Below are 72,089 nucleotides of genomic sequence, written 5' to 3'. Positions count from 1 at the left end.
CTTGGAACAATAAGAAGAATAATTATCCGATTAGAACTAATACAACCAGGATCGATAATTAAAAATGACCAAATTTATAATACCATCGTAACATCACACGCATTCATTATAATTTTCTTTATGGTTATACCAATTATAATTGGAGAATTTGGAAACTGACTAGTCCCTATAATAATTGGTGCACCAGACATGGCATTCCCACGAATAAATAACATAAGATTTTGATTACTACCACCATCAATCTCACTTTTAATTGCAAGATCAATCGTAGGGTCAGGATCAGGAACAGGATGAACTGTTTACCCTCCTCTCTCAGCCTAAATTGCACATTCAGGACCTTTAGTAGACCTAACTATTTTTTCTCTTCACATTGCGGGATTAAGATCAATCATAGGAGCGATTAATTTTATTTCAACAACAATATACGACCAAAAGGAATAACTTTTTCTGTTGATCAGTCCTAATTACAGCAGTTTTACTACTAGTATCATTACCAGTATTAGCCGGAGCAATCACAATACTATTAACAGATCGAAACTTTAATACTTCATTTTTTGACCCCACAGGAGGGGGAGACCCAATTTTGTATCAACACTTATTCTGATTCTTTGGACATCCAGAAGTATATATTTTAATTCTACCAGGATTCGGATTAATCTCCCACATTATTACTAACGAAAGAGGAAATATAATAACATTCGGTCATCTAGGAATAATTTATGCGATATTAGCAATTTGTATTTTAGGATTTATTGTATGAGCACACCACATATTTACTGTAGGTATAGATATTGACACACGAGCATACTTCACCTCTGCAACTATAATTATTGCAGTACCAACAGGAATTAAAATCTTTAGATGAATGGCCACTATACAAGGAATAACAAAAAAAAAAATCACCCCAAATAATTTGATCTATAGGATTCGTATTCCTATTCACTATCGGAGGATTAACAGGAGTAATTCTAGCCAACTCTTCAATTGATGTAATTTTACACGATACATACTATGTTGTAGCCCATTTTCATTACGTATTATCGATAGGAGCAGTATTCGCCATTATAGCAAGAATCATTCACTGATTTCCACTAATAACAGGTATAAGAATAAATAAAAAATGATTAAAAATTCAATTTTCAACCATATTTTTAGGAGTAAACCTAACATTCTTCCCACAACACTTTTTAGGCCTAGCGGGAATACCACGACGATATTCAGATTACCCAGACAATTACATGACATGAAACACAATTTCATCCATGGGATCATTAATTTCAATAATCAGAATTATAATATTCATATTCATCATATGAGAAGCCATAGCATTTAAACGAATTACAATCTTTAAAAACAATAAATCATCCTCAATTGAATGATTTTCAATTACACCACCACCTGAACACTCATTTAATGAATTACCACTAGTATCTAAGCCATTCTAAGAGTGGCAGAAAATTGCCATGAACTTAAAATTCATTAATAAATTAAAAAAATTTCCTTAGAAATATCATCATGAATAAAATTTAACATAATAAATAGAGCCAGACCAATTATAGAACAACTATTAAATTTCCATGATCACACTATAATAATTCTATTATCTATTACAGTAACAGTAACAATTATAATAGCAACAATAACAAAAAATAAATTATCAAATAATATATTAACAGAAAATCAAATAATAGAAACAATCTGAACAACAATACCAGCAATCATTTTAATTTTTATCGCTATTCCATCAATTAAAACCTTATACCTAATAGAAGAAGTAATCAAACCATCAATTACTATTAAAACAATTGGACATCAATGATACTGATCTTACGAATATTCAGACTCCAAGAAAATAGAATTTGAATCATATATAAAACCACAAAATGACTTATCATCATTTCGACTAATTGAAGTAGATAACCGAATAATTATCCCATTCTCAACACAAATTCGAATAATTGTATCATCATCTGACGTAATCCACTCTTGAACAACTCCATCAATAGGAGTAAAAATAGACGCAATTTCAGGACGACTTAACCAAATCAGCCTAATAACTAAAAACGCAGGAGTATTTTTTTGACAATGTTCAGAAATCTGTGGAATAAATCACAGATTTATACCAATCACTATAGAAAGAATTAATATAAAATCATTCATTAAATGAATAAAAACATAAAACTAATAAACATTAAGCGACTGAAAGAAAGTAATGGTCTCTTAAACCAAAATATAGTAAACATCGAATACTCTTAATGAAAGAAGCTAGTTAAAAAAAAACATTTAACCTCAAATAAAAAATACATTTTATGTGCATCTTGATTCCACAAATATCTCCTATTATATGAAACATCATATTAATAATAACAACAGCCACAATCATAATAAACATAACAAAATTATTCTTTATAACTAACCTAAATACAAATAAAAAATAAAAAAAAGAAAATTTTATATTAGCTGAAAATGATAACTAGACTATTCTCAACATTTGATCCAATAACTAAACTTTTACAAAGAAACTGAATAATTATAATAATAACAACAATAATTTTACCAAAATGATACTGAACCAAAAAATCTCGAATAAATATAATAATAAAAATAATAGAAAAAAACTAATAAATGAATTTAAATTAATAACTCACCAAAAAGAAATTTTAATCATAGTAATATCAATCTTTATATTTATCATAATCAGAAATATAGTAGGATTAATCCCTTATGTATTCACATCCACAAGTCATTTAGTAGTATCAATTTCAATTGCATTACCAAGATGAATCATAATTACAACATACAGATGAAAAAACTTCACAAATGATATATTCAAACACATACTTCCAAAAGGAACACCCTCAGCCATTTCACCAATAATAATTCTAATCGAAACCACAGGAAATCTTATTCGACCAATCTCACTAGCAGTTCGACTAACGGCTAATATAATTGCAGGTCACCTACTAATAACCCTATTAGGAAACACATCATCCATTAAAATCTTAGTATTCATTATACCAATTCAAATAACCTTAACAGCAATTTCAATAATTCAAGCATACGTATTTGCCACACTTGTAACTCTTTATTCTAGGGAAGTACCTTATGAAAAAAAATCATCCATTTCACATAGTAACAAAAAGACCGTGGCCAATTATGTTATCTATAAACGTAATAACAATATTAACAGGAACTGTAAAATGAACTCAAACAAAAGAATATAATTGAATAATATTAGGATTAACCTTATCAACAATGTCAATAATATTATGATGACGAGACCTCACACGAGAAGCAACATTTCAAGGAAATCATACAAATAAAGTAAAATGACTAATAAAAATAGGAATAATTATATTCATTGTCTCAGAAATAATATTCTTTGTATCATTTTTCTGAATATTCTTTCACTCAAGACTAGCACCATCAATTGAAATCGGAATAAATTGACCACCAAAATCTATTAAACCATTTAACCCATTAGAAGTTCCCCTATTAAACACAATTATTTTAATCTCATCAGGAATTACAGTAACATGAGCACATCATAGAATCTTATTAAATAAACTATCAATATCAAACAAATCATTAATACTAACCGTCATTTTAGGATTATACTTTACATTTCTACAAAAATGAGAATATCAACAATCCACCTTCACAATAGCAGACTCAATTTATGGATCATCATTCTTTCTAACTACAGGATTCCACGGTATTCATGTAATTGTGGGAACAACCTTCATTATAATCTCAATGGTACGATGCATAAAGATACATTTTTCAGCCAGACATCACCTAGGTTTAGAAGCAGCAATCTGATACTGACATTTTGTAGACGTAATTAGATTATTCCTATATCTTTTTACGTATTCCACGTAAAACTTTTATTAACATAATAAAATCCCACCGATCGTAAAAATCATTCTTACTCCTTTAAAACGTTTTTGTCCGTATGGTTTTTAGGTTATAATTTTCTTAATCGGAATTATTGGGGAATTAATTAGTTACATTAATTTTATTTATATTTTAAATATTTACTTTTTAAAAGCGTAAATATCCTTCGGTTATTACAGCTAGTTAATTAAATTAAACTCCTTGAACCGTGATTTTTATTTCAACATAAACAAACTACGTATTTTCTACTTACGTTAAAAGTAATTTTATTTACGTCTAAGTTAGGAGTTTTTTGAAGTTTGAATTATTTTTGCTCCGAAATAAATCTATTGTGTTTTAAATAGCGCGGGCTTTGTGATATACCGGGGCGATTAACGATTCTAGGTTTCGTAAGTGGGGTTTTTCTCTTTTATATATGCTTTTTTGTACATAATTCGTTTAAAATATTTATAAGAGTCTCATTTTGACTGTATTCTCCGGTATTGAAGTATTTTTTTGTGGAAAGTTAAAAGGCAAATTGTTTAAAAGCAATAAGAAATATTTTCTGACTTCCTTAAAGTTTAGTAGAAGTTAACAGACTACCTTGAGCGATATTCTTTTTATTTTAATCGGAACGCTCGCTTCACTTTTACGTTTCTTGAGAACGGTCTATACGGACATTTTTATTTTTAATACTGATTATATTACAGATAAAAATTTTTTTTTTTTTTTAAATTGATGAACGCTTATAAAAAACTAATAAATAATCTCCGCCAAATAAACAATTTGAAAAAGTTTCTGAATCAACCGAATTTCACAAAGTCGAAATTTAAAGAATTTATGAATAGTATTATTTTTTATTTTGGCCTTTTTTTAAAAAAAAAAACCTTTCTTGAAAGAAAAAACTGATTGACTGTGTTATCGCTCTATTGTCTCGTTTAATATTGCTATATAGATACGCCGATAACTTCTTTTATTTTATTTTTTGTCGTCATCACTTCGATTGACTGGTGTGATGTTACTCTTCGCCTTTTTTTGGACCTTGATGTATGTATTTTCTAAATTCTACATTCTTAATGAACTGTTTTATATATATATATATATATATATATATAACCCGTCAAATTTTCGAACAATTTTCATAAAAAATAGTATCGTTGATTTTCAAAGCTTTTCGTCCAGCGACCGCATCGAGAATCAAACATTTTCTACCGGCCCCCAAATGTAAAAATAACAATTGTAATTGCGGTTTTTAAGATGCGCTATTAAAAGCAGCAATTGAACAGCATTCTCGGTCGTTAAAACCTCGGCATAAAAGTCAAAAGACCTCACGATTTGTTATTAAGCTAGATGAAAACCCGTTAATGTCCTTATTTATTCGTATCGATACGTTGCTTAGATCGGGGGGCGTGCGGCATTTAAGACAAAAGTGGCCTTTTCTCATTAAAGCGGAATAATTTTTACAGAAAAATTGTACAGACATAAAAAAAAAGAAATTGAAGCTAAATTGCAGTAATGTGTACCGACCGGGTTACTCGATTTGTTACTCCTTACCGGTATTTGTATAATACTTATCGTCTGTCGCGGTTTGTCAGAGTTTATGCAACCTAAAATATAGCTGCCAAGTAATCAGTTTATAAATAAGTCGATTCGGTCGGCGCCGAATGAAAACATCAAATAAAAAAACGATTCGTTTCTACAGTATTTATTGTTATTTACTTTTATTAGGCTATGAATTCAAATCGCAACAAGTGTTCTACGATCTGTGTATGACAGACCGCTTTTCTACTTCTTACGAACTAATATTTATGAACCAAAACGGTCTTAAAAGTAATCGAATCGATTGGACTTATAAGTCTAAAACTTTTACGTAATGTAGACAACGGAAATGTTACTCGCAATATTTGTCTTCCTGAGAAACGGATTGCAAAACTTTTATCCGTATTTAAATTTAGGATTTGTTTGGTGCGGTTCGTAACTTTAAGTAAGAATTCTGTTTCGAGGAGGTTTTAAAAGTTTATTTTGTTTTGTGTCCTTTTTATTTTTTTATTAATGCGTGTCCAATTTGCTTTATACACTAGAACGTAAAGCAGATACTGCAATTACTCTCAAATCGATATCTAAATAGTTTTACAAGCGATAATACTTATTTTTAACAACGATATTACTAAGTTAGCGATCGTATAAAATTCCTGAAAAATGCTTTTCTAAGCGTTTTTGTAAAAAAATGTTGAGAAAAATTTATTCTCTTTTTCGATGAAAAGGTAAAAATTAATATTTTTATTTGCGATAATTTAATGTAATTATTTATTCTCACGTAAAAATAAAGAATAACGATTAAAAATTAATTAGGATAAAAACGAATTAATAAACAACAATGAAAATTGATATTTTAACATACCAAAGAAATTATAAACACCGCTTCTCTATGGACGATATGAAGAGATCTGTCTGAACACCTTTAAAAAAAAAATAAGGACCTGTAATTAAACAGTATTTCCTAATAGAGTTTTTATTCTGATGGATGTGTTAAATTGAAAAGTCAGATGTACTACTGTGTGATTAAAAAAAACTGTCTAGCATTTGTCTGGATTCTTATAGATTTACAATAATTAGATTGTTTCCAGTTCAATTCTCTATTCCTGGCGATAAATAAATTACTTTTTTAGATTACGACTAATGTTATAGATTTCATTAGTATCGGTCGATTCAGTAACGAAGCTACCTGAAGGACATGATGGTAGTTGAATAATTTTTTGGTATATTTCTTACTACGCTCTCATAGTGATTAAGATTTCAGAGTATATTTTCAATCGATGTTCATCCTTTATTATCATTTGGGTAATATATTTGCAAGGTTTCTTTTTGTTGTTACCTTTATGTTCAGATTTATTATAAAATAGACGGTTTTGATTTTTTAATTATATATTCAAAATATCTTTATTTTTAACGTTCTTTTTCATTTTTATATTAAACGGTTGTTTAATTTGTTTGGTAATCTTTCTGTCTTTTTTCCTGATGAAATTGACTGTGCCCTGGGGTTGTCCATTTTTAAGAGGTTTTTTTTTATCGGATACGATAAACGTATAAGCGTTATTTCGTATATATTCTGTCGACGTGTTAGTGAAATTTTTCACCGAGTCGGCTCAGAATTTCACCGAGAATAAGTGTTATTAGAGTAAATGTTTTATCTTTCTTGTTCTAAATTGGATTTTAAATTTTCACACTTAAGTTTAGTTACGTTAGTGATGGGTGAATTACTTTTAAGCCTGTTTGGTTTGTCGACATTAAAATGTATTAAAGTGGAAAAGCTATCTGTTATTCCCGTTTTCAAAATAGTATTTATTTTTGCGCTTAAGGAAAATACGTTCGATTTGAACCGTAGTGTGTTTATTTATGTAGGATTTAAAACCGTTATATGTAAGCCAATTACATATTCATTTGTCGGTTAACTGTTGTCTAAAATATTTATATTCATGTCACCCGATATGAAAATATTATCGTTATAAAATTTTGAAATAGACGTCTGAGCTCTTGTAAGTTCAGTGACGTTCATCGAACGGTGTTTTGATAATCGTTAAATCGGACTAAAGCTTGTTTGCCTTCCCGATCGTTCATTTTCAAAAAAATATGTGATGGACGTATCGTATACGAATCGGCGGATTGCGTATATAAGGAACGAAATCGAAGAAGCGAAATTGAAGCGCTTACAATTGAACCGCCGTTTTAACTTCGTCGATTCAATTACACGCGCCCGCACACAAACCATTGAAGACTGTTAGGCTCTGTAAAATGGCGGAACAAGCAGCACAGAGGCACCGACCACCATTAAGTCAAGTAATTTCTTTTTGATAATATGTAAATTAATTTTAATATGTACTTCATTTTTATTTAAGATATTGACTTATAAAAGGATGTGGATCCAATTACACTTCAGCAATTGGTTTGTTGAGCTGAAATCGGACCTTACATAATTTTACGCTTATAAATTTATTTAATTATTTTTTGTTTATAATTTTGCATGGATTTTAATCTAAGCTTATTTTCTAAAATTACAATAAAATGCGCTACATTCAGCCGCGAGTTCAACGTCATTATTTACAAATAATATTATATCAATTTATAACCGCGAGAGTGTTCATAACTTAACATAATAGGCATATATATTTCATGAAAGTATAAAGCTTAGGATAATACCAGAAACAGTTAAACCTGATTTGAACTTTAGTTTTAAGAAGCCATCATTATCCAGCTTGTTCGCTGTTACAGTGGTTTTCTTTGCGGTTCTTCAGCATCTCTATCCACCGGTGCCAAGTCTATATCTTGATGAACTGTTAGTTCATAAAAGCGCTGATCGATTGCATTCTGATAACGAATTAGAAGAAACAATACGAATCAACCTTGCTATTATAACCTTGCTGCACCACCGCATGGCAATAAAATTAAGGTAATTTATACTACTATTATATTTTGTGAGAGGCGGCAGTGGACTGAAACAATGGTATTTCAGTAAACTATAATTTTTGTATAAGAAGTTTTATAATCGATAAAATACGTTATCTCTGGGTATCTTAGTCTCAAAATCAAGTTTAAGTACAGTACTTTATGTGTGGCCCGCCACATAACAAAAAATGTTTAATATTTTTAATTTTTACGACTACATATTTTTACACGTTTACAATTTTAACGTGTGATTTTTTAAAAAGAAAATGTTTTATTAACTGATGATGAAGGAAAACCTTGAAAGCGCTATTATGAAATAACAATAAGCAAAAGTAGAAGCATTATTGAATTCTGTACTCTTGTTAGTAAAATATTTTTATAATTTTATCTTTGACATGATTAGTATAGAGAGGAATATAGCAAATGCAATAACAAAAGAATTGATTTTGCTAAGTTAATATATATATATATATATATATATATATATATATACATAAATTAAATGAAAGAATAAAAATATTTCAGTCTCTACTGAGATTATCTCCATAAAACTGACTTTTACCATTATGTTTCCAAGTATTTTATTAGTAATATTTACTTAATATGTTTTCTTTTTCTTAAAAAGTAAACTATAATATTGTAATAACGGTTTACATTTTTATTACATTACTAGTCAGTCCCTCCGTGAGGGCGGTGTCTCGGAATGGGTTATTAGGTGGCTAAAATAAAGTGAAATTATTGAATACCTCTTGTCATTTTTTTTTTTTTGAATGATGAATATTGATTTAACGAAAGTTAGATAGAAATTTTAACTGTAGAATAATGTACTAACGAATAGGGATTTTGGCGGTAGTGAACGGTACATTCTGGTTCTTTTTTCTAATTGTAGTTTATTATTTTTTGAAGAGAAACAATCGCGTAAATAAAAAAATTGATGTGGGCACCAAATATGTTACGCTTCGGTTACCGTTTTAATAAATTACCTAAGCATTTATAAGATTTTCCCGCCGATTTATTTAAAATACAACTAAAAAAGCAAAGTCTAATAAAATCGACTATTCTATAAATTAATTTTTAAATGATACCGGTAAAAAAATTCAGAATATTTCTGCTTCCCGTTCAACGTGCAAATCAAATAAATTTCGTTATTACTTCCTAAAGTTGAATCGATTTTATTTTGTAAATATTTATTATCTCGTGTATTTATATTTTAAATAATAAATATAGTGTTTAATCGCAAATCTTTTTTATTATATAATTAATTTATACTTGTGATGCGGCTCTGACCAAACTTTTACTATAATTTCTGTAAATCCGACCGGTAAAGTACCGGGTTAGTTCTTTTTTTACGTAACTATTCCTGACGGGATGCGTTTAATGAATTAGTACGTACCGATCAAAATAAAAGATTCATTAATATATTTTATACGGATAAAATCGGTTGTGAAAATGTTTATGAATTTTAGAACTGCGTCGTTAAAAATGAATAAGTTATATGTATATATAATAATTATAGTGTCAAAAGAATGGAAATCCCTCTACAGCATTAAAACCGTTCCGCATAGAGAATACTGTAACTTTCAGGGTTAGGTGTATCGGTCAACCGCTTTACGTTTCGATGAAAAATACAATTTTAACTTGGCTCCCCGATATATAGGTTGCAACTCAAATATTTTAGATAGTAATGTTCAGTTTCACGACCTCCTTATTAACGATAAATTAACTAATTCTTTTCTTCTTATGTAAAGCATATAAATTTGTTCTTCTAGTCGAGTTCAACAGCTGTTTTATATTATATATTTTGTCTTTGGAATAGTATCGCTAGTGTAAACGAAACGGTAAAAGATTTAACTTAAAATGTAAATACCCTAATTATAATACTCTTAAGCATTAATAATTTACACGTACACCGTTTTAAACATAACAGTGCGAGATAGTTTACTAAATTATCTAAATTAAATATATATCGATCGGACTAACGAGGATGTTAATGATCCTGCGGCATAAGTTTTGAATAACAAAAGGTGCACTTTGGCTCAGTTATTCGAACCACCTAACATTAAAATAATTTATTTTCCTTCTGGACTCCGTTTTGTGAATTTCAACAAAAAAATTATTTCTCAGAAACCGGTAAACCTAGATTAATTAAATTTGGAAAATTTCATTTTTTATTCTTCCATATCTTTATAATGGTTTGATATAATTTTTACTTATTAAAAAATTTATTAAAGCGTTTTATTTTGAATAAAATGACACATCGCTTGTAAAACTCCGTTGACAAACAATCGAGTTGAAGCCGTACAAAATCGGTATGTTTCATACGGATGTTTACCCAAAAATTGAATAGGACATGTAGGAATATTTTTAGCGATTTTTAAGAAAATTATTGTAAAAACCTTATGTGTGAAAATAAAGAGTACCATAGTTCCATCGTTAAAACCGGCACAGTTACTGTTCGATTCCCGGCAAGTTCTGACATTTATTTCATATATCCTTTTATGTATTTCTTCTTCATCTTTAAATATGTAGTTTCTGAGAAGGTTTTAATACTGCAATAAAAGTAATATAAACATATTTTTCACTTGTATTCCAGTTCATGCGGCCAAAAGTACCTTTTGTGTTTTTAGTACGTAAACCCAAGAAACCTTTCAATTTTGCGCTATCTCTCTGTCAGTGGGTGTGTGTGAAAATATGTTTAAAAGAATTTTAAAAAAAAGGAAAAAATAGTTTTTTTTCAAGGTCGATTATTATTTTAACGGGTTTAATTCCACGGTCATTTCTAAATAAGTAACAAAGAAAACGGTTTGTCAAGAGGGATAGAGATGCAAATAATGTTTGATGTTACAATCGTGACAACGTCGGTATATAAGATTATTTTATGTATTAATAAAATTTGTCAAAATTCAACCTTACCGACAATTCGTCTGTGCTTTTTCATGTACTTTCTGTCGTTCGACCATCATCAGGAAAAATTCTACTTCAATTTAAAAGTATTAAAATCAAAATTATCAATATATAAAATAATTTTCATCGAGACATTTTTACGCGTAGATTAAATTGTTATACGTAGTCGTGTCGATTTAACCGTTTGATTTATTTCAGTAGTCGACACTTTATTTGAATCGCGATAATTTTTAATTATCGTAATATTTATAATAAATCTTGAACGAAAAATAATTTGTTTGATATATTTTATTATCGTATAGACTTGTTGATGGTGTCGTCTTGTCAAGCGCAGAGTACATAAACAAATAACGACTGTCAGTAGTTTGTACGCGACACAATACCGAATTTATTATTTTGTTATGATTATGAAATAATTACTGAAGTTAGCGATAATATTTTCATTCCGTTATCGGTTCATTATTAAAACAGGGTTTTAACATTCCAACGAAAATCACTTCTCTATGGACGTTATCGCAAGATCTGACTGTAAACACCTTAAAAAAAAAACTAAGGACGTGTAATCGATTTTTTATTCTGATCAATTTATTAAATTGAAAATGCAGATTTACTACTCTACATAAAAAAAAAATGTCTAGCATCCAACATATTTACAATAAATATGAATTTTTTTTTAGGTAGATTTCAGTTAAATTCTCTATCCCTGGCGATAAAAAAATTACTTTTTAAATTACGAATAATGTTATAGGTTTCATTAGTATAGTCGGTTCGATAGCGAAGCTACCTGCAGGACATAATGTAGTTGATATTGGAATTTTAATATTATATTTATATTATCGTTCAATAATTTGTTGCCTCACAAAGTGATTATTTAAGATTCCGAGTCGATTTTCGGTTGACGTTCATGTTTTATTGAGTTTATCATTCGGGTACTATAAATTGCTAATAAAAATTTCGGTTTAAACGACACATTTTTTTGAATATAAAAATCCACGATAATCCATGAAAATTTTAACAAAATAAATGGAAAAATAGCTTAGTTTGATTTTGAAAGTCTACAAATGAACGATTCTAATATTCCGGCCTTAAAAAAAAACAGGTATTTATTTATTAAAGGAAATTGGATATTACTGTACACTGTTATAAATCTATGATTCAATCATTTCTCTTAAGTGTATGTCAACCACAAGACAAAATTAATTATACTCGGGTTTTTTTTTGTATTTTTAGTAGTATATACGTGACGTAACTCGAACAAAAAACTAACAAAACCTTACTGCATTAGATTGAAAATAATACTTATATATAATGAGTTTTGATATAATTAGATGTAATTAATTAATAACGCAATAAGAACTTGATACCTTTATGAGCACAATTTTAAAGTATCTTAAAAAAACTGATGTGCCACATGACTTACTTATATGTTTATTAAGTTACATATACACATTTTTTTTTTTTTTTTTAATGAAAAGTAGATATTTTTTTATTTTTTATTTTTATTATTGAATAATAATTTATCGTAAACATTTTTACAGTCGGAAGTTAATAAATATTAACAAATCAATGTACGGGTATTCAAAATTAAAAAAAGGAGATTAAGTCGGATTCGGACCGATGTGCCTTGACAGATTCAAATATTTCGTTAATTAAAATTTCATTTGGCTATAAGTCTGTAACCGATGCAAATAAGTATCATTTATGATATATCGTTGAAAAGTTCTCGGCAAGGGGTCTTTTTAATACAGTTAAGTTTTTCGGATTTTGAGCTTTTTGGACAATTTTTTTTAGTCAATTGCAATCAAAAAGGGTGGTACACAGCCGGTTCTTACAACAGTCTTATATACAAAATTTCAATATCATACGGCTAATAGTTTTGTAGTTAGTAGTTAGTTGCGAGATACGTAAGTAGAGACGTCACACCCAAGCTAGTCGAATAGTATATTTTCGTTGAAATTTGAAATTTTTCGCGACCACAATAATAATACTTCCTTTACATCGTACAAGGAAGTAAAAATATACCCGCTTCTATTAAATCAGACATCAGAACTGTTTTTGTAAAACGCAGTATAATATTTCGGTTTACGAGAAAAGATGTTACGCTTCTGTTACAATTTTAATATGTTACCGAAGCTTTTGAAAGATTTTTTTTTAAATCTTGCAAATTTCAAATCGAATAACTTTCGTTATTACTTCCTAAATTTGTATCGTTTTCTATTTTGTGAATATTTAAAGTTATTTATTTATAATTTAAATAATTAATGTAGCGTTTAATCAAAAATATGTTTTCTTGTATAATTAATTTGTAATTTGTGACGGGGCTCTGACAAAATGTCTACTACAATTTCTGTAAATGTAACTGATAAAATAACGGGTTTGTTCTTTTTTTATCTGACTATTCGTGACTCGATGTGTTTAATGTATTAGTATGTACCGATCAAAATAAAATATTCATTTAAATATTTTATACAGATAAAATTACATTAAATGTACCGTTTCGATCGTGAAAATAGTGTTTTCCGAATGAATTTATATAAATTATGTAATATACAGTTTCAAAAGAACGGAAATCCGTCTACGACATTAAAACCGTGCCAGGTAGAAGAATACTGTAACTTTTAGAGTAAGGTATCGGTCAACTGCTTTCCCTTTCGATGAAAAATACAATTTTAACTTTGCTCCCCCGATATATAGGGTTGCAACTCAAGTATTTTAGATAGTAATTTCATGTCCTCCTTATTAATGATAAATGAACTATCTTATTAACTCTTTTCTTCTTACTTACGTAAAGCATATAAATTTATTATTTTAGTTTAGTTCAACAGCCGTTATAATATATATTTTGTCTTTCGAATAGTGTCGGTGTAAATCAGACGGTAAAGGATTTAACTCTAAATGTGAAACAAAATATAAACGCATAACAAGTCATAACTTATGATAATTCTACATCATTCTATCGTTCACAGTACCGGCGCTACTGATAACTTCATTAAATATTCTAACAAAGTATTCATAAAAAAAATATTAACTATTTCACCTTCGTCAGAAACATTACCGTTTGCACATATTTTTGATAGTTTATTTGTAATCCTAGATACTAGTATACCGGTTTATAATTCTAAAATATCTTTTAGCAGGTAATTTTCTCATTTTTAAAATATTGTTTTTTAAGAGCCATACTCTACACATGTATTTTTTCTTAGGTTTATCCTCAGCAATGCAATCTATAATTGAATTTAAATGACCTAAAAACAAATTAGATCTGGCAAATAACGTGAAGTGGAAAAATTTTCGTTGTAAGGAAAGAATTAGAACACCCTTTTTTATAGTAGCAAAAAAATAAAAAAAGACAAAAAACTACGCATACGGGCTGAGAATATTATAAAGACGCATTGACCGACACTTACGAGAAACGAGTTTCGGTGAATACCGACGCGTGATGTATAAGTTTCGCTTACCTCTTTGTATGTCGACTCATTCTTTTTTGTTATCGCACAGTACAGGAAGTGAAACACGTTTGTTTCATATTTCTGAACTGAAAATAAGAGCGGTATTATTATAGGCCTCGTGTTAAACTTTGTTTTTTTAATATTAATTTTTTATAAACCGATCAAATTTTTACTTCGACTTATAGGATTTTTGTTCGGGTTAAAGGCATTATATTTCCGTATAACGTAATGCAGTTCGGCAGGGAATTAAAATAAATTTCGAGTTGTAGAAATTTCTCTCTTACGTAATTTTTAATAAATCTTGATAACAAACACAAATTAAAAATAATTTGTTCGATACCCGTTATTGATGATGGTGCCGGCATGTCAAGGTTAAACGGATTACAATAGAAATAACGATGTGTCAGTAGTTTGTACGCGATAACCAATCGCTTTATTATTTTGTTACGGCTACGAAACGGTTACTGAAGTAGCAATAAATTTTATTAGTACAAACAATTTGTCATCATAATAGGCTGTTATTTGTAAATCCTTACCTACCGATTGATCTTTTGTCCATGCGTTAGGGGTGATGAGGGAAGCTTAACTCCAGAACAAAAAATATTATATTTCACTAAATCGATTTAAAATATTTTAAATTAAGTTGTTTGTGTATGCGTGTGTAAGCTGTGCATCAGAAAAAAGCCACCTGAAAGGAAAGTCGTACAAATGTGTTTTCAGTTTTTTCTTTTGGTAATTAAATTCTAAATACGATATAAATTTGACGGTAAAAACATTATTTGGTCAAGAGGATAAACTTAGACGCAAAATGTTTTATTACAAATTATTGTTTTTTTTATTCTCATCAACGCTTTTAATACAGCATCATTTGTAAATTAAAAACACAATTTGATCAAGGAGTTCAAATCTGGCCCGTTTCCCGTTTTTATTATTTTGTTTTCGTTATGCTGTTGACAAGTTTCTTCTTAGCCGTGCGCGTGTTTAAATTTTTATTTCGACTATTAGTACCTTCTTTATTATCACGGTTTAGTTTATAATTTGAAGTGTCATTTTTTCTACCTTAGTACTTGTCCCCTCTATTATTATCGTAACCTTTATTTCTATTTCTAAAAATTACATCGTCGTTTCATTTATAACCGTTAGACCTCTCAAAATTATAGCCACCTTTGTACTCCCTATCTCTTGTATGTCCCCCGCTATGCTTAGGTTTATTTTCATTTTTATCATTTATTCTCTAACGTTCGTCGTAATAAGGATACAAATTTGGATCGTCATCCGATTTTCGTGAATTATAATATTTATGTCATTATAGCTTAAATACTTTAATTCCGGTTGTAAACCGACTAGTAATTTGGTAAACTCTAAAGCGGTTTTACTTGTGCTGTTCTAACTCTGTTTATAATCGGATCAAAACGATTGGAAATAAGAACAACTAACTCCTCCTCTCCTACAGACGGTTGCAGAAATTTTCCCGTGTTATAATTTAAATGAAAGTACAGACTTAAACTCGTATGATTTCCTGATTTAAATTTCCCAAAGTGTAACTTACTTCTGACCTCATTCTGTTTATCTACCGACCAAAATTTCTCTTTAAAACTATCACAAAAATCCTGTAACTCCCTATCTGAGACTCTACGAACGAAAACCGCAATCTTGTTTCTGAATCGGTTGATAAAATGCTACGTAATATTGAACATATCTGACTCCGATCTTTAATATTTCTAGCCTTTAATTCATTTAAAAATTCAATCGGGTTCCTCAAGTCTAAGCGTGTCTTTATAGGTTTTACAAAATAGCTATTATTACGTTTCAGATACTATTTCGTCTAATATTAGTTTCTACGATTTTTCCCCGCTAGTTTATTTTTTACACCGGTGATTTCATTAGAAAATTTTTCATTAACTTTTATTTGTTTGTTCTGTAATCGCTTTAATTTTGTTTCATTAACGCTACCTTTTCCTGTGTCACAATTAACCGGTCTTTGATATCATTTTGTTTTTCATTTAAATTCCTAACGCATCCCACAATTTTATTATCTAAGTGACCCGTTTCGGACTGACAAATTGCTTTGTTTAAATCTTTCTCGGTCACCTTTTCTCAAAATTTTGAATTTGTTTCGTTACTTCATCCCTAATCTCACTCTTAGCGTTATCTATTATTTCTAAATTTTCCTTCCTAATCGTTTCAATTTCCTCGGCTACATGTTCTTTAAACTCCTTTCCCGTAAGTAATATTTTATTCTCAGATCTATTTATATTTTGAACATTCTCTTTTCCCTGATCGTCTAATATATTATTCGATTTTTTTAATTCTTTTGCATTTTGATCAAATTTATTGTTTAATTCTTGCGCGCTCCTCTTATTCGATTCCTCTAACTTGCTCCCTTACTCGTTCACTTCTTTCTTATATTTCCTCATCGTTTCCGCAAACATAAGTCTCAACGCCCGATAGTTATCCGGACCGTTACTACCTCCTTCTTCTGATTGACATATTCGAAAATAACGCCGATACTATAGATACATTAGTAACGAATTTTATTAATAAACTTACACTTAAATAAACATAAACAAACGATTAAAATATTACATAAAAATAAACCGCTAAAACAATGATAGTCTTATGCTACCCTCTTGTGAAAAAATTCCTTTTATAAAAATTCCCACAGCTTAAAGGGCTACTTAGATTGACAAAAACAATTTTTACTGTTTACTGTTATTCATTTGGAATCGGTATGCTTTTCATATTTACCGACATCTTTTGTCAGAAAGATTGGACATATTTATGACCGCAAATTCTTTCTTTTTTTGTTTGTGGCGTATAACATAATTTATTGCGTTTCAATACATCTGTATGTTGCTAGTAAGATAAGCTATTTTTGTAAATAAATAAATCCGTAACCCTCTTAGCAATTATAATACACAAGTCACACACATTTCTGAGAAAAAAACGGTCAGATTCTTTCTAGTCTTAATAAAACCTTTTACATCGTAAAAACGTGGTTCAAATTGTTAAATAAAACTGATTCCTTTGTGAATTTAAAAAAAAAACCGACTTAGATGCCATATAAAATGATTTTGTAACGGAGTTTTAAAAACTGACCCTGCATATAACCAGTTCCAAGGCTACATGATCTGAAAAGGTTAAGAAAACTTGGAAATGTTTATAATGAAATATTAGATATCACAAAATAAATTATACGACCGAAAATTGAACCTAATAAATTAGATAAATACTTAACAAATGTAGGATAAAATTGTGGGAATGCGATACTAAAAAACACAAATAACTTATATCCGCCTTCTTTCGTTAACCCAACCCTCTATTAATAGCCTGATTCTTTACCCGACCCGTATTACTGAAATATTAAATGGATTTAAAAAAAAAAATATATATATATATAACTCGTCGCCTGGAACCGATTGGTTCCTCCAGGTGTCGTCACCTGGAATTTTTCGTTCCGGGCGTGTCATAAGGCAGCGACCCGGGAACCGCGGCCTCTTCATATGTGCGCTGCGAGATATTTTAAAACCTTCGCATTTAATTGAACCGAGACATGTATAATTATTAATTTAATGTTAATAAAGTAAAATAATTAAGGCGCACGAGATTTTTTTTATTTTTATCTCTTACATACGAGTAACCGTACTTTAGGGTGGGGCGCCTTGAAAAATTTTAATTGATAAACGACGCCGCGACTTATGAACTAAATTACATTTACGTTAAATAAAATCGACTAATATTAAATAGATTAAAAATTCTGTTCGATAAAAATTTTTATAAAATAATAATGGTCTTTCCACGGGGTAAGGCCGAGGCTAGACCGATCACCATCAATTTGTAATACACGGGGTGCCCCTGGGGTGCCGTTATAGGAGGTGAAATGGATTGTACTTAAAATGTTTCTACAAACAATCGACCGATTTTCAGAATTTGTACTTGTTAGTAGTTAAAGGCTTAACTTTTGCTTTTATCAGGTATACTCTCGATCTAAAAAATAACGGTTATTCTGAAATATTATATCTTAGCAACCGATCTTCCGATTTTCAAAATTCTAACGCGGGGTTACTTTAATCATCCTAAGCAATTTTATGAGCCATTTAACAAAATATTGGTATATTATTAGTCGCTCGTTTTAATATTCAATTTTTCACCATCTCCTATCTGAAAAATTCCATTATCTTTGTTTTATTCTAATTATTTTCAAAGCAAATTTCTCTTAACAATAAACCCATACCGTTCAGAATTTCTTTAAAAACATTTTTTTGCACCAAAACACAATATCACAAGCAAACCTTAATATTTGAGTTTCGAGCGACGGTTAATTTTAGTTATCTTGGATACACTAGTTTTAATGGTGCTCTATAGCTTAGTTAGTGGCAGTGCATCCATCAGGCTTTTGTTATTAATTATAGGCTTGTTTGTTTAACGAAGGTAAAATTTTCACATTTTATCTCCTACTTACTGTAATGTTATTTTAAAAATGCAGCGATAAGTTTAGTTAAAATTTTTATAAATGTTTTATTCAGACCGATAAATAATACAATATATCACTCGCATCCAAATTTGGTATATTACTGCACAGGTAAAAAAGATTCCTCCAGCATTTTCGCAGAAGGATCAAGAAAAGTCATGCAAAGCCCTCAAAACAAAGCAGTTTTATAGTATCTAAACAATGGAGGAAGTGCTGCTATAAGTTTATACCCGTTTTTAAAAGTAATAAAATAAATAAAGCCAGTACATAATATAATAATTTTAAAGGGTTAACTAAAAAATATTTATAATATATAAAATAAAGAATACATAAAATTCAAGTTTATTAAAGAAGTTTTAATTTAAAAACTTTTCAAGTGAGTGATATAGTTTTTTAACAGAGGATTTTAAAATTTAATTTTAAATAAACCACTTTCCGGACTGAAGATTTACGTTTTGTACAAGAAAATATTTCTGTGATGGTTTAGCAGTTGTACATTTGTTCATTTTTAATAATAAATGATTACTTAGTTTTTTTTTTTTTTTTAGCAAAAGTAGCATATATTCAAACCAATAGAAAAGAAAAAAATTATATTTTTTTTAAATGTCAGTCTACATTATTCATATTTACAAATGCTAAACAACAATCTAAAGGTCAGTTTCTGTGTCCTAAACAGTCTGATGTTTTATATGAGTTCCCAAATTCGCTCCCATAATTTTATTTTAAATAACATATACATTAACATAAAAATATTGTACGATTATAAATTTAGCATTTTAAGTAATTATAAAGATTATTTATAAAGATTTATTTATAAAAATGACAACTTCATCCAACAGGACGATAGAATAATTTTCTGAATAATCATTAATTATTACAGCCTTTATTTATTATACAAGTAATTGCGCTTTTCGATCTTTTAAAAATAACGGTTGAGCTTCAGAAACAGAATGAATGATTTTTAGGGTAATTAATTTTTAAAACTTTCATAATCATCACGAATCGTTACTACAAGAGGTTATCTCTAAATTGAAAGACAGTTTCGTTGTAAAAAAATTTATTCTGAAAAGTTTATAAATATTTTTTTATTTCTCTTGAACTGCATACCTTATACTACTTTTCTATATAATCGCAACATGAATTAAGACAATTATCGTAGCTATACAACACCGGCTTCAATATACCTCGTCGTATTCTACACGACAATGCAGCGAGTACATTATTAGCGTGTCCACAAAAGACACAGGCTCGCCTACCTTAAGGAGAGAAGTTTCCCAGCGGTCTTTACTTTAGAGATATCCCTCGTAAGTTACATCCAAGTGTGGATGTCTGTTGCATATGGAAAAATTACTTACTTACATAAGTAATTTTTCCATATTACTTACTTACTGTACATTAGTGTCTATCCTGAAAGGGTAGATTCTGAAGTTTTTCTTGGTGTACTTCGATATGTGCACCGTTTGTTGCCCTGCAAATGTCCAGACGGTAATCCGGTTCTTCCCACGTACTCGTCAGGATGTCGAGTGTAATGTATGCTACCGTTGCACTGCAACAACCCTCTCCTGTAGATAGCTGATGTCGGGGATTTTCTCCGAATGATTTTTACATGCCCTCCTGAAAAGAGATCTAATAGGGTTTAGACTCCTTGGTGCCGTGCCATCAGCCCTCCTCTTCCACTCCGCTTGTTTCGAAAAATGCAGCACGGACACGATTGCTGTAATACCGCAGAGCGCCATCTAGCCGATAGAAAATTAATCCGTTTTACTTCCTTGTTCGAAGTAAAGGAAGTAAAAAGTATTTGAGCTAAATTTCAACTTTTAGTGGTTAATGGGGGGGGGGGGCACATAAATTCGGCATTAAGCAGGTAATAAAAAAAAATTACAAAATATAAAATTATAAATAAATATTTATTTTTATTGTTTTAGCTTTGAATAAGAGTATCAAAGATTAAATACCACGGAAAACTAAATGAACTGTTCCGGCATTTGCCCTCTTGTATCAAGGGAAACCGTGGCAAAACCTTGATAAGAACAGCCTAACAATATTTATGTCTACGATATATTATCAGATTACAGGCTTATAACATAGTAAAAACGTTTTATACATTACGATTATATTACAATTTTAATTATAACAAATCTTTATGATTTATAAATTTCTTCCACATCTGATATCCATCCTTTTTCCCTGCAAAAAGAAATACAAATTATATAATAACAACAATCTACAATCTCGTAACAATAAAATATATCGAAAGGTTTTCACCTGTTACACCCGTCTTCAGGAGAATATAGAAAGAATGGAGTGAAAAAACACATTATATGTCACGGTGGTTCATTACAACAAGCACGAGTATATTACGCGTACTTCGATTCTAACGATCGATTATGAATACATTTTTGATAAAATATTAAAAAAGGCTTATATAATATAAGGAAAATTACAAAGAATGTAATCGATATATGAATTAACAGAATAAAAGTTCTAAAAGTACTTTGAACGATGAATTCAAAGATAGAAATTTACAATTACGTAATCTATTCTGATCGGTTTCAGTTAAAAATCTAAACAGTATTTTGATCCTGTGTACTGATATTTGTCATATATATGTATTTCTGGGTTTTGCAACAATAAAACACATCGGTAATTTTCCAGTTATTAATAAATCAAAAAATTATTGTGCTTTAATGAGCAAATATCGTTTACTGTGTTTAATTTACAAAATGTATGAACAGAATTATGCCTTTTATACGATTGCAGCACTGAATGCATAAATTCTTTACACACAAACATTTCCTGAGTGGCAGGAGAATAATCGGAGCCGATGGAAACTTTTCATGACTGAGCTGGCATTTGTTCTTGGGAAAGGCAACATGGAGGAAAGAGCTAGAAATATCAACAGTCTTAATAAGGAAGTAAAAGACGCACTGAAAGCATGCGGTACTGAAATTCCGACGGCAGTAATCCAACCATGTTCCAAGTTACCATCACAGTGCTGTCAAGATTGCAAGAGAAATGAAGGTAGTAAAACACGATTCTGTTGTGTAATGTGCAAGAAACTTGTTTGTAATATGTACAAAGAAGAAACTGTTATTGTGAAGCGCATGTTATGCGAAAATGTTCCTGAATGAACAGTTCAAAAATGATATTTCTTATTTTGAGGCAAAGCACTAGTTTACTGCAATGACAGCCAAAACGTATACATTTTTAATTTTACAGGTGTCCATTATTGAATTTCACTTGTGAATGATATAAAATTTATTGTACTTTGCTTCTACGTTCAGTTTTTAATACTTTTAATTATTTGAAAAACTGTATTTCAAAACTAAATAAAGCTATTCGTTGAAAATAACAGAATCTAAAAACAAATATTATACTAAATCACAAAGTAGTACTGGGGTAGTCAAAATACTCTGCTTGGTAAAATAAAGGTGTCGAAAAGCTTGGCAATGGGAGGGTTAATTTAGACCGGGTCTAAGCCACGCCATCAGGCAGGTGAAAATAAATTATGGTACGTCATAACAAAAAATCTTCTATTTGAAAAGTTATATTTTACAAACCAGAAATAAATACTAGTTAATTTGCGATACAATACATTATACTTGTTCTTTTGTGCATATTTATCGTTTCAATTTATTTGAAGTTTGAAGAGATTCTTTAGGAATCTTGAAAACTACATATTCATAATTATTATATAAACATTTAGTCGTACATAGCTGCACGATTTCAATTAAGATAAAGATGAAAAAGAACTTTAAATCTAACAAGAATTTCCACTAAAACTGATGGCAATCTTGGACATCTCTTCGTAATGCCGGGCAGAAAAAAAGATTTGCACTAATAAGAATAATGTTTTTAGTGTACAACTATTTTACATAAAACATGAAGAGACTACTTACTTATTTTTAACAGATCACGAAGATCGAGAAGGGTTTCAAAGAAAGCTTTCTCTTTTGCAATACTATTAACAGATTTTACTGAAAAATAAAACATTTTTTCCCCCTACTAAATGTAAGTAATATTGTACTTACTTATGATCGTAGGACGGTGCACTTGTCTTGTACGAGAACATATAAAATATTAAATAATTTAACTGTAATCTGGTGAAAATTTCATTCTCATCGTTTCAAATTCCTCTGTAAAGTTAATGAACAACAAAAGCTGAAATCATGGCAAACACAGCTGTAAATAAAAAAAAAGAAAAGTATATTAAACCCCTTAGCATAAGAGCGACAAAAGTTAATCATTTTTTATCAGAATAAATTATATCTTAATATTGTGAAATTTAATAATAGATATCGTTCACCTTAACTCATTATTTATTTTGTGATCGTTATTTAAACATTACAAAAAAAAGTTGTACATTTGGTTTAAATAAACAGAGAATTATATTTACTCTTCCTCATAAAAAAAAAATTGCTCTCTTCACCATTATGTATTGTTAAAAAATATTACCATGAATTACACTATAGAAAAATGGTTTTAATACTGTTGTTTTTTGTGCAATTCAAATAATTTCTCTCCTAGCATTCAATGAAAGTGTTACAAACTTGATTTTACATCAAATTTACTTCTATAAATCATTTTAATACATACACCCCTCTCTTCTAGTGGTTATATTAAATAAACAATCAAAAAATTCAAATAAAATTAAAAAAAAAAAAATTATGTTCAATTTTAACAAAAATTTTATTTATTTGAAGTCCGCACAACTAAAACAAATAATCAACAACCTGCTGATTTCCACCATTCTAAAAAAAAATTATTCCAATTATATGCATTTAATAAGGTCAATAGTACTGTTTATGGGATTTCATATCTGCAAACCAAAATTAAATCGAAGGCTAGGGTATTTAGTAACGCAAATTTAAAGAAAACCGGATTAATGAATTATACAGCCTAAAGTATCATATTACCTTACCTAATATCTGTTTTTCTTTAGTTTTCTTCTGAATCATCCTCAGGAACAAATCTTTTCATTCCCCAGCAGTAATCGGCAAGCATCTTTAGACACCATTTTCCCTGAAAGTATGTTTCCATCTCTGACACATCCTAAGAAAAGTGTTCCTTGTGCTTCTCAGTTATGTTACTAAAGTTAAGCGGAAAAAATTTCAAACATGAATGTAAGATATGTAATTTTTGTTTAGACATATTTCTTCTATTTGAAGTCGTCGCTTTCTTGATTAAAATTATTTCATCTTAATTTTATTTTTTAATTTTTTTGTAAAATCTTCTTTTTTGTAACGGTTATTTCCTTATGTTTGTCCCAATATTTTTTCATATCATTGTTTTTTTGGTCTTTATTATCCCATTTTTTCTTTGTTTTCTGTACCTCGCCTTACATTTAGACACAACTATATTGTGGTAAGAATCAGTGTCTATTCCTGGATGTAATTTACATTCCATAATTTAATTTGGAAATCTCTACTAATAATTATAATAGTCTAGGAGATGGATTTCACAAATATATATAAAACTTCTTTTATAAATTTCAAAAAGAAAACCTCTTGACTGCCAGTTTATACACACAGGGCGGTGTTGGGAGTCTTACACATATCACCAGTGGCAGCGACCCAATGGCCCCATACTACCTCCATGCGTAGGCTATCCCTATCGTGCCCACCATGCATGCTTTGGCAGAACACATTATCCACGATAATTTAGCCTCTGTTCACAGTGGAACTTCTTCCTCTCTACATCTATTCACTTGTGGGGCAACCGGTCTAGTAGGGGTCCGGGGTTCTTCCTACACCACAATAAGAGGAAGAGGTCGCTGTCTACATCCAATGTCAGCAACACTATAGATCAGGTCATTGTCGGCCCCAAGCCATTTACCAAGGCAGCCATTTCTCACCATGATAGTTCGCCGGTCAATGTCGTCTTCAGCATCTTCGTTAAGCCTACCAACTGCAACGAAGCACCAGGATGTCTTGCTATCACCAATTTATACTTAGTTAAAAATTCTGAAGGTGTAGTTCTTTAAGTTTTTAATCTAGCTCATACTATCTTGACTATTTTTCCTTCTCTTTATTATAGAATTAATACATAAATAAACCTCTGTCGATCGGATAATGTTTTATTTCCCTCCATAGGTGAAATCTGGTTTATTTAATTCTATTGGTAAGCTGTATTCAAATTCACTCATGTTCAAATCAAATCAACTCAAATCACAGTGGTAGTTCAATGTAAATTTGAATGAATTTTTGCATTTTATTGTACGATCAAATGAAAATTATTCTTTCGATCCATTTTTTTCTAAACATCAACTCCAAGGGGGTGTTTGATGCCTGCACGGTAATGAGACGGTTAGATAGAGTCTGAAGCTAAGCTGAGAACAAGTCTGGTTCTAGCAGAGAATACCAGGTCTTAGGTATTGCTTGGTGAAAGGATGGAGATGAATGAGTGGTGTAGCATTGTCGTGGTAGTAGATTCCACTAAGGGAAAAGACTGCAAAGCTTGAGTGTTATCGAGCATCGCTTAAGATTAACATAGTGACAAACCGTGACTTGGCAATCAATGCGGTTGATAATGCAGTGGGTAAATAAATGCCTTCTCAGAAGGTTGCCAAGTATGTCGCAAGGAGAGCTGATCAGAGGTACTCTTTCTGGCTGGTGGCAGATAGAGCTGCTAAGCAAACAGCTACAGGTGGAGACAAGGGTAGTGTTCAACAAATGGATATGTTCCCAACCCAAAATAGGACTCTAGTGGTTAGAGCAGAGGAACATTCTTATGCGGTTTATCTTTATTAATTCCATTAAAACATTTTTCTATAATTTTTCTGTCTCCTTGAATAATTTCATCGATCTACGATTCCGCAATTATAACTGAAACTTTGATCGATCATCCATCTCCTTCATGTTAATTATCAAATCAATTTATTTTGAAACTTTCAGCCAATTTTAACTGTAAATATTTTTATTAAAATTTTGGCCACTTTTGAACTGTTAAATTCCCTTGTAAAAATTTGCACGATTAATTACTGTATTACTTAATAAGGTGGTAATAAATTTCAGGTTTTTTTCAACCCTTTAAAACATCAATCTTATCACCAAATTTTTTATTCAAAAATGCATTTTTCAAGAAGACTTATATGATAGTTATATAAACAAGAGTATTTATTATTCACAGTTTTAACCGTTTACACAGATGCTCCAAACTAATGATTTTATGATTTTGAAAGTAATACAGATCTATTTTCTGTTTTCTCTTTGAAATTGTACTGATCGAGGACCAGACCCACTTTTGAAGCATTACTCAGTCTTCACCCAGAGAGAGGTCGCCACCTACGCAAAACGGTCATACTGACATTATCGGCCACATAATTGGAATTAGTTGCTCAGTGCAATTTCATACACGGAAACAATCTTACGCACCACAATATATTTATGTATGTATGTGTGTGTGTGTGTGTGTGTGTGTGTGTGTGTGTGTGTGTAGACTACTTAACATACTCCTGAAAGTAATTTCTTACATATAAAGACCGAAAATAACTTTTTAGAGAATTGTACATAATATACTGAAAACTACTATGGCAAACACATAATATACAAAAATAAAACAATAAAATTCTTAACGATACAACACATAAGCCCCAACCTGAGTACTCACCTACATAATACATGCAAACATGATTAATAAAATACACAAAATACATGCATAAATACCAAAGATGCAATATCATGTACATACATAAAAATCAATACACTTAATACATACAGAAACTAATCTCGGCCGACTACATATATACAATACTATGAATAATAATGAAATACACAACAATAAAACACAAACCCCAACCAAAAAAGAGCACTACATCAACTACGACCCATGCAAGGTACTCCTACTCGCCGTCCTGTGCCTCTCTTCCACACACAATAACCTCAACAATGGCAGTTTTACCCCGCCTCGATACCTCCAAGGCAAGCATCTTAGGAACTACATTCCCGACCCTTAACTCCCCAAACTCATCCACTACTGGGTGTGCGACACCCTAGCATAACATGTTCTGAGTAGTGAATGACCCCACAATACTGGCATAGGGGAAAGCCCTCTTCCCACTTCATCCCAGTTAAACAGTGGCGCTGTACCTTCCAGAGCTACTTGAGATACTTGGGATTGCAGTGAAGCTACTTGAACTTCACTGCAATCCCTACTCAGGTGCCCCTCCCATGCACAGTTATAACACTGCTTACGGTTGTCGACCAACACGAAAGCAGCGCTCCTCCGATGATCTACGGGAGACCCTACGGCAGATCTATCAGATTTTAACTCTGTGTTTGTCCAGCAAAGCCCCGCAACGGCCACTGCATAAGAACGACCCTCTGCTCTGACCACTAGAGTCCTACTTTGGGTTGGCACCATATCCACTCATTGAACACTACCCTTGTCTCCACCCATAGCTGTTTGCTTAGCAGCACTATCCGCCATCAGCCGGAAAGAGTACCTCCGATTGGCCCTCCTTGCGACATACTCCATAACCTTCCGAAGTCACTTACCCGTCGCATTACTATTGCCAAGTCAAGCTTTGTCACCTCGTTAATCTTATGCAATGCTCAATAACACTGAAGCTTTTCGGAGTCTTCACTCTTAGTGGAATCTACTACCATGATGAAACTACGTCGCTCATTCATTTCCATCCCATCACCAAGCAATAACTCAGGACTGGTATTCTCTGCTAGAACCAGATTTTCTCTCAGCTTACCTTCATATTCTAACTGTCTAAGAACCTTCAGGTACCAAACACCACCTTAGAGTACTCGCTACTATTTCCATTAACATCCAACACATGGACCGCATCACTCCCCAGAGCACTGGTGGTATCGGGTTCACTCATGCGAGTAAACCACTCCTCCTACCAGAATCTCTTGCACAGGACAACTACTTCCTCATCGTTGACTCTCTCAATACTGACACTCTTCTGGAGCTTCAGGACAATGTCTTGAATCTTCTTCTTAGTTTTGGTGTTCTCTTTTACAAGCAGGGTCACTTTCCTGACTTCTTTATCAACCACCCTAACTGCCTTCAACACCTCAGTGTCAGATCCATACCCCATAAAATCTACCATCTTCTTCCCCAGGCGCTGACTCCTGAATTCCAATTGGACCATCCTCCTTAGCAGGTGCCTCTGCAGCCTGCCTACAAATGGAAGACCTAGACAGGCTCATACGTGGCCTAAAGCCGTTATCCTGTAACATTTTACAGCAAAATATCCATTGATCACATGCGAACAATCATGGTCATGTTGATGAACCGGCCAATATATTCCACCTACCTCAACTAAGAACACATCTATTTAGATATACTTTTAACTAAAGATGTGTGTCTCTATGTACTGAAAGATTCTTTATTATAATACATTATATTTCTAACTTTTATTTATAATATTTATACAAAGTGTGATGTCAATAACAAAAAATATTAATGTTTGGGTGCTTCTTAAGTTTTCTTTGTGTACACCATTTTTTTTTTCTCATGCGGATCATTGTTCTGCAGTATATATATTGCACTTCACCAACAGTTGCATATTTTATCAAATTACAAAAGAATTCTTTGATTAGTATAAATAAACTTCATAGAGAAATATTGAATTGATTGTATAAAATATTGTAATCCAGTTAATTAAAATTCTGAAAAAAAAGAAAAATTTCTTAGTGTATTCTGAATTTTTTATAAATAAATTACAGTAATAAACAATCTATGTAGAACTCAAAGTTCATTATTAATTATTATTATTATTATTATTATTAATCATGCATTTCATTATTATTACTTCATGTATTTTGGGAAAGAGCAAAATACAAAAATAATTTTTGTCGTTGCCAGGGGAATCCAACAACCTGGTAGATTTTCCAAGATGGAGGAGTTTACTACATAGTGGTCATGTCTGAAAGGAGGTAGTGTTTGTCATATTATCTGCTTATACTGACTTACAGTAAAAGTACACGGGTGATTGCGGGTAAATAAGAAGGAAAACTCCAGTTATTGAAAATGTAATAAGAAGTAAAATAAGATAAATAATGGTAGATTAAGGATTCAGTCAACCACAAGGATATGAAGACTAGCACCGGAATGGAAAATCTGAATGAAAAAATGAACAAGGCTGACAGTCGGTTTATGCATGTAATGAAGATTGAGAAGGAGCATAACTGAAAGAATCTGTGTAAGAGGAAATACAAGCCTGAATGAAGATCACAGAGGTGATGGCACAGTAAACTGATAAAGAAAAGGAAGTTTAGGATATTTAAAAGGATATTTCAAGAGTATTTAGGAGCAAAGGAACCTTACAAACAAGAGAAGGTTGTTTCCAACAGATAGCTGGATGAGAAGGGAAGAAGAATCTGCACTCAACTCCACCGGATTGGCAAGTCTTCAAACATTTGTTACTCATTAAAATTTAATGAGTAAATTGCGCTCATTAAAATTCAGTTATCTCATGATATGTTGATGTGAGAGTTAATATGATTATCTATTAAATTATAAAATGATAAAAAAAATTAATTAAAAGATTGTTTACTATGGATATAAATTATCTAATCATTTTGAGTTTTACTGTAGTATTTTTACTACTCGGTCTGGTGATAAAAATTCATCATTCTCTGAGGGTTTTCGTGCAAAATGTATCTTGTTACTGTGTCGTACTGTTTTTAACAGTTTTACAGATTGAAAAATTATTGTTTTATCAGCAGCTTTACAAGCTGTTGAATAACTATCAGGCCTTTGTGTCTACTGTGGATAAGTTGACTCTGTTGAACATACTGTCTTTAACTGCCACCACTGGGAGCAATCGGAAGAGCTTTTTCTCCCCCTACGGAAAAAAACTGTTGAATAAGGTTTTCAACAAATATCTGCATTGCATCTTATGATTTTTTTAAAAAATTGACCGAATTTTAATATCCTGGAGAAAGCATTTATATCTGTTTAAATCACTTGATTATCTTGTACTTAGTTAATTTAATTGTTTTTTGTCTGTAGAGAAATATAATTTAATAATCATAACATTTTATAAAGATTGTACTAACCATCATACTCGTGCTATTATTAGTAAAGTTAGTTTCATTTAAGTAAATAATCACTTTGTCGGCCTCCATGGCGCGAATGGTAGTGTCTTGGTCTTTCATTTGGAGGTCTCTGGTTCAAATCCCGGTCAGGCATGACATTTTCACACGCTACTTGTTATTCATCTCATCCTCTGAAACAATAATTAATGGTGGTCCTGGAGGTTAAAAAACAAAAATAGAGTAAATAATCGCTTAGAGAATCAGTAATACATAAAGTTCTTCTAGAATTATCACTTTATACAGATTCTGTTTTAATCTAAATGAAAATAAAAAAAGTTTACAATGAAAACTGAAGTTTAAAGTAAAATGAAAATGTAAAAAGTTAAAAAAAATTATTGCAAATAGTAAAAGCTGGTGTTTTGTTATTTTAATTGCAAAATTGTTTCAAATAAAACCAGTTTATTTAACTAAGTTTGAAGATCAGCACGATTAGTTTTAATAAATATTAAAATATCGATATTAAATATTTTAACATTTACTATTACAGATATCTCACACTTATTCTAATCTATTTTCAACCGTATTTTTCAGCAGCTATAAAGACAGAATTCATCCACTGGATGATATCAAGCTACAAATCTAGTGAACGGTTAGGCTTAAATAGATAGGGTTTTTTTTTAAATAAATTAAAATTTTTTCAATGTTTATAATTTACTGTTTTTGTTAGGATTCAATTAATGGTGGGTATTTATAGGGAAACACAGCCTGAGTCTAATAAAAAACAAATATTAAATGGCTAAAATATAACTGGATTTAGATCATCATGAGATATAGTATAATAAAATTTAATTTAACAGTATTATTTTTCCAATAAACTAGATGGAAAAAAACAAACAAAACTGGATTATTCAACTTTAATTCTCTTTCAAGTAACAAATTTGAAACACAGTACTTACTTAATCTGTTCATATTTGAAATAATTTTTTGCATTGCTGCCTTTCTCCAATTACCCCTCTACGTCTGTTGCTTGTCTTCTTTCTGTTTTGCGTGAATTATTTAGCTAACTTCCCACATTACATTTTTTTAAGATGTCACAACCGCTTTAGTTTTTCATTACAAATTCTATCCATCATTCTATGTGTACCAAAACATTTCCTCATAATTTATAATTTTTTATTCTTTACCTTGTTACTTTTTCCTGTATGCTGTTCTGATGTTCTATAGCTGGAGTTTCTGATTTTAATGTTTTGTCTCTTAGCGCAATTTATGTCTGTAAAAAGAATCAAGTAAACCCTATGAGAAATTTCAAACTTAGTAAACGGGTGGTTATTTTTTTAACTAGAGATCTCCTAAAAAAGAGAAGAACTTTCTACTTGTACAACTAGTATTCTTCCCCAAACTTATTTGTAGGAATATTGAATCGGTGCACTTATTAAAATAAACCGAGTAACTTAGTGAAAAGAGATATTAAAAACAGATTTGAAAAAAGGAGAACTAAAATTTTCTTCTTCTCACAATCTGTTGCGCCTAAAATGGCCAGAGAGAAAAACTGTTGTGATGCTTTTTTCTCTGCATAAAAATCCCTTGTGCAAAATCATTAAAACTATTAAAAAAATTAAATTTAAAACTAGTACACTTGATTCACCTTGCGACACATAAAATGTTCCACATAATAAAAATCTTCACAAGTCTATTATTAACAAATAAGGGTATGTTAATAGGCTAGTTGATTGTTTTTGAGAAACCGGTTTATATTATGCCTCACAATCTATTTTATTAAAATATAAATGTTATAATACATAAATGATCATTTAAACTACGTATTTTGCATTTTTATAAATTAATTAAAATTTTCCACCAAAACTCTCCAAACTGTCATTGTCTCTCCTAAGACACCACACTTTATAAAACAATCAGATGTTTAGTGAAGTCTTTAAGATGTTTCTAAAATTACTAACTCTAAAATGAATTCAAAGTTTTACAAGTACTGTGTAGTGCCTCAGTGTGAAAGTACTACCATTAAAACTCCAAACAAATTGTTTATTTAACTGTATATGTTAATTTATTTAGTAAGATCCAAATTGTGAACAAAATCCTTCATCTTTGGGCGGCTATAGATTCTAATCTTCAAAGACCGGTGAAGAAATTGTATTAACTTTTTCTATATGCTAGGTGGATGAAATTTTATCGTCTAGTAACACAGATTGAAGTCTTAAAATAGGAGTATCCTGCCCATGAAGCACAGGTCTTAATAATGTCAATGGTAGATTAATGAACTGAATACCATCTTTTTTCTAACTACAGATATTTTGCAAACAAAAAATTGAAATTATTTTGTTTTTCACACTATACCGTTCGAATTACAATTAGCATAGATGAATGAATCTCTTTGTATTAAATTTTCTGCACAAGATTCAAAGCCCGTGGTTTTTTTTTTTTATTTCGTAAGTTCATTTTAAAATATGCCAATCAAATTTTGCTACACCTCATTAACAACCACTTATACTGTCTGGTATAAGTTTGTTACACCATCCAAAGTATTTGCTCAACCTTCTGTTCAGATCAGCAATTTTTAATGTCATGCAAACAAAACTCGTGTAACAGAATGCAAACCAAGACAGATTACTTATAAGAGGGGATCCAGCGAATTTGCTAAATAACAGTTAACTTAACAGGTTAGCAGTGCTGTTGGTGGAAAGCAGCCCATCTTTAATAGCCCACCGAGGTGGTCTAGTGGTTAACTCATCATCGCAAATCAGCTGATTTTGAAGTTAGGAGTTGTAAGGTTCAAATGTTAGCAAAGAGAGTCTCTTTTATGGAGATTTGAATACTAGATTGTGGTTACCGGTGTTCTTTAGCGGTCGGGTCTCAATTAACCACACCTCTCAGGAACGGTCGACCTGATGCTGTACAAGACTACACTTCATTCACACTAATACATATCATCCTCATTCATCCCCTGAAGTAATACCTTACGGTGATTCCGAAAGCTAAACAAAAAAAAAGAGAGAGCCCATCTTTAGTATGACAAAATAAAACTTGTACTAGACTATAGGAAATGCAGATTTAAGATGCTTACATAATTAATATAATGTTCTATAGTGAATACAGCAACTCTTTTACTATTAAAAGTAGGGTAACAACAACAACATCTAAAATATAGTATTGTGCAAAATCTTTAAATATAATTATTGAAAAAATTCAATTTAAAACTAGCGCCATTGATTCATCTTCAGACACATAAAATGTTCCATATAGTAAAAATCTTCACAAGTTTGTGTTATTTATAATAAATAAGACTAATTAATTATACTTGTTTTATTTTTACTAAAACTGTTTAAACTCAAATGCAGCAGTCTGTGAAATGTTTTACCATTTATGATGTCAAAAATTAAAATTGTCTTACAAAAAGAAACCCCTTCAGTTATTTTGTAAAAGAAATCTGATCATGAGGTTTTAGATTGTTTTTCTATAATCTAATTAAATTTAAAATTATACTCACTCATGTCATCTAGATGTTGATTGTGTGATCTTAATCTGATCATCATTTTGACTTTTGAAATTAGCCTTTTCATCTTATTTTTTGTTCTACATTCATCACTTGTACAATTTTCTAAGCGTTACTTTAGTATGTTGTTCCAGCATTAAGTAGTTTAAATATCGCAATTTTCTGTAGCTGAAACAAACTTGAAACAATCTGGAGAAATATTAATATAAAAATAATAAAATAGATTAACAAGTTATTAATATTTTAATTCTTTTGGAATCCATTTTTCCTTTTGTATTCTTCATCACACCATATTTTTTCATCATTGAATAGTTAAAATATTACATCATCTATACCTGAAACACACTTAAATATTCTGAAACAAAATTAGTAAAAATATCAAGGCGATTGATAAAAATACAGTTTTGTGTACTTGAAATATACATACATAATAAATAAAAAGTACTTCAGAAAATTCCATTCAGGTTAACATGGCTTAACAACATGTACTTAATCTAATCTTAAATAAATAAAAAAACAATATTAAAATAATACCCTGCTTTATAATCGCGCCTACTGTGGACGGGGTATGGAACGCGAACGCGACTTAACATAATTAATTCTAACTTAAAATATATAATAAACCTGTAAAAAAACACAACACATATAACATAATTAAAAATCAATTACAACCTACTGAGGGGCCTACTGGGGAAACGCGATTTTTCCTTAATTATAACATGCAAATTTAGTGTAACATGCACATGTTTGTAAAACAAAACAAGAATATATAATTACCTGAAAAAGAAACTTAATTCTACTGGAAAAGGAGCACCAGTTACGAAGTAAGTAGTCCTCCCTTTAATCGTTATTATAAAACTAAATAGTTAAGCCACATTAACGCTGTTCACTCTTAACCTATGTAAGTAATCGTTGTCGTACCTGCAACAAAAGATAAAATAAACGATGTTAGTATTATATATGTACCGTTAGTAACAAAAATTTATTTATTCAGTAGCATTAAGAAAATACATACTATCTAATCGATAGCTATTCTATAGCGATGTTATAATTCAATTTTATTATTTAAAAGGGTGGAAAAGAGCTTGTGTATCTATTTATTTATTGATCTAAGAAAACAAGACCGTTTATCCAAAATACTTAATTAAAAGGAACATTGTTAATCGTTATAATAGAATTAATAGTTAAACTGTAACTTAACGGTTCAAGAAAGTAATTTTAATAAAAAGAAATAAAATAGTATTCTTTATCACGTCATTTTATCTTTATTATTTTGAATCGAACAGAATAGAATTTTTGTGTTTTAATATTTAATTATGTTTATTAACAACTTTTTATTCATTTTTTGATTAATAATAAATTAAAAGAAAATTTTTGATTACTAAAAGATTAATTAATTAATTTGGTTCTTTATATTCTGAGAACTTTTTTTTATAAATACTTTTAATAATAGCGATTAACGGTAGAGTATTTTTATAATTAAAAAAATGTAGCAAATTAATAAATGTTAAAAAATTTATTAAAAAGTAAAAATATTTAATTATTTATTTATATTGATGAAAATTATTAATTTAATAATACATTTACAATTATCAGTGGCAGCTTGTAACTAAAATTAGGTGGGGGTGCTGCTCCAGAAAATTTTTTTCTGGGCCTTTTCAAGGTAGGGTTAAAGTTTTCTGTAAAATAAAAAAAACAATGAATCATAGAATAGCTGAAAGCAGGATAATAACCTAATTCTACATTTTATCGCATTCAAGAATATGATTTGTGCGCTTAAAAACCGTATTCTGTTGAACCGAATAAATAATAGAATGTGAAAACAGATAATATTTTTTAGCATCATTAGATAATAATTTAATAAAGTATCCGCTTAAAAAGATTATGGTCCAACGGTGCTTAATTTTAATTTCTAGGTTCACAGAAACAAATACATAATTAGGTTTTACTAACTACCTTCTTTTTCACCTTTCCAGTGTGTTTTTGGACAGATTTGGCAATCAAAGAGCCCTTGCTTTCCGCCATCTTCTGATCGCTACAGAAAAAACAGCTAAACCGCTTTCATATTCCTTCCTCTGACTAAACAAGAAAAGGGAACATGCAATGTTCCATACACACGTGGAGTAAAAAAAAAACTACCTTCCACCAGACGCCAGGGTCAACAATGCTGTGGCCGCAACAATGCTCTCTCTTCCTCACAGCCTTGTGTGCAGCTTCCTATCTGTGCATGCGCACAACAGCCAAAACTATGCTGCTGGAACTGTGAAGCGCACAGTTCCGTACAAAGATTTTTGTATTTTTTTCATTAACTGTGGGTGGGGGATGGCTACTGACATTAAGGTTAGGATTATATATTGTACAAGTATAAAGAAGGAATTAAAGAAAAAGGGACATTATGTTAAATGTTATTAATAATATCAAGTGAAAATAGGGGATGCTGTGGTTCCACAGTGCCTATACCAAGCAGCCACTGATGTATATTATAATATATTAATATTAACCTTTTTGTTTTGCTTAAAAAAGTATTTTCAATACGTAAATTAAACGCTTTAAAAACTTGTACACAACATCACATTCATTAGTATACGTTGGATTACATAAGAATGAAAAAATCTATCGATTATACTAACAGTAACAACACCACACCTGTTATCTAAACTGTACATTATAATGCTTAAATATTTAGAATGATTGTTAAATAGATAACATAAGGTTTTTTTTAATTCCATATTAAAAATATTTACATAATGTTACAAAAATTTATAAAACTTATTTAAATATTATAGTTCAATTTTATAAGAAAAAGAAAAATCATAAAAATTTACCTGATGTGGCAAATATTAATCGATATGATGATAATCATGACTTTCAGTACTAATCAAGTTCATATTACGTATAAAATATTTAAAGGGTAAGTCAGTTTTATTGAATTAAATCTCTGTAGAAATTGAAATATTTTGATTCTTTTACTTAATTTATTTATACATTTGTTATAATAATTTGATGAATAAGATACAAAGATATAAAATATAATTATTTTAAAAATGATAAAACTTCTCTTACAAAAAATAAAAATTACGGTTAACTGACATTCTATAATATTTCTCAGCCTGTCCCCTCCCCCCAAATTATAATAGTAGTGTAACTTACCTTAATTTTATTGCCCTGTGGTGGTAGAGGCCTTCAATTGCAGCCCACGATAACAACCAGGTTGATTCGTCTTCTTTCTTCTGATTCCTCAAACACGATCGACCAGCGCTTTTATGAATCATCCGGATATCAAGGTACAGACTTGTAGGTATCCGCCGGTATAGACTTGGCACCGGTGGATACGAAGCTGAAGAACTGCAAAGAAGGCCACTGTACCGCCGAACTGGATAATGATGCCTTCTTAAAACTAAAAGTTCAAATCAGGGTTTGCTGTTTTTTTACGATCATAGGCGATAATCCATTTTCATGAAACAACATGAAAATAATTAGAGGTATAAAAACATAGATTTATTCCAAACGTATTAAAATAATTCAAGTTGAAATTATTTCATACCCGTAATAATCGTATTTAAAAATAAGAAAAAATTATAAAAGATTTTATTATACGCTTTAAATAAATATCTGATTTACAGATTTAATTCACCGATTTTGAGCTTGCCCTGATTCAAACAAAACACATAATAAAAACAAAATAATATTGCAGAAGTATGTAGATGATGACTGAAGATCGCTGAAAGGATAAGGGCCAGGGTGGACTATACACCCCCCCTTAATGAAAAAGTATATAGTAAAAGTTAAAAAGAAATTAAATGATTTTCATTAATTACACTAATTCTAAAATTATTTTCTAGCTACCAATTAAATAAACTAATCTGAAAAATCTAAATTAAAAAAAAAAAAGCTTTAAAAGAGCAAACTTTATAATTAATTTTACTGTTAAATTTTAATTCGCTTAATAAAATCAGAGTAATATAACTAATAATGAGTTTTTATTAAAATTAAAATAAAAATGTTAAATGTAAATGAACTTCTAGTGAAAAGAAAAATTAAATGAACAGTCTAAATAATAAAAAAATTATAATTTTGAAAAAAAAAGAGTATTCCCCTCAGGTGGATAATCGGGAGGACTGATGCTGTTGATGCTGAAGCGATGAACTGAAGAAAATGTAGACTGTAGCTCGCTGGATGGGGTAAAGGGCCAAGGTGGAGTATCCCCCCTTTATTGAATAATAATAACAATAAGTTTAATTATTTTAAAAAATGTAATTGTTGTTAAATAAAAATTAATTATTAATCTATGTTCAAAAATCATTCTTTAAACAAATAAAAAATTACATCCCCTTAATCGAAATAAATTCCTCACATAATAAAATTAGGTTATTTCTTTAAAAAAATATAAAATAAAAGAACAATTTAAAATTGTGCATTTAAAAATATTTTTAACTTAAAACAAATATAAAAAAAAACTTTATTAAAGCAGTTATGTACTTTCATTAAAAATCAAAATTTATAAATACTATTAAAACTAGAAAATAAATAAAATTTAAAGAAAAATTATTTTAATATAAAAAGTACAATTTTGAAAAAAATGAGATGTTTCTTTTGGGTGGATAACAGGGTGGACTGCTGCTGATGGAACTGCTGTAGTCGGACCTGTAAAGAAACAGCACAAAAATATATATGGGTGTTAACATTAGTAACACCCATCTTATACCATTCGCGTATCCACATTTACGGTATATGCGTAACCCCGTATCGAAGAAAACGGCCGGTGTCCGACGCGGTTGAACGCGTACGCGTCGCGCACTCACTTATTGAAATATTACAACATATTTATGCTTCTTACATATCAGCTGAAGAAATTAATTATATGCAGAATATGTATAGCAATATCTGTAAGACCATAATTGTGTAATATTTCCTACAGATATATACATTTATATTCTGTAATCAGAGCGAATTTGTGTTTGCTGATATGTACTATTCCCTGCAAAGGCAGGAAACATTCAGTTATCCATTGACATTGTACAGTATACACCGCAAAGCAGAGCACAGATAATGGTACCTGATAGATGTTACGTACTCAAGTCTCAAGTACCAAACATTTATGCTGGTTACTGTTAATTCAACATTGAATTGTAATCTTATTACTATTCACCCTAACTTGAACATAAGACCAGAACAATATTATCATTTAAGTGGCTTTTACACTGAAAAATGCCGAGTTATAATGAAGTTAATTAAATTTAATGCACATGTATTTATAAAATTCATTACAATAAAGAGTAGTAGATATTATAATTGTCACAAGTTATATTCTTACGAGTGCCATATTTTCATAGTATATTACACAGAGAGTTCTTAATCAAAAATAAATTTATGATTTTATGGTTTCAACATTTCCAGTCATTCTAGAAGCTTTCACATACTGCTTCATGCTTTGCCACCCAAACCGTTTCAACCTTGTCCTCAAATAACAATCTCTACAATATGTTGTAAGAACAACTGAATTTTTATCGGAATATAATTTATCTATATAATCTAGAATAAGAACACAAATACTTTAAAAATGGAAGAATATTCTCTTCTGAAAATTACTAGGCGAGTAAAGATACAGGGCAATGTAATGTTTCACAAACGGTTAGTTTACTGGGTTAGAACGGTTGTAACTCTATGTTATTATTTAAATATCTAGAAAAAACATAAAACCCATACAATCTGTGATAAGAGGGAACAGTAAAATGATAATGTAGTAATAAAGTGACATGAAAAAAAAAGATTTAAAAAAATTATAAAATTTTACTGAATTTACACTCAGAATAATAAAGAAATCGACGTGATGTAAACAGGATAAACATTTTTGAAAAATATGTTCCTAAAGATTTGGAATCGATCGATTCCAGAACATAAATACATTAAATTGACCGTTAAAAAAGAATAAAAGGTAAAAATTTTGAGCTACAACAATAGGCTGAAGGTGATTCACAGTGAAAAGTAACATAAATTAAAGCACAATTTAATTATGAAGACGAAAAACAAAGTTTATTAACAGTAGCAAAAACGTTTTTATAATAATATCAATAGAAATAATTTATTCACCTCATCAGAATAGAATTGAACAAAAGAATATTCTTGCATTGGGGGTTGATAATACCATAAATACTGAAATATACTGGTAGGTTAAACTAGTGAACGTTATATTTGAAAGAATTACTGGCCTATACGATATAACAACTTCAATAATAGGATCTGGGTCAAAATAGATTCAAATATCATTAATTATTCTGAAACAAATACAACCGTTTAATTTGTACAATTATAAGTAATAGAATCATAATAAGAGAAGTTCATGGGAAAATTCTCAGAAGAATGTAAAATTAAAAATAGGAATAAAGCAAAGGGGTAGTTTATCGCTAATTCTTTTTAACCGTGTCTTAGAAAAATTAAGAGAACGGGAGAAAAAGATGAAAAAAATTGGTACACACCGTGAAATAAAACCGGTTGGAAGTTGAAAGTTCTTTGAATCAATTGCCAAAACTTTCCTAATGACACTGCAATTTTCTCAAAAAATCTCACACAGTAGGAGAACAAGTAAACGGTATAAAAGAAATCGCAGATAAAGTAGGGTTCAAAATTTCCTTCAATAAAGCATTACTGATAACCAATAACAAAAATTCAATTCAAAATGTGGAAAAATAAACAAAGTTAATAAATTTAAATATCTCTGAGAAATAATCCAAGTTAACGGTTTATATAAAGATGTCAGTCTGTTAAGAACAAGATGATGTTCTTGCATTTTATCTTTATTAAAGGATTCTACTGTGAGCAACTTAAAAAAAGAAAAAATATGATCCAAATAAGGGAAAAAAGAAAACGCCCCTCAAACTGTTTCTCATATAATTAATAACTAATTATCTTAACCTCAAACAATCAGATTTTAGTTAATTCTTTGAATACTTTGTCGATCGACAAATAAATTAACCAACAGTTAAGCTTAAACTTAATGACCTAAATTTAAATATATTATGGCAACATAAGTTTATACTATATGTATAGTATATATTATAGCAACATATATAATATACATAAAAATCGACCACCAGTTAGTTTGCTTATAAACTACCCAAATTAATTGCTAATGGTTAACAGTCAGTAAGTTAGTATATGATTAGTAGTTAAGACACAGATTTTTATAAACTACCCAAATTAATTGTTAATGGTTAATAGTTAAAAGTTAGTGTATATGATTACTAGTTAAGACAGGAGATAGTTAAGACACAGATTTTTTTATGTATATATTAATGTCACCAAAATTAAACAAAGTAAAACTTTTTTAAACATCAACAGAGAAAATATCAATCGGCAACTTTTCTCCAAAGAAATTAAAAATTTAATCTGATTGAGGGGTTAAAATTATAATTATTATTACTGTTACGTGTATGTTTTTATATAAACTATAATTTTAACTTATCCCTTTGTTTGTTATTATTATTATTGCATGGCCAAGTAAAGTAAAAGTTCTTTTTGTTTTTCACGAATGTCCTGATTCTTTTAGTAATCGTTTCATGTTTTATTGTACAATTTATATGTACTTATAAACCCTTCCTGCAAGTTAAAATTTTACAAATTTTAAGTAATTTTTACATATTGGTTAATATTTTTATTTTATTTTTCCACAATTAAATATTAATTGCCTTCTATTTGTAATTTTGGTTTGAATCAACATTCTCAGAGTATATAATCGACTATATACAAATAAACAAATTAAAAATACGAAGAAATTTAGGTACTCGGGTGAAGTTAACAGACCAAAAGAAATGGACAAGGGAACAAACATTGTCAGTACCAGTAAATTCTAACATCCTATGGCCTACCGAAGAACATATACAATATGAAACATATTACAAGGACGGGCAAGATCAGTTACTATACAACGGTAATCCAAACAGGAATTTTATATGGAGCCAAACGCATAGCTCTGAACAAAGGGGAATAGGTAAATTGGAACCTGCTGAAAGACTGATACAAGGAAAATCCTGGGGCCCACAAAAACTAACGACGGTTGGAAATTAAGGAAAAACGAGAAACTTTACTGGGAAATAAATGCATAAGCACCACATTAAGTTAAGACTGGCATTTTACAGACATCTGTCACGAATGAATATAAACAGGCTTACGAATAGAATTTTTGACAAGTGTAATGGTGAAAAAATGAGTATTAAGTGGTTCAAGCAAATTAAAGGGGACCTAAGGATAGCAAACATAAATGTGACGGATTTAAAGTACAGAAGGTTGCTTACAAAAAAAATCTTAGAATTGAATGGGATCCAGAAGGAGAAGAAAGAATACGGTAATCGAAAGCGGTCAAAAGAAAGAATTTGGACAGTGAAAGAATGAAGGAGTATTGGAGGGCTAAAAAACTAGCCGGTTAACTAATTTTTGTGATTCTACAGTGACCGGTGTTGAAAAAAATTGTTTAAAGATTTTATGAGAGGTGATGGTTAAAGTTGATTTGTATCATGTGACTTGCAATCGGTTTCTGTTTCAACTTTCTAGAAATATGGAACCGCATGAAAATTAAACATAAATAATTAATTAATTATTTAAAATGAGAAATAATTCATTTCATAATGATTAAGATCTCTTGTGATAAATGAATGAATATATCTGTTGATAATTAACATATGTAACAATAAAGCTGTGTAAAATTTTTTAACAGTTTTTTGAAAAAAAGTATATTATTTTCAGTCAAACAGTGGGTTTGAGGGGTTGAAATTGAATTTTCTTTACGTTTTGAGGTACGAGAAGTACTAAAATATCATTCACTTAAAATTTAAGTTCCTTATATACATTAGCGTACATCATTTTCATTGAAACTTAGATATGCTGTAGTAGTGTAACTGAAGTTGTGCGTGTGAAAATTTGATGAAGACCGGTTGAGTTATCGAACTTATGTAGTGCATTGTACTGTGAAAATCAGTGCATTTCAGACTGCGAAATAGCGAAGGTCTCATAAATGAAAAGTTTGTCAAAACTGTGCGAGAATTCATTCTAATTACAGAAGTTTATTGTTTGAAATGTTTGGAGATGTTGTGTATGTGTAAGTATGATTTTTTTTTGTTAAGATTGCTAGATATCACAATCAGATTTTAATTAACTGAAAATTACTTTTAAAAATCATGAAAAAATTATAGAAGTATAGATTAAATAGTAAGGTCACTTTTGTGTATGTAAAAAGCCTTACAACTTATTTATGTCCTATTTGAATTCCATATTACTAAAATAATATTAGATGAAAAATAATCTGTAAACATGTACAAAAGAATACGTGTAAAACACTACCGATGGTAAATAAATGTAATATTACTGCTAATAACAACTGAATTCATTTTGTTATCTAGGATCTACAAGTGATCTTAGAACTAATGAAAGCATAATATTACTGCCAACTTATAGCATAGTATTCTACTGGTCTTATTCCATCATTCTAATAAACATTATCTAATTTAAAAATTTTAATTAAAACAGTTACTTAAAAAATTCCAGTAATAACTGGTTTTAATTTTAAACCGATGCATTTTTGATTAAATTCATTGAATAATTACATTTTTTCTTTTTTTTGTTTCTTGAGGAAATGAACTAGCCATTACCCCAAAAATGTCTTAAGCTATAGATGCAAATTAAAATTTAAAGCAGCAGTTTATTCACAACAGCCTTGATATGAAAGCCGTCTATGTAAACTGGTGCATTACCTCAACTGAAATAGTCAGTATATGCAATAATCCTTGGTGCATTTTTTTTTATTAATTATTTCAACAATAATTAATTTTTCTGCATACACCTTTTTTTCAGTATATGTCATAATCCCTAATGCTGCATGCACTTTTCTATTAATTATTTAAACAATAATTAATCTTTCTGCATATACCTTTTTTTCAGTATATGTCATAATCCCTAATGCTGCATGCACTTCTCTATTAATTATTTAAACAATAATTAATCTTTCTGCATATACCTTTGTTTTCAGTATATGTCATAATCCCTAATGCATGCACTTTTCTATTAATTATTTAAACAATAATTAATCTTTCTGCATATACCTTTTTTTTTTCAGTATATGTCATAATCCCTAATGCTGCATGCACTTTTCTATTAATTATTTAAACAATAATTAATCTTTCTGCATATACCTTTGTTTTCAGTATATGTCATAATCCCTAATGCATGCACTTTCTATTAATTATTTAAACAATAATTAATCTTTCTGCATATACCTTTTTTTTCAGTATATGCCATAATCCCTAATATGCACTTTTCTATTAATTATTTAATAATAATTAATCTTTCTGCATATACCTTTGTTTTCAGTATATGCCACAAACCCTAATGCATGCACTTTTCTATTAATTATTTAAACAATAATTAATCTTTCTGCATATACCTTTTTTTGTAGTATATGTAACAATCTTTGGCGTACACATTTTTTATTATAAATAATTTAATTAATAAATTGATAAACATTTTACCAATAAATTAATAGATTGTAGAACTATTTTTCAATAAACTGCATTGCATAATCTTCACCTAATTTAGGCTGTAGCAAATTTCAACTGATTGCATCATCTTTTTTTTAAATTGTAGGAATTCATTTTATTTTTAAAAATATAAATCACGGTATGTAGAGCAAACAGCAGTAATTGAACAAATAAAAAATTATTAGAATTTGCAATTTATAAAAAACCAAAATGTTGCCATGAAAGCATGGACAAAAGACTACAGACTTGAAACAATTTTTTATTAAAAAAAATATATCTAATTTAAAAAAAGAAAAAAATCATATTAACATATAAATGTCATAGCAATAAATATTATATTAAATACAATTTAAATGATTTATCTATTTCATAAAAATCAATTTTCTAATTTTTTAACATTACAAAGTCTAAAGCACGTGGCTTTATAATAAATCAGTAACCAGTCAAAATTGAATATTAATTTATATAATGAATTTAAATACTTAACAACTATTATTCCTCGCATAAATATGCTGCTTTTCAATAAGTTTACCCTAATTTTACCTTAAATCCAGGAAAATAACTTTTTAAGCTAATATCAAACGACGTGTTTTCCGTTCTGTTATACGACGTTAAATGCACATGTTTTAACAGGTTTGTGGGTTCTACAAAAGATTTGAGTCTGGTAATAATCATCCGCGGTCATCTGTCTTTGTTTATTAGATTATTTTAAAAAAATATGTTTATAACTTTTAAATAAATAATATTTGTAAATAAAACTAAATAATATATATTAATTAATGTCTTAATTACAATCAGTTAATAGTTAAAATTATTTACTTCTTTATACAATTAGGTACTATTTTAAATACAGATCTCTTTATTTAAATTTAAGTTGGCAAAATGAGAGACCGTTGTTTTTGTTATCGGTTTTACTTAACGTGTATAATTATGTGTAACATGATTTTTTTTTACAATAGAAAATTTATTAAATAAAGTTACAAATATAAATAACAAACAACATTAAATAAAAATATTTTCAAAATATACATCTTTAGAAGAAATCCCGTAATCGGTTTAGTCTGATAACCTCATATGCTTCGTGATAATCAAATCATATGTTTCGCGATTTCTAATTTACTTAAACCGTTTTGTCTACCTAACCTACACAAGATAGGTAAATTTACTTATATGAAAAACTGTGTTCATAAAGGTATTAAATTCTTATTGTGTTATTTTAAATTAATTAGTTATAGTTAAGCTTAAGTATATCAAAAATTAATTAGATTACAAATAATCTTTTTAGTTTTAATGTAGTGAGGTTATATTACTTTTTTCTTCACTTGTGTGTAACTACTCGTGACAGTGTTAAAAAAACTGCTGAAAAATTGATTTTATCGTGCGGTTGATACACACAACCAAAAAATTACGGAATCAGAGATTTATAGGGGGGTAAAAATTAATCCACTTTCATGGAATGAATACAGTATGTGGTTTCCAATATGACATTATTTTAGAAACGTCTTTCATTGAAACTGTTCCGAAATCGACGATTTTTTTTTAATCGATTATCGTAGATTTTTATATTAAAAAAATATCGTTACATCGTGTCCTCTTAACCTTCATTATATATGTTACCGCCCTCAGTAAAAATTTAAATTACTATTTTTTGAATTTATTTGTAAAGTTATTTTGTAATTTTGATCTGTAATACAAGATGTTTCTGTATTTTAGGTTAATAATATGCAACCTAATCTATTTGTCGGCCTCCGTGGCGCGAGTGGTAGCGTCTCGGCCTTTCATCCGGAGGTCCCAGCTTCGAACCCGGTCAGGCATGGCATTTTCACACGTGCTACAAATTGTTCATCTCATCCTTTGAAGCGATAACTTAACTGTGGACCCGAAGGTAAAAAAAAATAATCTATTTACACGTTTCATTAGTATGTAACCTCTGATGTCATTTTTTATACATTTAGCTTCAATTATTGTAATATACGTATAAAATAAAACAGATTGTTAAATTACGGGTTAATATTAATTTTGTTATAGGAAACAGTGTGAAAATAATAATTGCGAGAAGATAGTACTGTCGGATAAAACGTTATGGGTTCGATTTCGGGTTACGATTGACATTATATTATCATAATTCATAACGTGAAAAAAGCAATTTAAAAAAAATGCGCGTGATAGTGAGCGGTTAACTCGCGTGGTGCGAGTGATAGCGTCTCGGCCTTTCATCCAGAGGTCGCGAGTTCGAATCCCGGTCAGGCGTGATATTTTCTCACGCTATAAAATTGCTATTTCATCTCATTCTGTGAAGCGATACATAACGGTGTGCCCGGAGGAAAAGAAAATAATAATGCGGATATTCTGGATGTTGTCATTGCGAGTAAAATAAATTTTAAAAAACCGATTATAAATGTTCGTTTAATTCATGTCGGATAACTTTATAAATCATCGTACATCGACGGAACTGCTTGCCGACGCGCTGTCTACAATTTACTTTGCTATGTGAGTCACCCTCTCCAATCGCCGCCAGACCAGTCCTTGATCAAGGTTAAACTACTAGCGCTGTGCGGAACACCCGTTTGTGTAAAGTACATTTTAACAAAAATAATAATTAACGAATAAATACGCGTACTTACAAGATAAATACGTAAAAGATACTTTTTTATGGGATATAATTTATTTCAATATATTGAAATAAGAAAATAAATTTAATTATAAATATAATTAACAAACTTAATCTACGCTCGCTTCGCTCGCTAGTCAAGGTTAGCGAGTGTAGGTTAAGTTTGGTTAAATTACATTGTTTCAGTTTTCCCTAAACTTTTCTCTCCTTTCTTTGGTCCAGTCATCGTGTTTCATTTTCTGTTTCTTTGGAAATGTAGATTCAATCTGCTAGTTTTCTGAAAGAATTCATCAAAAATTATTTCTTTGGAAATATTTAATAATTCGAGTTCTTCAATTGAGAATTTCAATCGATTCTCATCGAGAACTTGCTTATTTGATTTTCTTTTTTCAAAAAAAAGTTACATATTTGTTTTATTAATTTAGTTTCATCCATTGAGTTTTCGCAGTAGAGTTTTCTTAAAATAATTTTTTCGACAATTACTAGATTTTCCTAGAAGTTCTGTATTTTTTTTTGCAGAAACTAGTTTTTTAGATTTTTACGTTATTTATTCTCAAATTATCTATGGTGGAAATATATCTTTTAAAACTCAGCTCTATCAAACCAGCTGATATTTTTAATTTAAAATTTTCAATTTTTATCTTCAGCAAATAACTGTTTTTTATTGGCTTTTAAAATTAACTCGGGTACTACTTTAATCTAAAAGAAAAAATCAGATTTTTAGATTTTCTCATGTTTTACAACCAGACATAAAGTGTCAATCGCTTCTGAAAACAGTAACAATTCTCAAAAATACTTTCTTTTTTTAAATCAAAAATATCCCATGTAAGTATATTCCAACTAGTAGTATTTCAATTACAATAAATAGAATTCAATTGAGAATTAGACAAATTTAAGTGAAACTTATGAAAAATCTATATTTTTGTTTTCCTTTTGAAAACTCATATTTTATTTTTGGTTAATTGAAACCCAACCGCTAAAGAACATCAATATCCACGATCTAGTACAAATACATATAAAAATAACTGGCTTTACTAGGACTTGACCGCTGGAACTCTCGAATTCTAAATCAACTGATTTGGGAAGACGCGTTCTCCACCAAACAACAAAATAATTATCGTGTTATATTTTCATTAGTTTCATTCATACTGTACAATCTACAGTAATAGTAGCATTATATTATGAACTTTGTAGACTTAACAAAGTAAATTGTTATACTGGACGAGACATAAAATAAAAACACAAATATCAGAATTGATAATTATTAATTTTATTATAATAATCAAACAAAATGTTAATATTTTATCAAATACAATCGTAATACATTACAGTACTGAAAAAGTTCAAAGGAATAACATAAACAGTAGTAAATATAATAAAATATTAAAATGGAAATAATTACAATAAAAAATTGAAACTAAATGTAAACCAGCCTAAATGTACTTACGGTAGATTTCATCAATACAAGGAGTTAAATTAAGAGCCGGTTGCGAAGGACACAATGGACAATAATATTGGGATTCTTTTTTGTTGCATGCGCACTCGAAATTCATCGGTTTCCATTTGCTGTGAAATATGAATTGGGGTCTTGCCAATGCCTCTATAAACTGCTAGTTCCAGCCTTATTTTCTATCGGTTAATACAGATTAATTTTTAATAAGAAGTCAGTAATGATGTTCTTACACTTTATTTCACCTCATCTATCCCACAGCTGATACAATTTTTAATAAAAAAAAAACTAACACAATTGACTAGAAAAATGCTGTAAGAGTCCATTGAACATTAAAAACATGAATTGTAGCGGTTATAATATTTGTAATCCATTGTACACCGAATAAGTATGAAAGACTGATTAACCGGTCAAGCAGACAAATGTAACTTTTACTAAGAAACATACCCGAGTCCAGATTAAATATGGAGAGGGAGAAATTATACATACTTGTATATTACAACAATTATAACTTCAATAAAGAAATGTAAATTTGATCGGCTGATAAAAGGTAATGGCATCCAGGAAAGATGATAAAGACGATTATTCCCTTAATACCAATGTCGGTGATAGAAGGGATGAAGATTTAATTTGCAAAACCTTCATTCATTTCCTTTAAATTTACAGTTATTAGTAGTTTGGCTAAAAACTTTAATTCTTTGATTAAATTTTTTTTGTTGAAACTTTTTCAGAATTTCGAATGTAATCTCAGAGCCATTCCAAATAGGTTATTTAGTGAAAAAACATTGCTCTACATAATTTGTATATCTTTTCTTAAGTTTTATAGACAGTGTGATAAAATTGTATCGAAAAAAGTTGTTTACCGGTGGAAAGTATAGTTTACAAATCCCAAAGCTAACCTACTTGTAAAAAATCTTAACTGCAACCTTATGAAAAAAAAAGGTGAAGATAAATCTAAATAAAAACTATATCCTTACTTCCATTAAACCTAAGGCATTTAAGATGTAATTAGTCCTGATATATTAGATGGAATGGAAAGAGAGATAAATAAAAGAACTCAAAGCTTAGCCTACTTGTCAAAAATCTGAAATTTAACCTTAGCTGCAAAAATAAAGGTGAAAATAAACCTAAATAAAAAACTTTATCCTTGCTTCAGTAGAACCTTACATATTGAGAATGAAACAGATCTAATCGGGCCTGATATTAGACAGAATGAAAAGAGAGATAAATAAAAGAATAATGCCAGAAACAAGTTATAATGAAACAAGTCCTCTGAATAAGAGAATTCTATGTTGAAAGAAGAGTCGATTAATTTGAGATCCACATGTATTTCAGTGGTGTTTTTCTAAAGTGAAACCTTGACATTGAGTTCAACAGATTGCAAGCTCAAGAGATGTGACAGCAGAATAATGATTAGTTAAGACTAGGGAGGACGGCATACAGAATCTTAATACAGAGTGTTAACAATAATTACCGTATTCAAAAATTGAAAGAATCAGAACGACTAAAATTACTCAAACATCTTTTATAAATGATTAAGCAAAGATACTTCAACCGATAACATGATTGATTAGTAATGCTATCAGTTTTATTTCTAAAAATTATATTAAAATTAATGTTAACTTGAAATACAGACTAAGTTAGTCTAACATTTTTTTCTCAGCCATTTGAAAAAATTTCATTCTTACTAATCTATATTAAAAATGACAGATTAATAAAGCTCAGGCGACTGAATATGAAATGACATTCCAATCAATAAGGTGTTGCATTGAAGTAGGTGAATCTAAATTATCATTTCTGTATTTTATTTTTAAAAAACATAAAATTTTTTTTTGAATTCAGTAATTTCATACGTTAACTAATAAAATTCATTGAAGAAATGCCTTTTTGTTTTATTTTTGTAGTGGATAGTCACATCTTCATATTCATAATTAAATATACATAACCATGAAAAGCAATAAAATTTAATGAAGGAAAAAAATTCATTTTTTTCTGTAATGTTCTTTCTTATTCCTGTTTAGGCATTACTTCAGAGGGTGATATGTGTGTTTAAGCGAAGTGTAATCTTGTACAGTTTCAGTTCAACCATTCCTTAGATGTGCGGCTTGAAATCCAACCACCAAAGAACACCAGTATCCATGATCTAGTTAGTATTCAAATATATACAAAAGTAACTGCCTTTACTAGGATTTGAACGCTGGAACTCTCTAAATCAACTTCAACTAAATCTAAATCAACTTATTTGGGAAGATGTGTTCACCACTAGACCAACCTGGTGGGTTTTCTGTAATGTTAGTTTAATTTGAAATTATGTAGTGTTACATATGAAGTTGTAATTGACCGATTGCATGCATCAACGTGTTTATCTCGGTATATAAAAATGTTTAATTTTACGTAAGAATATATATACATAAAAATAGAGGTACTTTTGCGGTGATCACATTTAATATGAATACAAACATAACCTCACAAATTGGTGAGTTTAAAAGAGCGAAATTCTTGGTTCATATTTCTAGGTAGTATTTTTTTTAAATGCTAGGAATACGATGTTAAAAATAAAAATTCAACAGTTTTTTCTAAAGTATACATTTTCCATATTTATACATGTATTTTCTTTTAATTTAACAATATTTTTGTACGGCAGGTATTTTAATTTAAATAAAGTAAAATTTTCAGAATTTGTTTCATTAATTTAAATATAAAAGAAATCAGTAAATCCTTAATACGCTAATCTGTAACTTACCGATTCTTTTATTACACAAATCTTTTTTGCATAAATTTTTTTCCCAGGCCCGCAGGAACTGAGGGAAAATAAATGTAGACTTATATTTCAGGAAACAACAAGAAAATGGAGAGGAGGAATTCTGGCTGACCCGTAGTTAAAAATAAAGGAAAAACTTAAACAATATTTAGGACATTGTTTGTAGAATACTGAATCTGTATTCTAATACTGGAAAAATCAATATTCTAGTATCGAGTTGGGATTCTAAGTACAAATATTAAAATGTGAGATCTGCTAATTAGCTTTGTGAATGTAGAACTATTAAGACTTGGCTTGTCTTTTGGTCTCTACTCGACTAGAGGAATCCTACACGTGTAAATTATTCTTTTATAAAATGGCAAAAAAAAAGCGATTACATTTTTCTGGGACCCAAATTATTGTATTACTATTATTTTAAGGTCGATATACAAGAAATTAAAACACAGACTTTGCACATAAAAATTAAAGATTCAGTTGCTACTGATGGAATTCCTTTCTCAATACTTAGTCATAAACAACAAATTTAATCGATACATTTTTCATTAGTAGAAGATTTATCAGTAACCTCAAAATCTCTTATTATTTTGTAAAAGAAACTAACAGTATTTAATTTACAAAATTAAAGATTAATTTTTCTGGAAAAAAGGACCGGTAATAGATTCACAAATTCTTGAAATACATGTATCGATAATAATCAGCGCGGTTGAAATTCTATTGAGTTTCAACTGTTGAAAACTACTGAAATAACTATTTCCCAGCTTAATGTTTTTTAAATAACAGAAAAAATGCTTAGCCTTGATTTTTTTTTTGTATTTCGAAACATCTTCTCTTTCTTTGGCACAATTTCACACAACCACCATTCTTTGGCCTCTGACATGTAACTGTGAATCTGTGTTTCATGTACTGTAATAGAACGTTGAAGAAACTCAGGGGAACTATATTTAAATAAATTTATAATAGCCTTGAGAAGTTTACGGTCAGCTGTGCAGCACCCATAGAGCAGAAAGTTTTTCACACCTAAAATGTTTATAGGTGTAGTGGACACATCTATTGAAATGTTTGCGATGTCAACTAGCTCATGTGCATAATTGTAGCGGACACCGTCGTGAGTCAGTGATCATTTAATACAACATTGTGGATTATTTGAAGATTTCGTCAGTCTTAGCAAGTTTTGGATGCGCTGAGCTTTTATCATCTTAAATTGATCTACAACCACATTTAAATTCAGCAGCTCACTTTTTTAATTGAAAAAATTGAAAAGTAAGAATTCTTTAAGTGAATTTAATACTTTTTTTTTATGTCTGTCGGAGTTATCCTTTTTAACACAAGTAATAACAGTTCAAATTTAATAAATTTTATCCATATTCCAAAAAAATATCAATCTTGTTTGTTTTATTCTAGTGCTATACAACTGTGAAAAAAACGTATGCATCTGATATTTCATAGCATACCATATAAAGAATCATACTTGACAAATAGTAATTTGGTCATACTTGCACCACATCTGTGTTGGGTTCAGAACTTTCTGAACAGCCCAGGTAAAGGATATATATATAAATAAATATTATATATATATATATATATATATATATATCCATCTTATACATTTCAAAGAGGTATATATTTATTTATATGCAGGGTAGTGCTCTCACTGATTTAAACCTTTCTCCCATTCCTACACCTAGATTTTTTGTTTGTTTGTTTTGCGTAAGAGGAGGGGAAAGCTCTACCAGCCCCGCCGCTTGCCCGTACAAGACGGCAGTTTCAGGCTCGCACCGACTAAAACCCCTCCCCCCCTTACTTAACTTAAATTATAATTTACCGAACTTGACCTATAACTAAAATTATATTTTAACGAACTTGACCTAAACACTAGCGGCTTTAAATCCTAACCTAAGGGAGTGAGGTTAGCATGTAACCTAATCCCCCTAAACTAACAGCCCCGCACTGCCGTCAGTGAGGGCCTGACGGCGGCTGGCAGAGCATTCCTCGCCGCTACGGAAACCAAAAAAAATAAAATACAAAAAATTCACTAATGAATGTTTTCAATCCATGTTTGTTTTTGGATAAAATATTTCATTTTGGGTAAATGTTTTTCTTTAAATTTATGTGTAGGAAAACACTCCCCATGTAATCCTTTACTGCACCTTGTACAGACAGTTCTTGATTTTCTTTTTAAAGAAGACAACCACAACAAAAATAAACTTAATGCAATAAAACTGGTGGATTACATGAATTCACAGCTTTGAAATAAATTAGTATAAGAAGCTAACAGGCAAGTTACTTTTTACCTTATATATAATCAGATACCCTTTGAACAGAATTAACTACCAAACTACCATTTGTTGTTGAATATGAATTATTTCAGTAAAACATTTTTTAATCATTTTGATGAAAAATATGATTTACTTATCTACTTAAAAGTACATAAGTAACGAGAACAAGTTACTTACTAACGAGTTGAACAAAACTAAATAAGTAATTCTTAAAAACAAAATTTAATAATACTGTACATCAAATAATACACTAACTTTATATAAACATTTAAAAAAATTATACAAACACATCATCTAAATTTTATATTGTGTACCATTAGTAAATCTTAGAAGTTATATAAATATAAACTATTATGAAGATAATTTTATAGAAATTTCTTCTTTATGAACAGTAACGTGTTTTTCTAATCTATCTTTTCTATTAAAATACTTTTGACAAAAATCACACGTACGTAAATTTCTACTGTCCATTATGAATAGAAAGATGTGACTTACTTCGGATGACAACTCTGGTTAAAAGACAATTGACAAAAATTACACGAGGATTTTTTCTCACCACTGTGAATGGAAAGTATTTTTCTCCCCAGAATGAATTATAAGATGTTTCGTCAAATTGCTACTGTTATTAAGAGTCTTTAAACAAATATTACACGTAAATTTCTTCTCGCCTATGAATTATAAGGTGTTTCTTCAAATTACCGTTATTATTAAAAGTTTTTCACAAGTGTTACATTTAAATCTTTTTTCACTGATATGAACAGAAAAATGCTGTTTAAATCACCGCTTCGATAAAATGAATTTTGACATAATGTACGATGGTAATTTTTTTCCCGACATGAATATTATTGTGATGCATCAGATTATATTTTGACTTGAATGTTTTTTCACAATGATTACACGTATATTTCTTAGCGTCATTAATATTTTGTTTGTTACACTCCACTAATCTATCGCTTACATCATTGTTATTAATTTTTATATCGTGTTCAAATTCTAATGTTTTATTGTTATTAAATCCATCATTACTAACACTGTCGATTTCATTGAATATTTTACGTAGGCAATTACGTAAAACATTATCTTTATGTTTCTTGAGAATCATATGTTTCGTATTCTGAATATTATCCTCAATATTTTCTAAAACTGAATCGTCAATTGTTTCATCAGTAAGATCCTAAAATAAAAGATATATATTATATTCAAGAAAAAAATAAAAATAAACAATGAATAACACAGAATAAGACGGATCAATCTAAATTAAATTTGCTGTAAACACCAAAAATAAACAGAAAAAGGACATCAAAAACTTTTATAAACAGTACCAAAAAGACTGTTAAGATGATATAATTCTCCTTGTTTGCAATTCAAACATTTAAGTTTGTGATTTACGATATTATTTTTGTTCATCAGATAGTAGTCACGGCAAAACCTTAGATTCCAATCCTTAACAAAAGCTACTGACATGTGCTGTACAATAATTTCATAATGTTACGTATGCTGTTGACGGTATGTCTTAAGATTTTCCAAAATCAAAATCCTAACTGCAATGACTTTTTTTGGTTTAATGCTGGCTAATGGTCACACCAAACATTCATCAACAACAATGCATGTTCAGCAATTTAAACCAATTATACGTCTGTATCAGGCTAAATGCGTCAAAATCGAATTTAAACATTACAGATTGTTTTTTCAAAGTGGTCGTAGCACAATCACATGCAAACAAAACCAAAACCGCCTATCAATAATAAACATATCTGCTTAGATTGAATCCAATATGTGTAGTCAGTACATGAAGGATGTCTTACACTGTTAATCGTGGTGTTTCGTAGAGTTACTGTCTTTAAATCAGGAGTATTATAAGTAGATATGATAAATTTGAATTACACAGTTTTCAATGGAAAACATAAAATAATTTAAAAGTATATATATATTATATATATATATTATATAACACACATTATGAGAACAAAAAAAAAATTATATTTCTTACAATATTAAATTTATCTTTTAAGCACAAAAACTTAAATAATAATGCTTAATTAACTTATAATTCCCAGAAAGTAATACAAAACTTAAGATTTTCCAACAAATTATGATTGTATTATTTTTGTTCGATACAATGTTGGGGAGGAAAAATCAATTCAAATTTGTTAATCTTCAATGTCCAACAACATTCCTAAATATAGATAAAGCCCACCACTCTTCTCAAATTAATCTTAAAAATTTTACATCAACCCATGTAATTTTCAGCACTTCATATTTATAGGAGTGCAGCATTGTACTCCACATCAGATTTTTAAGTATAAAATTTATTTTTTTCATACCTTCCTGGCTTGCACAACTCTACTTTTGAAATCACGTTTAAAAATATATTTCTGCTAAAACATTTTAACTAGGTAAATAATACCTTAACAAGAAAAGAGAGAACACATATGGAAGAAAATTATTTACAAATCTGTACTTAAAGTAACATCAAGGATGAAATGACTAGAAAAAGTAAAAGATAGTAAAATAGTTGTTTTAGATTAAATTCTGTTTCTTTACAAATTATTTATATTTGATGTAATGCTGGTGGATAGCCATCCTGAACATTCATCATCATCATCATCAACACATCTTGACTGTTTTTAAAAATCGTAGATTTGTGACCAAACACAGTCTTAGATCTGTGTTTGGCCAAAAGCATCAACTGAATATCTGCACTAACATTGTGCAAGTTTCTGGCGCTATTTTATCAAAATAAATACAGAAATATTTCTAATTGTCATACATTATTTTATATACAGGTGATTACAAATAAAATATACACTTTCAACAGCTTTATTAAAAATTTATTTTTAAGAGATGAGATGACTACTATGAGATGATTACTTACACGGATTATATAGAATTCTTTAAGTTCTTAGTTCTATAAATGTTTAATGTGTGCACCGTTTGTAACACGACAGATATCACCATGGTTGTTGAATTCGTCCCAAACATATATCGGTCAACGGTAGCAACAGCATTTCTAATACGTTATATTAAGTCGCCGATATCAACAGGAAGGGGTGGTACCAAAACTTTTGTCTTTTGCATAACCCCATAAAAAGTAGTTGCAAGGTGTCAAGTCTGGACTACTTGGTGGCTAAAACTTTTACCTTATGGTGATTTATCATATTTTGTTCTGAAATGTCATTGCACGACACTAACAAAGTTTGTTTTGGCTAATTCGAGCGCATAAAAAGCTTTCTCTACTGCAATAGTGGCCACCTTGCCAGTCTGGTAACATGACACATCAATCAGTGAAATTTTTTTCCCTGTAAAACCATATCGTTTATTACATTTACCACAGGTTGATAACCTGGAAATGTTTAGAAAAAAAAATGTGTCATTAAGAGTAAGAATTAAGCAAACAATCCAAATTGTAACGCTAATAAGTTAAACTATAAACAACTAAAACGTTATATTATAAAATAAAATAAACAACTTCACCAATTTTTCCTGTTTAATTTGATATTGTTCTTCCTTTTTTATAAACATCAAACCTCACAGTTACAGTTTTTATCTAAACTTAAAGGATCATTTTCTTCTTTTGTAGGAAACACTGTGTATAATTTATTATGATCTATTCCCTGCAACAGAAAAATTTCACATGGTACTGTAATATTAAAATAATTTCCGTTCTGAGTTAACCGCTAAATTAAGCTGTTGGACTAAATTATACAATAAGAATAGAAATTATTCAAAAACTAAATATCTTTTATATTAGCTACAGATAACTAACCAAAAACTGCATTTTTCCCTCCTACAGTGAAATTTTAATTATTTATCTTTTACTTACACAATCATACTCCATGTCTTCATTATACTGTGAAAATAAACATTCTGTTTCTTCAGGTACGCTTTCTTCTAATTCTGTTTTAACATCGATCGAAGTGTTTACATCAAAAAATGTATTATTAATGAACGCATTCATTTTCTGTAAAAAACGAAAAAATCAAAATAGCAACCAAATTTTTATTCGGTTAAACCTGAAAAATAAAAACAGTATCTAGGCTGAATACAATCTTTCACAGGTTTTGAGCTTTTAACACAGCAGCCCTCTTTTTTACGTTAATGATTTTACTTTTAAAAGATACGAGTTCTCAGTGTAATATCCTGCATTTAGAATTTTACTGTCAATTTTGACCCGATTCCTCCGTTATTTGTCATTACTGAATTAAATTGTGCACTTAAATTAATGCTTTCATAAAAATTACTCTCCATTTAAGTATAAATCAGTACGGTAAATACAGTTAAAAACAAGCTAAAACATATACAGTTTTATTGGAAGTACATTTTACCAAAGCTTTTTCTAAGATATTTTTTACTACTTTTCAATATTAAGCTAATTATTTTTCGTTTTTTTGTCAATATTATTTTAAAAATAATGTTTATTATACGAAACATTTTAAAATAATTAGTTTAATATTTGATGTATATACTTAAAATGGAGTTGTAGTTTTAATGAAAACATTAGTTAAATAATGTAGAATTTCCTTTCAACAAGCAGTCTATTTATAACATAAGGGTTAAACTATCTCCTAATCCTGATGGTTACATTATTATTTATCGCAGTTATACCTGCAATACAAAAAGCGTTTGCAAATGAACAAAACTTAATGTAGCTTTATACTTACTGCCGGTGCAAAATTAGTAATATGCTCATAATATGTTTGTTTTACATTTCACACAGTATGTGTTTTGTCCATAACAAAGTTTCATTTACAGAGTAATTTGTCCAACTAACTTCATTTTCAATCAGTTGACGGCATATTTCATCACACACAAATCTATCAACTTAAAAAATAGAGGGTGTAAATAATACAAACCTCTTCAGGATTAGAAAACCAGACTATTGTAATCCTTTCTGTTATGGACAAGGAAACATTAGAAACATTTATGAAATGTTTCGTGAATGAACATAAAGTAGTTTGTAAAAAATAAGAATATTTATTAAAAGGATTAGGGTATGTGAAACTGTCATTATAAAGTATCATTATATATGATGATAGTTTACAGAAAGAAAAAAAGTTAAAAGTTTAATGAATTTATCTTTATGATTTAGTGGCATTTTTGATTTCCCAGCCAGAAGTTAAGAATTATAATTTGAATATAATGAAATTTTCATTGAATTTTACAGATAATTTAATGAAAAATATTTGGGTTTTAAAACATCACAAGCATCATGTCATTAAAAAGTTGTAGCAGTTACTTGTAGCAATACTACAAAAATAAGAAAAGACTGAATATATCTTTAAAAGTTCTAAGATTAAATTAAACTTTTCTTAACTTTATTCAGAATTAAAATATTGATGCAGATTTGAAATTATATTCACGTTTACTTTCTTTAAGAAAACTCTGAAGGTATGTAGTTAACATGTTATACTTAAGTTGAATCAGTAATTTCAGTATGAAAGACTAATTGAATAATACTTTAAATCTTATGGTGATAGATATTTTGAAAAAATATTGCTATAATTTCAAATATGAAACTTTACTTCTTTATATAATTTTTGATTCACATCTATTATCCATTTTGTGAAAGATAAATTTGATTGCATCATTCCACAAAGTCAGATTATTTTCCAGAAGTAAACCGGCATTAATCGATTAGCTTCATTATTGTAGTAATACAATTATTGTAATACAAAACTTTTGATTGCGTTTGGCAATTGTTTCTCTCTAAGCATATCAGTTGGACATGACGGTTAGCTTCTGTGTGTCGTGTTGGTGAAGTGGCAGTGAATGCTATTTTAAAACAATTTAAAGAAACCGGTTAATTTTCACCTCAAAGGAAAGGAAAATGTGGCAGTGAAAGTAAACCTCCTCAAAAACAGGATCGATCATAAGTGAGTAAAAGTAAACTTGATCCAAAATTATCTGCCTGGACTTAAATTGATAATTATGACATTGTTAGACGCCTAATTCTTGCAGCAGGATGGAAAGCTCATCAGGCTGCTGAAAAGTAGTATTTATCTCCTCCAGTAATGTGCAAAAAACTGCTCTTGTGTGCTAAAGAATACTGGACAATGCTGTTTTCCGACAAGATAAATTTTTATGTTCAGGAGCAGTGGGTTCTGTACATTAAAAGCATTAGATGAAAATACATCGCTTGCTCAAATCCAACAAACAACCTCAGGAAAATGTTTCGGGTTTGTACATTACTTCCAGTAGGTGGTGTATTGAAAAGTAATGAGTTTTGTTCAGTCTCATATCTACCTTATTTATGATAGAGCGCAACTCTTTCTTCTTACTTATGTAAGCAATACAAATTATCAACAGCTGTTATAACATATACTTTTCTTTATAAATACTATTAAGTATTACATTCTGTCTAAAAATATAAAACAAATCAGTTCTTAAAAAGATGTTAAATTTAAAATGTCAGTTCTGTTGTAAAATGTTACCTAAAACTGTAAATCTAAATATAACACTAATAGTATAAACATCTTAACAAATAAAATTTATCTAAATCTATTGTAAAAATGTAATTAATCACAGGAACGAGGTATTTATTAAAAATATTATTGAACCAGCGGCATATTCTTTGAATTCTCGTAAGCGCAATAAAATATATATTTGAACACTTTTTTTTGGTCGTCCAGGCCGGGTATGTGAAGACTTGTTATAACAAGATAAATATATTATTTATGTACAGATAAATATGTTTCTCAACTTGATATTGATATTCATCTTTTACAAATTAAATTATGAAACAGAGTTGCTGCAAGGCAAATATGATGCCGTTCAAATGCAACTTGAAATTGAAGATATTTGTGCAGATCATGTACAGGTTAAATAAAGATGATTTATGCAGATTTGAATGTAAATTACAATGTGCAATAGATAATTTTAAGCAATCTAACATCGATCAAGAATGTAGTTACAGCAACTAAGCAAATGCAACTATAAAAGATTAATTTACAATTTTTCAGAGGCAACATTATTATAGTTTATTTAGTAATTTAGTATATAATAGAAATTATTTAAGTAACTTCTTTATTTACATACCTCCTTGAAGGATGAAGCATTAGCTATCATTAAAAATTTAGGTGTTTCTCATAATGCAGATTGTATTTTACAACTAAATTCCATTAACTGAGAATCATTGGATAATTTATCCAAATTAATCATCAAATTATCTTTCATAATTCAGTGCTCTTGAAGCAATCAATACATATGAATTTATTATTGTTTGGTTGTTAACATCAAAGTTAGAGTATATACTTCCAGATTAAGGGAGGATACTAAGGGGAGGATACTAAGAGGAGAATATAACTCAAAATATTTCATAGAATTCCTTGAATTTAGAAGGCAGATGCTTGAGAATATTAATACAAATCCAGCAGCAATACATTTTTCCAATGGACAGCGATACGACATTGGAACTAAATCCTGTACTAAACATTTTAATATAAATGCTGATAAGCAATACCAGGAAAATAATTTTATTTATTCAAAATTTAATTATAATCAATGTCTAATTTGTATTTTAATCATTATTTACATTCTTATAAGAAATGAAGTTTTTCTGTTGATGAACAGTAACAATAATAATATCATAATTGTTTCAGTTGTTTAGTTAAGGGTCATGTCATTCAACATATACGTGAGATTTGTTCTCAAAAACAACAACTTCATAAAAATAATATTAATTCTAAATTAAGATTATAAGTCTGACAATAATAATATTGTACCTCATTTAAATTGGTCAAATAAAACCGTACTTTTATCTACTGCATTACGTACTACCAATGATGTACATGGTAGTACTCATACATGTCAGGTTTTACTAGATTCTGGCAGTCAAGCGAATTTTTGTACTTATGAATTCACATGAAGATTAGAACTTCCATTTATGAAAAATGATATTCTTAGCTTAGGAATAAATAACACACTTCCTCTTTCTGAATATAGTGTTGAATATACACTGCATTCTTTATATATGAATTTTTCCCTCCAATTGCAGTGTGCTGTTTTAACAAAAATAACAGATAGCCTACTGACATTTACGTTTGATAATATCTTATTTTAATTTGCCTCATAAACTGTTTTTTGCAGATCCTGAATTTAATATCAAATAAAATTGATGTCCGTATTGGAGCACAATTTTACTAAAATTTATTAACCTACAAAATTTATTTGAAACTTAAAATATCCTGTTCTCCAAGAAACCAAATTGCAATATATTCTAGTTTGCTATTAAAAATGATTTCTATGTAGATGATCTCATTACCGGTTCAGATAACCTAAATTGAGTTATTCTATCAAAGAATAATATCTCCAAATTATTACAACAGTATGGTTTTCACTTCACATGTGATATTCTAACAATTGCAGTACTTCTACGTCTAGCTATAATTCATCCATACCATCTAATCAAGAACACAACATATGTACTTGTAAGAGTTCTATGGAACAAAAAGTCAGATACATTAAATTTACAAATACCTCGTTCTAACAATTTGAAAATTTATACTAAAAATTTATACTAAAAGGAATACTCTCTCTTTCAGATGTCTGTGATCCTCTTGGACTCACTGGCCGTGCATTATATTTTCACTCTATAATCAATTACATCTAATTGAGTCATTTAAGTCGATCCATTAAGTTTAATAAAAATAGTAAAATTCATTTTATTAAATTACATGGATTTTCTGATGCCTCTAATAACATGTTGACTGCCGAAAGAAAAAACGGATTATGACTGCCGATACCGCTCAGTTTTTTTACCACTTTTCAGTTAAAATGATCTTACATTATAAGGGAGGAGCTTTAAAAATATCATTTTCATTATTTATTTTTTTAAAAATTATAAAAATTTATTTAACTCCGATCGGAGTGGTCGGCATCCTTTACCGATTTTTTTTAATTGGTGCCGAAACCTCTAATCGGAGTGTGTAAATTTTAGGCAATGAAATAAGAAAATCCATTCTTGTAATGAAATAAAGGTTTTATTAATAAATTGTAAGTTTAAAAAATTAAAAGTAATAAAGTTAAATTAAAAAAAAAATACAATAATAAAGTAACGTTTCTATTCTGATAATGAAAACGTGTCTTGATTATGACATTTTAAGTTTAAAAAGGAAAAAGAATTAAATTGAGTACAATAAAATGAAAATAGATAAAATGGAATAATCACACATCAATTTTTGCTTAACATTTTGTGATATTCATCAAAACAGTAAACCTGGATTTCCAAAACACATCTTGCACTCGTAAATAGTTTGCTTTCTAACGTTTTTCATTCTGCATTCGTTTCTGCTGACTCGCTTCGATTCTTTCAATCCTTTTTGTTCTTTAGTCGTTTTTTTCGATTTTGCTAATCCGGTGGATACTCTTTTCTGTAAGATTCAGTTTTCTGTTACATTGTACTGGTATCGATGTACGAGATGACAACAACCCTCTGATTATCTCCAAACGAAACTCGTACAATTGTGCAGGCTTAACATATCGGTTGTGAAGATAATATGCATTTACAACACCTAATTGCAATCAATACATGTATAAAAAGTTTCTTGTACCATCGTAAGGTTTTACGACTACACGGATAATATGCCATCATTTGGTCCTGCCTATCTATCCCAGACATGAATTTATTAGTGCAATTGGCTTCTTAGTTTCTACTCCTCTTTTGTTTGTGATCATTTTCATTTCATTCCCAAATTCAGTAGAAATGTATGTTACATTTGTTTTGTTCCGCCATTTACCGACATGAACGCCATTACAAAACATGGATTTATTTTCCCCCGTTGCAGTTTTAAAGTGATGACTTCTTTCGGGTTATTCTTTCTATCTGCTCGAAGGGTTCCAGTACAGTATCTATTGCGTTCTAATAATTTCATAGCCAAACCCACACTATTATAAAAATTATCAGTGTACACTGCATGCCCATTTCGTAACTTCTCATCCAATAAATGCAATACTACTTTTCTGTGTGATCAGCACCACTATGAACATCAGAGGACCCTTGATAAACATGAAATTTAAGAACTAAACCGTTTGGTTCTGTCAGCACATACAATTTAATGCAGTATTTGTGGCGTTTATTTTTATATATTGGCGAAATTGTAATCTGCCACGCCAGAGAACCATAGCTTCATCTAGACAATTGTTTGCCTGGGTAGTAAATTTCGTTAATTCTTTTATTAAAAAAATCAATTACTGATTTTATTTTTCCTAAACGATCATCATGATTAGACGTAAAATGCAGACATCTTAATATTAAAAGAAATCTGTTTCGTGACATGTAATTTCGAAAAACAGGAATATCGAAAATGGGGTCGGTCTTCCAATAGTCATTCAGTCAGGACAATGAAATAGTACATGTGTAAAGCAGCAAACCTAGGAAAACTTTTAACTCTTTTAATGTTAACTCCTTCCAATCCGTTCGAGATCTTCCCTTTATCCCTGGTCAGCAAAAAACTTGCACAGCGTATTCATTTATCTCATTGACAACAGTTTGCAAAAAATTATCGTGAAAGATTAACTCGAAAGAATCTAGGGGGGGTATGCCGTCGCCTGGAATTGAAACCAATAAATTCTGTTGTTTCGTACATGTAAATTTTTTCAACATACCTGTATCACTCCATACACTACTTGAATTTACATTGATATCAATTGGTGAAACCATATCGGGTGAGACATCGTGTGTAACCTCATGTTCGTTTTCAGTGCTGGGAACTTGATAGATCAATGTCAGTATCAGGAAAACTATTTTCACTTATATCACTGTTTTCCAAATAATGAATTAGTTGATCATTAGATAACTGATTACGTTTTTTAAAATCACCTGATTTTTTTTATGAACAGTCCTGAAGGTCCTGGTTTATCTGCCATTTTGTATGATGTTACTCTGATTCCATCATAGCATGGACATTGTTGTATTCATGGACATTCTTTGAATTGGAAGGTATTTATAGGTAATAGTTTCTGACATTCAACGAAACACTTCAATTAACAATTGGTATTACATCAAATTCTCTGATAATACAGCAGACATAGTGGGTAGAGCTTTTTCACCAAGCAGATTACTTGATATGTCACGGTGGTGGTGTGGTCTTCCTTGGCTATTACAATCTTCTTCTCATTCGCCAACGGATCATAATATTACGTTCAATAATAATTTAAATCCTGAATGCTTATTAGAAAGGCGTAAAACGATTTTCATCTTTACATACTTATTATGAACATTAATTTTCTTTCAGATTCATTCATCCTATTAAATCTAAACCATCTGAATATAATTTTAGTACTTTTAACTACTAAGGTGTTAGATCATACTCTTTACTTTTATGTCAATCACAATCCATGAATTCCAATGAGATAAAGAATCAGGTCATTGATAAACAAAGTAAGCTTAGTTTACTAAATGATTTAAGGTCTAATCTGTGTAGGAGGCATACTAACATCTGAGTGTTAACATTCCAAAATTGTCAACTCTGAACACTCGTTGTGACAGAGATACTGGATAATAATGCAAAAAAAATCATTTTGTCAATCATCATGTGTTTAATTTGCTTTAGATGTGATGCAAAACTCAATCCCAACAGCTTTGTCAATTACTGCTTGGTAGAGTGATTCCTTCCTGAACATTCTCTTGTGAAGTAGATAATAGTGGCCCAATTATTCGTCATGGCAGGCAGAAATGTAAAACATTGTGTAAGGCTTGCATAGCGCTTTTTATATGTTTAGCAGCCACTAAGGCTATTCATTTGGTTTTTTTCTGATTTGACTTTAATCATTTTTTTCCACCTTCAAAAGATTCATTTCACTAGAGGTATACCTACTAATATATTTTCTGATAACTCTGCTAACTTTCTTTCTGTTGATACAAGTTGTAAAAAATATTTTTAACTTTTAAGATCAGACAAATTTAAAACAAATATTCAAACCTTTTCTACATCACAAGGAATTAGTTTGTCATTTATTCCTCGTTCATTTCCTCATTTTAGTGGTTTGTGGGAAATTGCAGTCAAATATCATAAGTCTTGTAATAGGACTTATGATATTTGTGGTCATAGGACTTAATAGGACACTAAATATCTGTGTTGATGCAGATTGAGGTTTGTCTTAATTCTCGCCTAATGCTTGCTATTTCCACTGGCCATAGAGACCACTGGCTCTTTGGACACCAGGTTCACCGGGTTGTGACACAATTTCAAAACCCAATTCCTGCAAGGCAATGGGGTTTTGCACCATACCACACTGCCACAAAAGTAGAAAATGTTTTCGAAGAATTTAACATTAAGTGCTCTTGTGGCCAAGCAATCCCACACAACCCAAATGAAATTCTTTAGGCAATAGTAAATAACGACTCGGAACACAAAAACTGACCTAATTAATCAGTAATATTATGGTTTCATGGTGAAGAAATCAAAAAAATGTTTAGTATACTTGTTGCATGGATGCTAAAAGCGATTAAGAATAAAGAAAAAAATATTAATTAGATATTCACAAAGTGTACAGGTACGATTTTGTATCAACATAAAGCTAATTTTTTATTAAATATCTGCATTCGTATTAATTTGCTTGCTTAAAATAAATATTTAGCATTTAAGATTATTTTGTTTTTAACGTCCAATCATTCTAATTTAACTTTATGTTTTACAGGCATGAAAATTTATCAATATTTAAGCAACTTGGGTGTAAGAAACTGTATTTATTACTGTTCTGAGTGAAACAAAATTTAAATTGAGGTTAAAAATGAAGTGTTTCATTTTAAAACAAATCAGGTTAGTGAAATTGCATTTTGTTTTTTTATAACAAGATAGTACATTATAATTTTTAGTGGTATCAACAAAATTTCATTAGTACTAATTACAAAATTATTAAAGTTCTAATAATAATAATAATAATAATAATAATAATAATAATAATAATAATAATAATAATAATAATACCTATTCTTTGATTTCATACTTATCTATTCTTATATAATTGATTAAAATAAATTCACACTCAAATCTATGAATTTAAAAGAGGGCATAAACAATACAAACCTCTTCAGGATTAGAAAACCAGAATATTGTAATCCTTTCTGTTACGGACAGGAAAAGATTAGAAACAAGTTTGAAATTATTACACTGAAAAACATAAAACATAATTAAAGAAAAAGCATTGTTATTTGTTATTTTAATGTGCGTTTTTTGTCAATTGGCAATAGAGATGAATATTACTGTAAATTTGTTAGACAAGCCAGACATTTTATAAATAGTGGAATTATAGTAATGTATTTCTAAACAGTACCACTTTTGATCATTTTTAGTTACTACTGGTGTTGTTCTCCCAGATAACAGGGTTAAGATGACTTGTCTCCTCAGTTCAGTATGTTAAGACTCAAATCCTTGATGAAAATTTTCGGTTCAAGGAATGTAGCAAAAAATGCTGATGCTTTGGAATCAGTCATTCATCCTGATTGGGGGGGGGGGGGGTTTAATTACCCCCAATCCTTTACAAAGGTGTGGTGTCAGTGAGGCAGTTATGCTATATGCTTACTTGTCTGGGCTCACCGCTTGGCTTTTAGGTGTTATGCTTACATTTTGCTACAGACCCAGTGACTCCTCTTTTTGGCTGTTATAAATGGTTATAGAACAGTCTCGTGGGAGGAAGTGTGTATTATAGCCGGAGTCAAACCAAGATATGTTGGATAATGAGCGTAAGGAACACTGCATTTCCAAGGCAAATAACCTATTGACATATAAGAACGAAAGTAGGAGATGGAAGATTGGAGCCTTGTGTCTTGGCAGGTCAGGTGGGACGAATCCCACACAGGTTGCTACACGCATAGTATATTTCTTATAGTGTCTGTTGTAGGTGCGATTAGATGTGTTTCCCCCAATCAGTATGTCGGTGAGTTTGCTAGGTTTCATTTGGTGGTGGATTCGAGTCAATGCCTGGATTTTGGGAGTGATGATACAGTGAAGCACGTCCTGTATTTCTGTCTCTGTATGAGGTCAAACATTCACGAGCTGTTAGGGAACTTGAGAGAATGCATTCCTTTCTGGATCTCCATATTAACTGGATGATCCGCAGCAAGGAGTATTCTGTAGTGGCTGGTTTTCTTCCAAGCCATTTTCTTTGTTTTTTTTTTTTTTTTTTAGTATGGTTTTTTTTAAAGAGGTGGAAGAGAACCCCATTTTGAGCAGTGTCGAGCTCACTAACAGGTTTTGCAAGATGTTATTAAATATGTATGTGTTCCTGCACACTACAGACTAAACCACCCCTGGCTACCCACCCTTCCTGATACAGTTGGTGTGCATTACTCGTGGAAGGGGGAAATACACCCTCACAGACATTCAAATACCACAGTCAACAGATACGGTTGGTTTAGTAGGTCTGCAGAGGGAGTTCAGTTGAGGTATTTGATCACGGCAGGATCCAGGGTGGCTAGGGTTCCGGCCTAGGCATGGATAGGTTGGAGGTAGGCGTAATGGCATCGTGCCACGGTTATATTGGTATTGTTTGATTCGATTTGAGGCTTTTACATCGATTTGGCATCCTGACAGGCCTGGCTGATTACTGTGAGATGTAATCAGAGGGGTCTAAAGACGACATCCAGTAAAGCAAAGTCCTCAGGGCTCGGAACGGAGGGTGTGGTGTGGCGACTGGTGACGTTACCGTTCTTCCCCCTACAGGGTTGGGATGCCCAGATAACAAACACTATTATTGAATTTTTTTTTATTGAATATGAATAATATATCGTAATATGATGGGTTAGGGATTGTGGTTGTTTTCTAGTAAATTCTATAAAGAATTTCAATCACAGTATAGCTACTATCACAGCTCCTTTTAAGGAAAACAGGTGCTGAAATATTTTGTATTCTGTCATTGACATGGTAGTGTCCCTTTTGAAGAAGTTCCAGGGTCAGTAAGTTACTTTTTTGAGTAAGTTTGTGAGATTTAGTGCTCTCACAACCAGTATAGAGTATTTAACAAACGAGTAACATTCCATCTTGGAGATTTAGTAGTAATTAATTTACCAATGCAACGGCAAGAATTATTATGATTTAAACAAAAAGTTATTTATAAATTACTAGCAATCTGTATTCAGTTCATTATTTTAAAAATATTCTAAATGTTTTGTATGTTCTTTTAAAAATTAAAAATAATTTAATTATTAATTAATAAAATAATAATTAATTATTTATTTTAATTTAAAAATTACAATTTTTTTATTTTAATTTCAGTACTGAAGAAGCTTATGAAAGCAAATTTTCTGAAGCTAAATATGACAATTGATTCAGTAAATTACTGATTCGGTTACGGTTAAAAAAATCAGTATCAATTACTGAGACAGTTTTTTTTTTGTAGCATGAAAAACTTTCGCATTATCGTCCAGAACAAATATATTACAGAGGCGTTATGCACAGATGTGCTCTCTGATGTAGATTAACATAAATGTTTAATAATAATTAAACATTAATTATATTAATAATTAACATCGTGAATAATAATTAATAATTAACTACTGAATCAAGTTTCCAAACAACAAAAGTAGATTAAATGTAAAACACAGCATAAATTAATATGTTATTTTATATCGAATAAAAAAAAGTACAACAATACAATAAGGTAATTTTGGCTTAATTTTCCAAATTTTACATGCAATGTGATCAAATTGTTTTAATTGGAATATACATTTCTTTACATAAATTTTATGATTTTTTTTTAAAATTCAATTTTCACTTTATTAATTAAATTTTGTTTAAGAGTTCAGTTAAGTTCAATACAAAACGATCAAGGTCTACTATTCATGTAACATTAGAATACAAAACTATTCAAAAATAGGTCTAATATTGTTTGAACGGGACTAGTAGTTGGAAAAAGTCTTATTATCTGAATCTTATTTTTAGGTAGATTTCATAAGAAAGCTACTATTTCAATGGGTAAAAGTTCAAAAAGTGTATATATATATATATATATATATATATATATATATATATATATATATATTAGCAAGACCAATTCTTTTGTTATTGTATTTGTCCATATTCCCTCCTGTACTAATTACACCAAAGACAAAAAGTATAAACAGTTTATCACTAAGTGTACAGAATTCAATAATGTTTCTTACCTTATGTGCTTTCAAGGGTTCCCCTCATCATCAGTCTTTCTTTTAAACAATCGCACATTAAATTAGGAATAAAATTGTAAATGTGTAAAAATATGTAGTCGTATTAAATATTATAAAATTTAAAAAAAAATTGTGAACAGTACTGTATGTGTGGCTATCTAGCTGCATAACAATTTTTTTTAATTTTATAACCGATGATGAGGGAAATCCTTGAAAGCACATAAGGTAAGAAGCATTATTGAATTCTGTACTGTTGGTGGTAAATTGTTTATACTTTTGTCTTTAGCATATCTATATCTATGTATTTCACTTTCTCGTGAACATGGGCAAAATCAGACCATGGAGGTGGAAATGGGCAGGGCTTTCTAAAAAAAACCAATATCGCTATAACTTTCTTATTAAGTAAAATATAAAATTCATTTCATACTATTTTTTGAATAAGGGCCTAAAACCTATCTAAGTAAAGTTTTTTGATATCAAAAAACTTTTTTTTGATAATGTGTTTACCGGTGAAGATATATAAATTTTTATCCTTCATTTCCTAGTTTTCCATTGCAGTTATAAAAATATGTTCGCATAAATAATATAGGGTTAAATTAAATTTTATTTTAAAAACTTTATTAATTTATTTAAAATATATTGGCTTTTGGCCAGTACAATTTTTTTAAAAAATTTAATATAAAAAGATTCTGTTTTATGATGAAAAAAATTAAAATTCTTAATTTTTTAAGTTTGAATCGGTATCTGTAGACGACAGAACATAAGTATACGTTAAAACACATCTTTATAAAGAAATTTTTCTTTATAAAAATACATCTTTCAGTCTCTATTATAAATAAATAATTACGTCCACTATAATAAATACAATAGAGACTGAAAGATGTATTTTTTTTTTAATTCACTTTTCGGCAAGCGTTCCAAATTATTGAAAATTTTTAAATTGTAAATTTCTATGGCGTTATTTAAGATTAAAGAATTCTATGGCTTTAAGATGTTTAAAGAATATCGATTTGCACTACACCTAGAACGAAAATTTGTTTAAGGTTTAAAGTTATTTTTCAATATATTTTGTTAGCATTTTAGTTTGTATTCCTTATTTCAATAAGAATTTATTTACTAAAACGTACCTGTAATTCAAATTTGATATCGATGATGAGGGACATTATATTTAAAACTGTGCACTAATTTTTTTTTGTGGTGGATATGTACATTTGTACATCTTATTTAAAGTATTTTTACAACGTAATGCGTTGACATTTATATATCTTAAATTCATTTTACTTTTTGTTTTGTAAATTATTTATTATCGGTTGTTCTCTTATAAGAGTAACGATTAATGTCGTTTTACATTTTACATTAATTTTTTAGTAATTATTTTTGTTTATAAAGTAAATTATAATGTTTTGTATTTTCGATATTAGTGTATTCAATGTGAACTTATACTTTATTATCGATATGAATTTATTATGACTTATTTCATTAATAATAAGAATGTTACATTAACTAGATATAAGTATATACAGGGTGATTCACGAGGATAGGGCAATACTTTGACAACTCATTCTAGAGGCTAAAAATAAGAAAAAAGTACATATAAACATAGGTCCGAAAACGCTTTGTTAGCGAGTTATACAGGGTGAAAGATTTCGCCCGAGTTTCAGTTCTCCGGGTAAATTAATGTTTTCTGAAATTCTGGGAAGGTCAATTTAGGGGCAAATTCAATTGTTTCTTATGGTTTTTGAGCTGGGAAATCGAAAAACATAGGTCTCAGAACTGTATGTCTCTTAGTTTCTAAGATATTCTGTGTAAAACGCCAAAAATAGGGTCAGAAACACATTTTTTTACGTTTGACGTACATAACGTTGTTAAATTGGTGATAAATCTTACATTTTTTAAACATAAATTGTACAGAATTTAATTATAAGAAGATTGATGTAAATAAATCAAATTTATCAGACATGATGGGTAAAATTGCATGTACTAGTATAATATAAATGTTGTTGTAATGATACTGCAAACTACACTGTCTGCACAATTCAATGGTTATAAAAGAGGTAACGAAACCTCTGTATGTATGTAGTTGTAAATTCCATTAAATTAAATAAATTATTACACAAATTTTATGCAAATCTATCATTTATTCCATCGAGTGAATTATTCTATTGTTATTATTATTATTACTATGAACTAAATTCATTTGATAAATTTAACTGACTTTTGTCCTGTCAATAAAGTATATTTTACGATTCTTCTCAATAGTAGTGGACTGTATAAAGTAATTTGTAAATCTATGCCTATTGTGTGTATGACCTTTCACTAATAGTAATTAAATGAAAGAAAAAAATTTATTGGCTGTTATCTTAAAAATCCAAACTGAAAAAGGTACGATACTACAAAAATAAAAATCAATTTTAGGTAATGAATTAAATTTCATATTGTGCGTATTTAAAATAAAATAAACATGCTAAGCGAATGGCAATTGAATGGAAAAGAGTGAAACTCTATACACAACAAAGTCACAATTTAAGTACGTACAAAAGGCTTTGTAAATCCTACAGTGTTGACAGTCAATATATGAAGCGATTAAGCTATTTACTGTGACAGTAAACACCAAAAAACTACAGGCTTTCTCTTTCTGATAAGGTAGTAATTGAGGTAATCTGTAAAGGCGTTGAATGTTAGGTGTAATCTGAGATACGAAAGAGTGAATGCTTCTTG

General features: G+C 29.7%; 1 long non-coding RNA gene and 1 pseudogene across 2 annotated transcripts; one reads left to right on the top strand and one right to left on the bottom strand.

Moving 5' to 3' along the window:
• Window positions 1–3,231: 3,231 nt before the first annotated feature.
• LOC142322741 (cytochrome c oxidase subunit 3-like) lies at window positions 3,232–3,882 on the top strand (annotated as a pseudogene).
• Window positions 3,883–21,301: 17,419 nt separating this feature from the next.
• Window positions 21,302–34,594, bottom strand: LOC142322961 (uncharacterized). 2 transcript variants are annotated; one of them, XR_012755976.1, is made up of 3 exons: window positions 34,426–34,594; window positions 23,175–23,325; window positions 21,302–21,330 (listed from the first exon to the last, which is right to left on the bottom strand). It is a non-coding gene; the product is annotated as an uncharacterized LOC142322961 (long non-coding RNA). The 2 variants fall into 2 exon arrangements; XR_012755977.1 differs by lacking the exon at window positions 34,426–34,594 and adding an exon at window positions 24,065–24,112.
• Window positions 34,595–72,089: the final 37,495 nt, after the last annotated feature.

Source organism: Lycorma delicatula, chromosome 4, assembly GCF_047948215.1.
Source record: "Lycorma delicatula isolate Av1 chromosome 4, ASM4794821v1, whole genome shotgun sequence".
In the NCBI taxonomy this organism is placed as follows: domain Eukaryota; kingdom Metazoa; phylum Arthropoda; class Insecta; order Hemiptera; family Fulgoridae; genus Lycorma; species Lycorma delicatula.
Note: the sequence above shows the minus strand (reverse complement) of the source record. Positions and strands in the feature narration are given on the sequence as shown.